General features: G+C 44.5%; 1 protein-coding gene and 1 long non-coding RNA gene across 2 annotated transcripts in view; both read right to left on the bottom strand.

Annotated features, from left to right (window-relative positions):
• The window catches only part of DALRD3 (DALR anticodon binding domain containing 3), a 36,430-nt gene extending 32,269 nt beyond the window's left edge, over positions 1 to 4,161 (bottom strand). The window contains exon 1 of the mRNA XM_073591832.1: positions 3,897 to 4,161. Within this exon, the coding sequence (XP_073447933.1) occupies positions 3,897 to 4,088 (192 nt within the window). The 5' untranslated portion in view covers positions 4,089 to 4,161. The remainder of the gene's footprint in view (positions 1 to 3,896) is intronic.
• An 18,668-nt stretch (positions 4,162 to 22,829) lies between these two features.
• LOC141102808 (uncharacterized) lies at positions 22,830 to 52,010 on the bottom strand. The gene is made up of 2 exons (XR_012235203.1): positions 51,012 to 52,010; positions 22,830 to 23,080 (listed from the first exon to the last, which is right to left on the bottom strand). It is a non-coding gene; the product is annotated as an uncharacterized lncRNA (long non-coding RNA).
• Positions 52,011 to 72,089: the final 20,079 nt, after the last annotated feature.

The raw sequence follows: 72,089 nt of genomic DNA, 5'->3' as shown, positions 1-72,089 counted from the left end.
GTTAAAATAAAAAACGCAAAACACATCAAAAATCGCATCACAAACACAACAATTGCATTTCTGGTGTGGTTCCATTGAAGTCTATTAACTGCAAATCACAGGAAAAAGGTCCCGACCCTTTCCAAAAACGCATCGGCCGCAAAACGCATAGGTGTGAACTTGTACCATGCCAAACCATGTTAAATGGACTGTAGTGCGTTTCTGCAAACTGCAAAACACACTAAAAAAACTCATAGGTTAAGAGAGTGCTCCTAATCTTAGCTTGTTACTTGTATAGTAGACACATGGGAGCCAGAAATCTTGCTGATTGATAGGGGATCAAATACTTATTTCACTCGTTAAAATGCGAATCAATTTATAACTTTTTTTAAATGTGTTTTTCTGGAAATTTTTGTTGCTATTCTGTAGGGCTGCAACGAATGATTTTTTTCATAATCGATTAGTTGGTCGATTAATTGATTAATAACCTTAAAAAAAAAAGTGTGGTGTATAATTTAGTTAATATGTAAAGTTTAAAAAAAAAAGCAATTTATTCTTAAATATCTCTATGCAGTGGTAAATATAAACAACCAACTATATGGTTAGGGAGCAAAATATTGAATCCACTCTGAGAATAACAGACAGAAGAGATATACTGTATATACACTATTAGAGGAATATACTGTATACACTATTAGAAGAGAAATACAGTTTTTTGGCCAATTTGTTGCTGGGCAGATTAAAAAATACAAATTGCTGCAAAAACGCATTACGTGCTTTTCTGCAGCTTCTCCATTGAAGTATATTGAACCAAAAAAGCACTGTTTTGCATTAAAAAAAAAAGTCCTTGACCCTTTCCAAATACGCAGCGGCTGAAAAAAAAGCATAGATGTGAACGTGTCCCATAGGAAACCATGTTAAATGAACTGTAGTGTGTTTCTGCAAAAAGCACCAAAAAAAACAAAGATGTGAACCAGTTCTAAGATGTTCAGTAACATAATGGGGTTAAAACAAAACAAAACTAAAATTAGCCCTTTATAGTACAAAAAAAAAGCAAATAATGTGAAAGTAATATTTACAGTAGCGGTTATTTGCGCTTTTTGTACTATAAAGGGCTAATTTTATTATTTTTAACCCCATTATGTTACTGGCTGATTAATCGATTACTATTTTCATAATCGATTAATTTCATAATCGATTCGTTGTTTCAGCCCTACTATTCTGTCTCTCACTGTTAAAATAAACCGACCATTAAAATTATAGACTGATCATTTCTTTGTCAGTGGGCAAACATACAAAATCAGCAGGGGATCAAATACTTTTTTTCCCCCTCACTGTATATTCTTTCCATTTTACTATATTGTTTTTTTTCTATTCTATTATTTTCTATTCTATTCGAAATTTGAAAAGATGGTTATATTCTTTTTCTTCTATTGTTTTTTCTATTCTATTTTTATTCTCTATTCTATTCTAATCTATTCTTTTCTATTCACATTTATTCTGTTCAAATTTTGGAAAATCTTTATATTCTCTCTCTTCTATTCCTTTATTTTCTATTCTATTTTATTATTTTCTATTCTATTTCTTTATTTTCTATTCTATTTGGAAATTCAAATTCGAATCAAAAACGTTTTGAATCTGATTTGAATTTGGTCCAAAATCTTGTTATTTTGGATTTGTTTAAATTCGTTAATATTGTAATTCTGAAACTCGGATACGCCCTAATTTGGTTTCGGTTTGGTTTTGGTATTTCAGTACAATCCACAATGTAACTTACGAGATCCTTGAGTATTCTAGAAATCACTATGATGATACTTTGTTTCATCATTTTAAACTTTCAAGGTGTTTTACGCTATTTCTTTTCAATGCGGCTTTATCATTGCTATTGGCTTAGAACAGTACTTCAGTGATGTAAGTCAGTAGACTCATCGTGATGGTCATTATTTTATCCAGATTTGCACCACGAATCACAATTTAAATCTTTATGGAATCATTTGACAGCAATAAAACATGTTGGTTGTGATCTGGGAAAGCTTCCTAAAAACAGCAGAGCAAAAGCTGCTTGAAGGATGCCGGGACATGGAGCCCTAAGGTGAATGGAGGGCCCGAGATCGTGAAGTCAGTGCTGTCTGGCATGCTGAGACTTGTAGTGACACAGATTACACTGGGGTGGCAGTGCATTCTGGGACTTGTAGTACTAGGTGATGGTAATAAATGTTGGGCCTTTGTAGTACCACAGCTGTTACTAATGTAGTAATGCATGCCGGGACTTGCAGCACCATAGATATTATTAGAATGGCAGTGCATGCTGGAACTTGTAGCGCCATAGATATTATTAGAATGGCAGTGCATGCCGGGACTTGTAGCGCCATAGATATTATTAGAATGGCAGTGCATGCTGGAACTTGTAGTGCCATAAAAAACACTTTTATTGCCAAAGATGTTGCTAGTTAGGCAATGCGTGCTTGCACTTGTAGTGCCATATTTGACACTAGGGTGGGAGTGCATGCTGGAACTTATAGTACCATAGAAGACACTAGCTAGGCAGTGCATGCTGGGACTTGTAGTGCCATAAAAAAAAAAAACACTTTTAGTGCCATCAATGTCGCTGGTGTGGCAACGTATGCCGAGACTTGTAGTGCCATAGATGACACTAGGTAGGCAGTGCATTTTGGGATGTGCAGTACCATAGATAACACTAGAGAGGCAGTGCGTTCCGGGCATTTGCAGTGCCACAGATGTCACTAAAGTGGCAAAGGATTCTGGGCCTTGTAGTACCATCGGTGACAATGCATGCTGGGACGTGTGGTACTATCAGGTAGCAATAAATGCTGGGTGTTTGTAGTACCATAGATGATATAGGGTGGCTGTGCATGCTGGGACTTGTAGTGTTATATATGTATCTAGGAAGGCAGTGCATGCTGGGACATATTGTACTGTCAGGTAACAATGAATGTTGGCCCCTATAGTGCCATAGATGACACTAGGGTGGCAGTGCATTCTGGACATTGTAGTGCCATATATGTTTCTAGAAAGGCAGTGCTTGCTGGGACTTGTAGTGCCATAGATAACACTAGGGTGGCAGTGCTTGCTGGGACTTGAAGAGCCATAACACTAGGGTGGCAGTGCTTGCTGGGACTTGCAGTGCCATATATCTTGCTATGATGGCAGTGCTTGGTGGGACTTGTAGTGCCATAGACAACACTAGGGTGGCAGTACATGCTGGGACTTGTAGTGCCATAGATAACACTAGGGTGGCAGTACATGCTGGGACTTGTAGTGCCATAGATAACACTAGGGTGGCAGTGCTTGCTGGGACTTGTAGTGCCATAGACAACACTAGGGTGGCAGTACATGCTGGGACTTGCAGTGCCATAGATAACACTAGGGTGGCAGTACATGCTGGGACTTGTAGTGCCATAGATAACACTAGGGTGGCAGTGCATGCTGGGACTTGTAGTTTTATAGATAACATTAGGGTGGCAGTGTATGCTGGGACTTGTAGTTCCATAGCTAACACTAGGGTGGCAGTACATGCTGGGACTTGTAGTGCCATAGATAACACTAGGGTGGCAGTGCTTGCTGGGACTTGTAGTGCCATAGATAACACTAGGGTGGCAGTGCTTGCTGGGACTTGTAGTGCCATAGATAACACTAGGGTGGCAGTGCTTGCTGGTACTTGTAGTGCCATAGATAACACTAGGGTGGCAGTGCTTGCTGGGACTTGTAGTGCCATATATGTTTCTAGAAAGGCAGTGCTTGCTGGGACTTGTAGTGCCATAGATAACACTAGGGTGGGAGTGCATGCTGGGACTTGTAGTTCCATAGATAACACTAGGGTTAAGTTGGGACTTGTATTGCCATAGATAACACTAAGTTGTCGGGTTTCCTTGCCCCCCCTCCCATGCCATGTGCACCTCTCCCTCGGGGAAGGAATTCCTCAGCGCTCCGCGGGGCACCAGGAAGTCCCGGCTCCTCAGGTTCTTCTGGCTGCTTTCCTTGAACCAGGCGGCAGAGGGCGCCCCGCACTCCCGCAGGGCAGCAGCAAGCACCCGCAAAGTCTCCGACACCCACAGCGGCCCCGGCGGATCGCCGTCCCCGGTCTCCATAGCAGTAATTCACAGGCGGAACCTTCGCAATGTGTTTAAATTTCCCTGCCGGAGGAAACAAGGCGCGGACCCATTGCGACAAAGAGCACGTCAGGTAGTGACAGTCCAGAGGCAGCCATATTTGTTGTGGGAAGAGCTGGCACATTTCAAAGTGTCTTCACTGGCTTAAACAAGTATGCTGTTTAACTGCATGTCTGTGGTTGGAAACTTGCAAAATAGTGAAACCAGAGGACAGGCCAGACAGTCAACAATGACAGCATCCATTTCAGACTATGTGGAACCATCCTCCACTCCTAAAGTAGAACTAAATTCAAACTTTAAAAAAGAAAATTGGATAGAGTAAGGGAGGGTTGCACTCTGTGTCCCGTTGGGTAAATTTCCCTTCACTTCCTGTCCAGTAACCAAAACAGGAAGTGAGAGGAAATCTCTCCAAAGTGAGGGAATCCCAGGGTGTCACCAGATTTAGTGTCCCCAATTGGAACACTACGCGCCTCATAAATCCTGACTGGAAAATTCCCAGGACGCTCCTCACATGCTCTTTCTCCCCCAGGATGCAGTGGTTCTGAGCTCAGCGTTTGAGAGCTGTAATGATAAACGATGAACAGTAACAGCTAGGTGTCTCTTAGGAACGTCCTGGGAGTTTTCCAGTCAGGCTTCATGATGTATGTGTAGCCATGGTGTTGCAGCTAGTAACAAAACAATCCACCAAATCACCCCACTGCCAGACTTTATACATCAATTCCATAGTTGCCAACATTGAAAAAAAAATATGTGGGACACTTTTTTTGGCTGTAGGCGGAGCCGTACAATAATTAGGGGAGAGCGGCGCTCTGACAAGTCCGTCGCTGCACAGCGTGCAGCGATGCACCTGTCATCTTCCTGCTCAGCGGGGATCGGCGGAGCGATCCCCGCTGAGCCAGCGGATGTTCACGGGGCGGATCATCACTGATCCGCCCCGTGTGAAAGAGGCCTATAACTTTTTTTTCACATCTATCCCTTAAGCACTTGTGGGTTTAACGAATCATTCTTTGTATAATTCTCCTTTAGGGGGCGTGGCAGAGGTGTGTGTCCTATACCGACGTACTTTTGCTAAAAGGTGTCTCTCGTTCCCATCTCAAAAAGTTCACAGGTAGGTTACTGCACTGCATAAATGCAGCAAAATACCCCGTACACACGATCCGAAAATCGGACAACAGATCGTTTGACTTTTTTTGCTTACTAGTCGCAAGTAGAAATTGAATAGGTTACTAAAGTCATGAAAATTCTTGTACGGCAGAAAAAAAAAAATCGGAAGTGATGTCATGTGTTGTGGTGTATTTGTATTGTATTTTCGGACGACAACTGTACTGACTAAACGAAAATCGTACGATCTGGTATCTGGTATCGTACAAGGAAAATTTTCGTGCATGATCTAATAATATCCGAGGAACTGTCATGATCGGCTCTTGAAAAGCTCTGTGCTAACGATCTGATTATCGTACGATTGCGCCGAAAGCGATATTTTTCGTACGATTTTCGAATCGTGTGTACAGTCTATTAGGCTACCGGCGATCTCACACGAGTGCTAGAGGAGGGAGTGAAGGGGGACAGAGCGGAGCTCCAGTGAAGGGACGAGTGCTGCGGACGGGTGAGACGAACGTGAGCACACACACACCTCCTGGGTCCGCCGTGGCCTGCCGGTTGTTATTTCAGTTGCTATTGCTTGCTGTGCTGTGGGAGTTCTCCATTTGCCGAGAAGTGACTTGCCTGTTATTTTATTTTAAATGTGAGTTCATTACAAGTTGTTTTATATGTGATTAAATCTTTTAAACGAGATTACACTATTGGAGCTTCTTTTATTTTTATGTCATACTACCAACCTGAGAAAAGTGGTGTTCCTATGGCGCAGTGGAGGTGTATGCTCACATGTTAACCCCCATGTAAGTGGGTTAGAGGCTCTGTCAGGCCAAACACGAGAGTGAGAGTCCTTAACAGCTGGTGAGTTTGAATTTCAGCAGGGAGTGGATTCACGTCACAGAGGTGTGGTGGGTGTTTGAAAACACAGCTGAGCAGTTTTGGAGTCACCCTCACTCTTTTTTTTGGACTTTCTTCAAATATTTTCACGATTATTTTTCACGATTGATTGGTTTCTGGACTTTATAGATATTTACTGTGTTCAATTTTCATTATATATATATATATTTTTTTTTTCTTGGATTTATATATTTGTATATCACTTTCACTGAGTGTTATAATTTATATTAGCTCATATTGAATTTATTGAATAATTTATTTTATTTAATATCAATTTTTACTTTTTGGGATATTTAGCAATATATGTTTTTTCACTTTTTCTCTAGTCATGTCTGTATTCAGTTCACTGGCTGGATAAGAGTGTCTCACATTTTGCACACGCATTTGTGACACATTTTCGCGCATTTTTGATGCGTTTTGCATTATTATTGCTTCCCCCCCCCCCCCCCCATTGGTTGTTGGGCAGATTAAAAAACACAAGAAGCAAATCGTGGCAAAAACGCACTACATGCTTTTCTGCAGCTTCACCATTGAAGTCTATTGAACCAACAACACCGTTTTACTTAAAAAAAAGTCTTTAACCCTTTTCAAAAACACAGCAGCTGAAAAAAGCACAGATGTGAACGTGTCTTATAGGAAAACATGTTAAATGGACTGCAGTGCGTTTCGGCAAAAAGCACCAAAAAAACGCATAGGTGTGATCCGAGCCTAAACTGGCATAACTTGGTCCCATTCTTACACAGACAGTCCCTAAGGGCCCTCTATACAGGGACAATTTTTAGCCCCCCCCCGTTAAACAAGTAAAAAGACTTATTTACTATATATCCAGTGAGAGTCGCTGCCAGTGTCCCATTAGGGAGATTTCTTTTCACTTCCTGTGCTGTAGACTCAACAGGAAGTGAGAGGATATCGTTCCAACGTGAGGGAAATCTCAGCTGTCACAGGGCCAAGTGTCCCCATTAGAAGATTTCCCTTCTATTCCTTCTTTAGTGGATACTTCATTCCAGGTGACATTGGTGATGAGAACAATTAGTGCCGGTTCACACTGATGCGAATTTGCTGCGTTACAAAAAGCCTAGATTCACATGTTATCCATACACACATTGTGTTCAATGAAGGTCGTTCACATCTATGCATTGTGATTGGCCCTGTGAGAGTTTACTGCGTTCCAGTGCGATTCTTTTTCCTCTTCATAGACACCAATGAAAACCTTCATGAAATCGCATCTTGTGTTCAGATGTGTGTGAATACTGCTTTTTTCGGTGTAGAGTTTTACATAATTCCTCCCTTGCAGAACTTGCAGCTGCGCCCAATCCCATCCAAAAACGCATTCAATTTGCATTACAATATCACTGTCTTTACCACAAATCACATAGCAAAATCGCACTGAACTCCAGCAAAAATCTGCATGAGAATCGCACCCATTCGCATTGCATAAGTGTGAACCCAGACTTAAAGTGTCACTAAACCCAGGAGCCTGCATTCACAATATCTGGCTTTCTACAGTACACAAAAGAACATGGAAATGCAATTATTTTAGTAAATATAAACTGCTAAATACCTTTTCTCATCAGCAGTATATAGCAGTCTTGTGACTTCTATCAGCGTCTGGTTAATCACCTCAGCCCCGGAAGATTTGGCTGCTCAATGATCAGGCCATTTTTTGCGATTCGGCACTGCGTCGCTTTAACTGACAATTGCACGGTCGTGCGAAGTTGTATCCAAACAAAATTGACGTCCTTTTCTTCCCACAAATAGTGCTTTCTTTTGGTGGCATTTGATCGCCTCTGCGTTTTTTATTTTTTGCGCTATAAACAAAAGAACAGCGACAATTTTGAAAAAAACACAATATCTTTTACTTTTTGCTATAATAAATATCCCATGTTTTTTTTTAAAAATTCATTTTTTCCTCAGTTTAGGCCGATATGTATTCTTCTACATATTTTTGGTAAAAAAAAAAAAATCGCAATAAGCGTATATTGATTGGTTTGCGCAAAAGTTATAGCGTCTACAAAACAGGGGATAGATTTATAGCATTTTTATTATTATTATTTTTTTTTTTTACTAGTAATGGTGGTGATCTGCGTTTTTTATCAGGATTGCGATATTGCGGCAGACAAATTGTACACTTTTGACACATTTTTTGGGACCACTGACAATTATTCAGCGATCAGTGCTATAAAATGCACTGATTACTGTGTAAATGTCACTGGTAGGGAAGGGGTTAACACTAGGGGCGATCAAGGGGTTAACTGTGTTCCCTAGGTGTGTTCTAACTGTAGGGGGGATGGGACTGTCTAGGAGGAGAGTGAGATCGGTGTCCATACTTAGTATGAACACACGATCAGCCGTAGAAGGGTCACAATGCTTCGAGCGGCAAATATTCCTCAAAATTCCTCATCCCTTTTCAAGTGAATAGAGCCGCGCCGCAACGGCTCACAGGAGTGACGGGCTTTTAGGAGTTAAAAGTTTTTTTTCTAGCATTGAATAGAATGAACCTGATGGGGGTCAGTACACGTCACCTTTAAATATCACCGGCCATATGCTAAGGATCTATTCATTGGTCGGCACATATAATTATCCAGTGGTAATTAGCAGCCACTCAGTCGGCAAAATTGTTAATTAAAGACCTTTATTCAGCTGGAGATGAAAAACCAGCCGAAATCTCCATTCATCAGGTCAGTGGGATTGTCATTCGCTGTTGTTCTTAGTTAGTTGGATTGGTATGAAGATAATTTGGTTAATGTGATATTATTTTTGTCATACAAGCAACCTGTGGCGGCTGGTGCTCAAAATGTTTGGGGGGGTGCAAACATTTTTTGAAAAAAAAATCATCAAATGCAGCCACTGTGCCCATCTAACGCTGCCACTGTGCCCATCTAAAGCTGCCACTGTGCCCATCTAACGCTGCCACTGTGCCCATCTAAAGCTGCCACTGTGCCCATCTAAAGCTGCCACTGTGCCCATCAAACGCAGCCTCTGTGCCCATCTAACGCAGGCAATGTGCCAAACGCTGCCACTGTGCCCATCACATGCTGCCACAGAGCCCATCAAATGCAACCACTGTGCCAAACGCTGCCACTGTGCCCATCAAACGCAGCCATTGTGCCAAACGCTGCCACTGTGCCCATCAAACGCAGCCAATGTGCCAAACGCTGCCACTGTGCCCATCAAATGCTGCCACTGTGCCCATCAAATGCTGCCACTGTGCCCATCAAATGCTGCCACTGTGCCCATCAAACGTTGCCACTGTACCCATCAAACGCTGCCACTGTACCCATCAAACGCTGCCACTGTGCCCATCAAACGCTGCCACTGTGCCCATCAGATGCAGCCAATGTGCCAAATGCTGCCACTGTGCCCATCAAATGCTGCCACTGTGCCCATCAAATGCAACCACTGTGCCAAATGCTGCCAGTGTGCCCATCAGATGCTGCCAGTGTGCCCATCAAACGCTGCCACTGTGCCCATCAAACGCTGCCAGTGTGCCCTTAAATGCCCCCAGTGTGACCACTCGCCGTCTGCCCGGCACTTACCCTGTCTTGGTGGGGCAACAGGTGACGGCGACGAGCAGGGTCCTTCATGCGTCTCCTGCTGTCCTCATCTCCCGTCCTCTCCTCCTGATAGGCATCCAATAGCGCCTGTCGTTTCAGCCAATCAGGTGACAGGTAACAGACCCGAGCACCTGATTGGCAGAGAGGCGGTTTAGTGTTAGGAAAGCGAATATTCATTCGCTTTTCTAACACAGCTGAGTGACCTGCGAGCGCCCAGCATGGCGCCTCGCAGGTCACCTTTTTTGACGCCTATTAGAGCCTATGGCTCTAATCAGGTGCTTAAAAAACGCCCCCCCCCCCCCCCCCCCGCCGCTGTAATTCAGGTGCCCTGTGCCTGACAAGGGGCCGGGGGCCTCAATAGGGGGTGGCAGCGGCGGCCATGGATAGATTCATGCAATGCATGAATCTATCTATCTATTGGTGATAGAGGGGGTGGCAGGAGAGAGGGGGCGGTGCCTGTGCGCCCTTAATGCACGGGCCGCCACTGCGAACAACTTTATGTAAAATAGCATAAAAATCCTTAACCACTTGAAGCCCCATTCACACCTCAGCGTTTTGGAGCTGGAAGCTCCAAAACGCTGGAGGAGAAAAAAGCTTGAATCAAGCTTCTTTTTTGTAGCTCGAATCGGGCAGATTTTAGTGTTTTTGACGCATTTTTATTCCCATAGAAGTGAATGGAAACGCGCCATTTGCGCGTTTTTGTTGTGCATTTTTGCTCAATTTTCTGCTCAAATGAAAATATTAAAAAGCAAAATAGTGATTACCCCACCCCCATTCCCCCTTCTCTTCTTTTCTTCTTTCTTGCCCTCTTCTTCCCATCCCCCCATTTTTCTTTTTCCATGTATGGTTACTTTATGGCTGTATATTACCTATATATTATTACCATTCAATCTAGATACACCCTTCTGCCCACTGACACTAATGATGGGGCACTATTCCTCCCGCTGACACCAACAAGGGGGCACTATCCCTCCAACTGACACCAACAAGGGGGCACTATTCCTCCCACTTACATCAACAATGGGGCACTATTCCTCCCACCAATACCAATGATGGGGCACCCTTTTCCTCACTGACACTAATGATGGGGCACTGTTTCTCCCGTTGACACCAACGATGGGGCAATATTCCTTCTACTGACACCAACAACGGGGCACTATTCCTCCCACTGATACCAAGGATGGGGCACCCTTCTGCCCACTGATACAAATCATGGGCCACTATTCCTCCCACTGACACCAACAATGGGGCACTATCCCTCCAACTGACTCTAATGATGGGGCACTATTCCTCCCACTTACATCAACAACGGGGCACTATCCCTCCCACCGATACCCACCCTTCTGCCCACTGACACCAATGATGGGGCGTTGTTCCTCCCGCTGACACCAATGATGGGGCGTTGTTCCTCCCGCTGACACCAATGATGGGGCACTATTCCTCCCACTGACACCAACAATGGGGCACTATCCCTCCAACTGACACCAATAATGGGGAGCTATTTCTCCCACTTACATCAACAACGGGGCACTGTTCCTCCCACCGATACCCATGATGGGGCACCCTTCTGCCCACTGACACTAATGATGGGGCACTATTCCTTCCACTGACACCAACAATGGGGCAATAATCCTTCCACTGACACCAATGATGGGGCACTATTCCTCCCACTGACAGCAACTAAAGATGTGGAATGGTTTACTCCCACTGACACCAGGACATTTTCTACTTCCGTTGGCCACCGTCCGGCTCCTAAAGTCGGAAGGACAGTAAACTGGCCCCTTGTTTGGAAAGTTTGAAGACCCCCGATGTAGGATGTCAGAATTTGCCCCGAATGGAACAGGTTAAACATGCCTAAGAATATACAAACCCCAAGTACTGTATATATACTTTGTTTCAGTCTTCAGCTGTATGATCTTGCTTTCCATGTGATAATCTCAGGCTGATATTAGGCTACTTTCACACTGGGGCGGGCACCGGCGGTAAAGTGGCGTTATTTTTAGCGCCGTTTCTCTGTTGTTTTAGTGGTGCTATTCAGCCACACGCGGGCTGGTTTTAACCCACGCTAGTGGACGAAAAAAGGTTAAAACAGCGGCGCTTTGCGGGCGGGGTTCGTGGCTCTGCCCCATTGTTTTCAATGGGAAGGGGCGCTTTAGGAGTGGTATTACACCGCTCCTATAGCGCTGCAAAGATGCGGCTTGCAGGACTTTTTTGACTGTCATGCAAGCGCACCGCCTTTCACACTGGAGACACAGGAGAGGCGCTTTACAGGCACTACAGCGCTAAAAACAGCGCCTGTAAAGCACCTCTCTTGTGTCTCCCTCGGGCTTTCACACTGGAGCGTTGCGCTTGCAGGACGGTCAAAAAAGCCCTGCAAGCCGCATCTTTGCAGTGCTATAGGAGCGGTGTATTCAATGCTCCTAAAGCGCCCATACCCATTGAAAAAAATGGGGCAGCGCCGCAAATCCGCCGGTGCTTTGCGGGAGGTTTCAACCCTTTTTCGGCCGCTAGCGGGGGGTTAAAACCGCCCCGCTATCGGCCGAATAGCGCCTCTAAAATGGCGGTAAATCTGTGCTATTTTTAGCGCCGATTTACCGTCGTTTTAGAGGCGCCCGCCCGCCCCAGTGTGAAAGTAGCCTAACAGCGAGAAATACTAGAAAGGGTAAAGCAGACCGAATCTTTTGGGATCATCTGCTGTTTGTGAAAAGCCGCAATGACACATCGCAGTAAATCATTTCCAGCCGTTTTTATCTTGAGGTTATTGTGTTTTTTGTTTTTTTTTCTTTCTTTCTTTTTTCTTTTCCCCCCCCTCTCTTGTATGCCGATTACTGTCACCCAACAAATTCCCACATTTAATATTCGTTTGTTCAGATGAGATCCCAGCGTCGGCTGACTCCCTCGTGCGATGAGGGCAAACGGTGCGACTATTTGTCTAACAAACAGAGGACTGGGAAAAGTAAATCGCCAGAAATTAGACGCTGTAAAATGATGATTTTGTAATGTTTGTTCGTTTTATTTTTATGAGAATTTTGGGCAGGTTGCAACAGCGAGCCGCAGAAAATATTAGTCACAAGCTACTTCCTAAATGACATAATTATGTATTGCAACATAGATGTTCAATTCCAACAAAGCTGTACTGGTGAAATTGGTCTTGAGAACAGAACCGCGCTTTTCAGGGACCCCCCCCCCCCCCCACTGTGTTTTTTGAGGTTTGCTGAGAAATGCCCTCACTTTATACTACATTTTATAAGAAAACTTTTTTTTTTTTTTTTTTTTTTTTTGTGCAAGTAAAACTATTAGTATTATTCATGCAAGATGGGAGATATCCGGAGCTCTCTAAGATTGCTACTTATTAATCATTGAGAGTGGCAAGATATGCAAATGGAAGGTATGGTTCTGTATGATGTGGGCTACAAATGCATCAGCTATTAAAGTGATTGTAAAATTTTTTTTTGTAACTTTTTTTTTTTTTAACCACTTCAATACCAGGCACTTATACACCTTCCTGCCCAGACCAATTTTCAGCTTTCAGCGGTGTCGCAGTTTGAATGACAATTGCGCAGTCATCCAACACTGTACCCAAACTAAATTTGTATCATTTTGTTCCCACAAATAGAACTTTCTTTTGGTGGTATTTGATCACCTCTGCGGTTTTTATTTTTTGCTAAACAAATAAAAAAAGACCGAAAATTTTGAAAAAAAATTAAGTTTTGCTTTTGTTTCTGTTAAAAATTTTTGTAAATAAGTACGTTTTCTCTTTCACTGATGGGCACTGATAAGGCGGCACTGACAGGCACTGATAAGGCGGCGCCGGTGAGGTGGCACCAATGAGGGGGCACTGACAATGGGCACTGGTAGGCGGCACTGATGGGCACTCATGGGTGGCACTGATGGGCACTGATAGGCGACACTGGGCACTGAAAGGCTGCAAAGACGGGTTCTTATGGGTGGCACTGATGGGCACTGATACGTCGCACTGATGGGCACTGATACACGGCACTGATACGCAGGACTGATAGACATGCCTGGTGGCACTGGCAGTGGTAGGCATTGTGAGTGGGCACTGATTGGCAGCTGCCTGGGCACAGATTAGTATTTCTCTGGGGGTCTAGGGGGCATACCTGGTGGTCCAGTGTAGATGGCTTCCCTGGTGGTCCTGGGCGGCTTCCCTGGTGGTCCTGGGTGGGATCCGAGGGGGGGCTGTGCTGATAACCAATCAGCACATACCCCCCCCCCCGTCAGGAGAGCAGCCGATCGACTCTCCTCTACTCGCGTCTGTCAGACGCGAGTGAGGAAAAGCCGATCACCGGCTCTTCCTATTTACATCGTGATCAGCCGTGATTGGACACGGCTGATCACGTGGTAAAGAGTCTCCGTCAGAGACTCTTTACCTAGATCGGTGTAGCGGGGTGTCAGACTGACGACAACGATCGCCGCGGGGGCACGCATTGGCTCAATATCCTGCGGGTGTCATATGACGCCCAGTCAGGGTATTGAAACCACTTTGCCGCCGTCATTCCGCTATATGGCGGGCGGCAAGTGGTTAAATAACAAACATATCATACTTCCCTCCACTGAGCAGCTCGTTTTGCACAGAGTGGCCCCGAACATCCTCTTCTGGGGTTCCCCGGCGGCTCTTCCCCACATCTGATAACCCTCTCGGAGAAACACTCGCTCGAGGGGGATTACCTTGCGGGCGCGCTCACGAGTCCAGCATTCAGCGTCCATAGAGGCCGAATGCAGGACTCGGCCCTGCCCCCCCCCCCCCCCCGGCGCTCGCGTCATTGGATTTGATTGACAGCAGCGGGAGCCAATGGCTGCGCTGCTATCAATCTATCCAATCAAGAGCTGAGAACCCCGGGCAGAGAGACAGCACGTCCCCGCCGTGTCAAGTTCGAGGGTTCAGGTAAGTAAAACAGGGGGGCTGGGGGGGCCGGTCACTGACAGGTGTTTTTTCACCTTAATGCATACGATGCATTAAGGTGAAAAAACACGAACCTTTACAAACCCTTTTAACCCCATGCATTTGGATCCTGGCACATTCCTCCACTTGTCTACTGGGGCAGTTTTTTTTTTTTTTTTTGCTGCAGCTGTGAGCTTGATTTAACCACTTGTCTACCATGGTGTTGATGAACATACATTGGTAGATTAGTTGTTAGAATGTACACTATATTGCCAAAAGTATTGGGACGCCTGCCTGTGAAATCCAAAAAGTATAAAAACATATAGAATAGGCACATACACTATACTGCCAAAAGTATTGGGACGCCTGCCTTTACACGCTTATGAACTTTAATGACATCCCAGTCTTAGTCTGTAGGGTTCAATATTGAGTTGGCCCACCCTTTGCACCTATAACAACAGCTTCAACTCTTCTGGGAAGGCCGTCCACAAGGTTTAGGAGTGTGTCTATGGGAATGTTTGACCATTCTTCCAGAAGAGCATTTGTGAGGTCAGGCACTGATGTTGGACGAGAAGGCCTGGCTCACAGTCTCCGCTCTAATTCATCCCAAAGGTTTTCTATCGGGTTGAGGTCAGAACTCTCTGCAGTTCCTCCACCCCAAATCCGCTCATCCACACTATATTACCAAAAGTATTGGGCCAGCAGTGGGGTTGTTTTTCAGGGGTTGGGCTTGGCCCCTTAGTTCCAGTGAAGGGAACTCTTAAAGTGATTGTAAAGGATAGTTTTTGTTTTTTTTAAATAACAAACATGCCATACCTACCTCCACCGTGCAGCTCGTTTTGCACAGAGTGTCCCCGAACCTCCTCTTCTGGGGTCCCCCGGCGGCTCTCGCGGCTCCTCCCCTCATCAGATAATTACCTAGTAGAAGCACTCTCCCGAGGAGGTTACCTTGTAGGCGCGCTCCCGAATCCAGCATTTGCGTCCAAAGACACGAATGCCGGACTCTGCCCCACCCCCCAGCGCCCACTTCGTTGGATTTGGTTGATAGCAGCGGGAGCCAATGGCTGCGCTGCTATCAATCTATCCAATCAAGAGCCAGGACCCTGTGGAGAGAGGGACAGTACCTCCCCGCTGATTAGATGAAGGGGCTCAGGTAAGTAAAAACGGAGGGCTGGGGGGCCGGTGACTGCCAGGTGTTTTTTCACCTTAATGCATAGGATGCATTAAGGTGAAAAAACACAAGGGTTTACAACCCCTTTAAGGCGTCAGCATACCAAGACATTTTGGACAATTTCATGCTCCCAACTTTGTGGGAACAGTTTGGGGATGGCCCCTTCTTGTTCCAACATGACTGCGCACCAGCGCACAAAGCAAGGTCCATAAAGACATGGATGAGCGAGTTTGGGGTGGAGGAACTTGACTGGCCTGCACAGAGTCCTGACCTCAACACGATAGTTCCTCCATCCCAAACTTGCTCATCCATGTCTTTATGGACCTTGCTTTGTGCACTGGCGTCATGTTGGAAGGGACCATGCCCAAACTGCTCCCACAAAGTGGGACTAAGCCCGACCCCTGAAAAACAACCCCACACCATAATCCCCCCTCAACCAAATGATTTGGACCAGTGCAAAAAGCAAGGTCCATAAAGGCATGGATGAGCGAGTTTGGGGTGGAGGAACTTGACTGGCCTGCACAGAGTCGTGACCTCAACCTGATAGAACACCTTCGGGAGGAATTAGAGCGGAGACTGCGAGCCAGGCCTTCTCATCCAACATCAGTGCCTGACCTCACAAATGCTCTTCTGGAAGAATGGTCAAACATTCCCATAGACACACTCCTAAACCTTGTGAACGGCCTTCCCAGAAGAGTTGAAGCTGTTATAGCTGCAAAGGGCGGGCCAACTCAATATTGAACCCTACAGACTAAGACTGGGATGCCATTAAAGTTCATGTAAAGGCAGGCGTCCCAATACTTTTGACAATATAGTGTATGTATAGCACAAACTTTGTTTTGGATAGAAGAGAAGTAGTTTGGAGTAGGGAAGTGTTGAAACCTCTGTCAGTTTATTTTAGCTGTCTCTTCCCCATTGGTGAGTTTTTTTTTTTTACTTTATTTCACAGGAAATAGGAGGAAGCCTTTACAAAGTGAAGGGAAATTCCCCTTTTAGCCGGTTGCCGCTGCATTGACACTTTGACCCTATTGGAAGATTTCTTCTTAAAGTGATAATAAAGGCAAGTTTTTTTTTATTTTTTATTTTTTTGTTGTTTATTTTTTTAAAAAACAAACATGTCATATTCACCTGCTCTGTGTAATGGTTTTGCACAGAGAAGCCCCGATCCTCCTCTTCTGGGGTCCCCTGCCAGTGCTCCTGTCCCCTCCCTCCTACCAAGTGCCCCCAGAGAAAACAGCCTGCTATGGGGGCCCCCGAGCCGCTGCTCTGGGTGTCCCTTCACACACAGAGCTGGGGTTTGGCCATGCCCCTTCTCTCTTCGCATTGGCTCACTGCCTGTGATTGACAGCAGTGGGAGCCATTGCTGTCTCAGCCAATGAGGAGATAGAGAGCCGAGGCTCTCGTGCACATCGCTGGATTGCAATGGGGCTCAGGTAAGTATTAGGGGGGCCGGGGGGACACAGAAGGTTTTTTTACCTTCATTCTCCCCTTTCCTGACCTGTCGGGCTGCGTGTTGGATAAGGGCCAGTGCTGTGTTTTGGCCTAGGCCAACAAGGCCCAGGCCTAGGGCGGCACTTTGCGGGGGGTGGCAAAAAAAGCCCCCCCCCCACACCAAAACGGCACCCGCGCCCTCCTCCCGCACAGCAGGGCACATCAGGGGAGTACAGCTTAGGAGTGCAGTGGCGTCACGACTGCAGATGGGACCAGAAAGCAGTTTAAGCAGGAGTTGTCAAGCCGCCCCCGTAAAGCCTCTCTGATTGGCCCTCTGCTGTGGCCAATCATAGGGAGGGAAACAGCGGGCAAGAAGCTGGGCGGCGGTGCGGCAAAATCAATTAGAGCCGCTCTCTCTCTCTTCTCCCTTCTGCTGACAGAAAAGGGAGGGGGGGCGAGCGGGGGAGTTCTCTGGTAAATGGAGCAGCAGATCTGTGACAGGGAGAGGAGAGCTGTGGGTTGTCTGTGTATCTCCCCGCTCCCCCCCCCTCCCCTTTCTGTCAGCCGAACAGAGAAAAGAGAGAGAGCGGCTCTAATTGGTTTTGCCGCGCCGCTTCCCAGCTGCCTGCCCGCTGTTTCCCTCCCCACAGCCACAGCAGAGGGCCAATCAGAAGACTCTGGGGGCATCATGGGAAAAGTAATCCCTGAAGAATGGAGGCCCCTGTGACAGCCCCCAGCATGCATGCACTCTGCTGGGAGGGGGTTTACAGGAGGAGAAAAAGAGAGTACTGTGCTGGGGGAAGCCAGAAAGGAGCCACACTGTACCCCTGTACCCGCACCACCAGAGCCACGCTGTACCCGCACCACCAGAGAGAGAGCCACGCTGTTCCCGCACCACCAGAGAGAGCCACGCTGTTCCCGCACCACCAGAGAGAGAGCCACGCTGTTCCCGCACCACCAGAGAGAGAGCCACGCTGTTCCCGCACCACCAGAGAGAGAGCCACGCTGTTCCCGCACCACCAGAGAGAGAGCCACGCTGTTCCCGCACCACCAGAGAGAGAGCCACGCTGTTCCCGCACCACCAGAGAGGGAGCCACACTGTACCCGCACCACCAGAGGGGGAGAAAGATGAAGCCACTGCCAGGATAGAGACATGCTACACTACTGACTAAAGTTGGCCTGGGCAACCCAGAGTGAGCGAACGTCCAGCCAGAGGGATCACTGTTGCAGTTTCACCGGGTCTGGTAAGAGAGCCTGTTGGCCATTATACATTACTGTTCCCAGGAACTGAGCCATTAGGAAGTGCCTAACCTGATATCCTCTAGGCCAACCCTAGTGACGCCACTGTCCCGGAGCCCAACAAGTTCCGGCACTGAGTTTCGGTAACTGGCCAGACAGGGATGCGCCAGCGTGGGCACCCAGGACATCTGCCGCCTGGAGTCCCACAAGCGGCGATCTCTCTCCCCACTGTCAGCCACACACACTCAGTACACAGCCAGGAGGAGGAGGAGCCACAGAGGAGGGACAAGACTTCAGTGAAAGAGCCTCCCAAAGCACCCAGCACATATCCCCTTACCCCCCAAATGAAAAGATGCTGTATCTCTCACTGTCCTCTTCCTGCGGCGTCCCTCTGTCCTCTTCCCGCGGCGTCCCTCTGTCCTCCCATGAAGATGACAGGGTGGATCTTAAAATGGAAGGGGTGTGGCCTTGACAGGAAGGGGTGGGTCATAGTTAAATTAGGGGGTGCGCGAGTTTAGTCAGGCCTAGGGCAGCACAAAACCTAAATACACCACTGATAAGGGCCTGGTATGGATTTGGGGGAGCACGCTGTTTTTTTTTTTTTTTTTCTGAATATACTATTGCTGGCATTCCTTTGTTAATATTTCAGCTCTCAGTGGGGAAGCCCGCTGACAGCTGATGAGTCATCGGTTGTTAAGGACATGGCGGCCGTCTTCCCAGGTTTCCCAGCCCACTCCTTAACAACCAGCTATTTACACAGAATTAGAATCTGTCGATCATTTTTCGACCGATCTCAATTCGAATCGTTCCATAAATTTGGAATGCATTAGAAATGAATGAATGAAACTAAACGAATTCTGAAACGAGTCAACAAAACAAAATTAGTAACATAGCGAATCTATCCAAAACAAAACAAAATTTTTCCGTTCTGCACATCTCTACAAGATCCAGGATCACTCACTGCAAATTGCTACAAGCCCTATCAGCCACCGTGACAGAGGGACAAAGCAGAGTACACGGGCGATTTGTTCCTCTCTTATGCCCCGTACACACGATCGGAAATTCGGCCAGCAAAAGACTGATGTGAGCTTTTGGTCGGAAAATGTGACCGTGTGTATGCTCCATTGGACTTTTGCTGGCGGAATTCCAGCCAGCAAAAGATTGAGAGCATGTTTCACAATTTTTTTTCAGTCTGAAAAAGTACCAATTCGGACGCGCAAAATTCTTACGCATGCTCGGAAACAATTCGATGCATGCTCGGAAGCATTGAACTTAATTTTCTCGGCTCGTCGTAGTGTTTTACGTCACCGCGTTCTCGACAGTCGAAAGTTCCGCAAACTTTTGTGTGACCGTGTGTATGCAAGGCAAGCTTGAGCGGAATTCCGTCGGAAAAACCATTCAAGATTTTTCCGACGGAAATTCGTGGCATTAGTAGATCTACGGGCAAAACGTTTTGGTTTCATTTTGGATTATAACCCCTGTGTACCATTGGGGAGATTTCCCGTCACTTCCTGTCCCATAGCTAAAACAGGAAGTGAGAGGAAATCCCTCCAAAGTGGCAGAATCCCTGTTTTTCGCCAACTAGTGTCCCCATTGGAAGATTTCCCCTCTTTTCCTATTCTGGTGTCAACCCGACATTTGTGATTGTCTTTCACGTTCAGTGAAACTGGACATATAGAGAGGTGAATTTTCCTACCCTGTTTCCCCGAAATAAGACCTAGCGTGATTGTTGGTGATGGCTGCAATATAAGCCCTAGCTCCCAAATAAGCCCTAGTTAAACTCCTTGTAGGTCTTATTTTCAGGGTAGGGCTTATTTTCGGGGAAACAGGGTAGGGCTTATTTGGGGGGTAGGGCTCATATTGCAGCCATCACCGACCATCACGCTAGGTCTTATTTTTGGCGAAACAGGGTATCTGGGGCAAAGACGGCAATAGAAACCTAGATTTGCCTTTAGTTACATATTAAACACTTCCCGCTCAGCCTATTTCCAATTGACAATTTGTCATTGCGGGTGGACGTCATATGACGGGCCGAGCTCCGGCACGATCTGTCACTGTCACATCGGACACAGCTGATGACTGATCAGTGTACTGGATTCGAATTCGAAATGATCGACCGATCCGAAATTCTGTGTGAAGAATAGCTGGTTGTTAATGAGCGGGCCGGGAAGCCGGCCGCCGTGTCCTTAACAACCGATGACTGGTATGGACTTGGGGGGGAGCCCACACTGTTTTTTTTTTTTTTTCTTTTTTTATTTAATTGCCAGTGTTCTGTCAATTTAGCCAAATCATCAAGATCTCCAATCGCGTCACTTCCGGTTACTGTAAACCATCAGTAACTGGAGGTTTTGACGACTTGCTGTTTTGACACAACACCGGCAACCGCATACACTCCTGTACACGGTATTACGAGTGAATATTGTTAGTCCGCTCCGATACTAACCAACAAAATGGCCGCCTCCGCGGTGGTGACAACTTTTTCCTCGTTACCCGCTGTTGTGTCAAAGCAGCAAAGTATTTGTGTACCGGAGTGTACACGCTTGCCGGTGTTGTGTCAAAACAGCAAGTTATCCAAATCTTCAATTAATGATGGTTTACACAGTACTGTAACCGGAAGTGACGTGATTGGAGATCTTGATGAACTGGCTATTTTGACAGAACACCGGCATTCTATTGTTTACATTTCAACTGTCAGTGGGGAAGCCCGCTGACAGCTGATAAGTCATCCGTTGTGAAGGATGTGGTGGCCAGCTTCCCGGGCCCATTCCTTAACCAGCTAATATTCAAACAGAATCGGCCAATCATTTTTCAACCGATTCGAATCGTTCCTGAAATTTGGAATTCGTTAGAAAATTAATATATGAAACAAAATTAAACGAATTTCAATGAAATTCGTTACTATTTCATTCAGAGATTTGGATCCAGTCGAATCTCCGCATAACCGAAAATTCCTAAGAATTTATATTCGGCCTGAAACGAATTACACATATGTAGAGCTAAGGGCAGATGGCGTCCAGGAAGTAAATTCTACGTGAATCATCTGCCCTGACTCAAGATGGCCACGGCTATTTCTCAGCAAAATAAAGCATTGGGACATGAATGGATGGGGGAGTTTGCCTAGAATATTAAAAATGAATTCAAGTGGTAACGGCTCAAGGTTTTTTTACCTTCATGCATTCTATGCATGAAGGTAAAAAACCCTCTGTGTGCAGCAAACCCCCCCTTTACCCGAGCCCCCTCTCGATCCAGCAAAATCCACAAGAGTCTTGCCTCTCCGGGGACTCGCACTCCCGATTGGCTATTGGCAGCAGCGGGAGCCATTGGCTCCCGCTGCTGTAAATCACAGCCAGAGAGCCAATCAGGAGATGGAGGGGGCGGGGCCGAATCACAGCACTATGTGTGTGAATGGACACACAGAGCAACTGCTCGGCTTGGGTGCCCCCATAACAAGCTGCTTGCTGTGGGGGCAACCCGACGGGAGAGAGAAGACAGGAGGGGGGCCCGAGAAGAGGAGACCAAAACAATTACACAGAGCAGGTCAGTATAACATGTTTATTATTTTAATGAAAAGAAAAATGAAAGCTTTACAATCACTTTAAATAGGGTTTTCAGTTTGTGGTGCTCAGATTTTTTTTTTTTATGTCATAATGTAGAGTATAAGATTTCCTATCATTTGAGCCCAGTCTTGCCACACAGAGTTAATCCAGCTCTGAGCAATCCTCTTTTATTGTTCAGTGAGATAAAACTTGACAGAGAAAAACTTTGTCAACTCCTCCCCCTTGCTGTGAGTGACAGGTGATTTACATATCTCGTGCACTAGCCTAAGACATGCATTATTTTTTAATCCCCACCCCCCACTCCTTTCTTCAGCAGCTCTGCAAGGATTGGCTGTTCCACACCTCACCATGATTGGGCATGCTGAAGTCATGTGGTTACTTTCCTGTCTTTTCACTGGATGTTAGAGATCATAGCAGAAGTTCAGTGTAAGAAATACACAGGAGAAAATGCATATTGACAAGGGGAGTGTAGAGGTGGGCGGGGAGTCTACTGACATCACGACTCCACCCACCGAGCTCCAGACAACAGACCCCGCCCACAGAATCTGCAGTTTTTCGGGTCTCATAACAGACAGAGGGGAGACATTTGACAGGTAAAGATACGTGCAGGAGGCATCTATATCCTTATAGATAACCCCTATGGTGGTAGTTTAGAAAGAATGACATTGGGTTTACATCCACTTTAATGATTGAGCTACAAAAAATTGGTCATATACTCTGGCCCTTTTTGTGTTATTAATAAGACATGAAATGGCACACCAGTTACCCACTTTTAAGCCTATGCATGTTTTATAAATGCCCCTTTTATATAATTTTACTGAGCGACAGTTCCATACCTCCCAGACTGCATTTGGTAAACTAATAAAAATACAGTTTATATTTTTATTCATTTTTATTTATTGGTTTATCAATTAACAAGACATAATGCAGAGCAGGTATTACAAGTGTTACAATGACACAACCACATAATAAACACATACAATGAGATCCCTTCTTTGTAAAGCTCGTGGTCTGAAGAACCTAAGTGCAAAGAGGCGATGATAGGTCCCACAAAGCTCTGTTTCTCTGCCTTTCTTCAGTCAAGGCACCCTTCAAAAGTCTGCACAATCTCGACGCACCCCATTCTAAAATGTAATAAAAATAAAACAAATAGTTTTACATAAAGCAGCAACATCCACAAATGTAGGACACCCAATGTTAGAGTAAATACACTGGTACTGACTAGTATTCCCATGTTTTTCTTCTCCCCCAGTTTCTCTCCCTCACTCAGCTAATGTGATCCCAGTGCTGATGGAGAGGGGTCACGAAAGGATGCTGTGCAGGTCCCCAATGTTCTCTTTATCAACCGATGGCGTCATGGGACACCGGCAGCTAAAAGGTAGTAGTGGTGCACAATGAAAACCTGTGGCTTTGTGTAACTAAGCCCTGGTTCACACCAGTGCGGCTTTGAAATCTTTTTCAAAGCTGCAGATCGTTGCGATTTGGATCTCCAATTTAATTGCGGCTTGTGACTTCATTTAACAGAAGTCAATGCAAGTCGCAATTAAATCGCAAAAAAAAAAAAAAAGTAGTGCAGGAACCTTTTTCAAACTTGAAGTTGCAACAATTTGAACGGTTCCATTGCCGGCAATAGGGTGCGACTTGAACTGACAATCGCACTGTTTGTGAACCAGGTCTAAAAAGCAGGCTTTATCCACCCGCTGGCTGGTATACAATTTTTGGGCAATTTTTAGACATTTTGCCAAGGCACCCCTGAAGAATCCAGAAGGCGCCCTGGTTGACAAAGGCTGCCATAAAGCTTATCGTCAAGTTTGCAAATTGCCACTTCGGGTGCAAGAGCAGGCACCGCCAAGTTTCTTTTAAACCTGCTTCTCACTTGACATTCGGTGAGTGTGTGGCTCGTGAGTCGGATGGCAATAGCTTATGCCGCGTACACACGGTCGGACTTTTCGTCTACAAAAGTCCAACGGACGCCGACGGACTAAAGCTGGCTGGTAATCCGATCGTGTGTGGGCTTCTCCGGACTTTCAGCAGACTTTTTCAGCCTCAAATCCGACGGACTTTAGATTTGAAACATGCTTCAAATCTTTACGTCGTAACTACGACGGACCCCGAAATCCGCTCGTCTGTGTGCTAGTCCGACGGACAAAAACCCATGCTAGGGCAGCTATTGGCTACTGGCTATGAACTTCCTTATTTTAGTCCGGTGTACGTCATCACGTACGAATCCGTCTGACTTTTGTGTGGTCGTGTGTAGGCAAGTCCGTTCATTAGAAAGTCTGCTGCAAGTCCGCCGAAAGTCTGCCGGAAGTCTGTCGGACAGGCTGTCGGACTTTTGTAGACGAAAAGTCCGACCGTGTGTACGCGGCATTAGAGTTTAAATATCCGTAGGGTCATTGCTAGAACAGTTGTACCCCCCTCTTCCCCTGAGTGACATTCTGTGTAGGAGGTTCTGCAGAGATTCATAGGAGGTAAAGATGGCTGCCTCCAGAGCAGAGAGATTACTTTGATGCAGTTGGCCAGCTTAAGGATGTTTGGCTTTGGTGGTTTTATCCCGAAGCAAAACCTCTTTAAGCTGGCCAACTGCATCAAAGTAATCTCTCTTTGGCCAGTCCTACTCTGCTCTGCCAATGCAAATGCTACTGTGGACACAATGCCAACATGGGGCAAACAGACACAAAATGGGGGAGAGCTACAAAGGTTTAGGTGTGGCCACTGACCTGCAACGCAACAAAAGTGGAAAACTGAATACTTACCTTTCCGTAATTTTCCTTTCCTGGTGGCTTCATGGCAGCATACACCTGATGTTGGCAGAGCATGTGTATGCTGCCATGAAGGCACCAAGAAAATGGAATACTTCCCTTTCTGTAATGTTCCTTTCCTGGTGCCTATCCATGACACCATACGCATGGTTGGTTGCTCCGCCCACATCATGTATATGCCGCCATGAAGGCATCAGGAAAACAGGATATACCTGTGCTCAGATCCCAATAGCTTGCACATGCTTAGCTCCCAATGTTTTGAGATGGGAATGAGGGACACCTATTAGCAAAAGTATGTAGGCATGGGACACGCCCCCTTAAAGGACAATTCTAAGAAAAAATGTTTTGTTAAACCTACAAGTGATTTTTGCTTTTACCACTCCTATTCCTTTATATTGGCTTTTTGAAATTTAAAAATGCAGCCAATTAGAAATTGGATGAAAAATTTAGCACTGAGAAACACTTTTTGAAAGCTAAAAAGTGTGTTTTATATACAACTGTAGACCAACATGAGGGACAAATGGGCAGGAAAGAGGGACTTTGTTCCAAATCAGGGATAGTCCCTCAAAATTAGGGACAGTTGGGAGCTATGCAGTAGCATTTGCAGCTTGCAGAGCAGAGTAGGACTGGCCAAAGAGGGAATACTTTGACGCAGTTGACCAGCTTAAATATGTACTGCAATATGTGTGGACTAAAAATGTTTTTTTTATTGCAAAGTTTGCTAGAAAGGGTATATAGCAGTGTGCAGAGGGTTCATCCAGAATTTTTAGTTTAAAAATTAGACACGTGCATTCGTTATCGTCCGAATGCATTTTCGTTCGGATTTTAGGTATTTTCGTGTTCGTTTTAACAAAACGATAACGGACGCGCAGAAACCGAAATCCAAAAGATCCGAAATAAAAAAATACTTTATTTTCATATCCATTATATTTTCGTATCATTGCGACCAAAAGTTCGATATAGATAGATAGAGGATTCGACATGACGGTGACAATAGCGATCTGTGTCTAACGAACCTGTGGTCGAATGTGCCTAACCTAACTTTATTAGTCCAAGATTATTCGACATAGAGAGAAAAGATTCGACATTATAGAAACAATAGTAAAAGAGCTGTTAGTGGTCGCTGCTGGAATGGGTAAAATGATGATGATGAATGTTATTGGCTGATTGGTGGTGCTGCTGCTGCCTCCATAGAAGGGCCAGGAACCTCAATGGGGTCGAACTGCCTGGAGCCACCGTCGGACGCTGCCATCACCAGCGTGAACCAGAACTGTTAGGAGCGCAGGGCGAACAGGAAGGAAGTTATATGCTTGAATTTCAATACAACGCAATTCCATTGGCTATTGGGGTAGACTGTTCGACAAGAACAGAAAACAAACAAGTATCGTATCATTCTATCCGATCAAAAATATGTATAATACCGTTCAACATGAAGATTCGACGAAGCAGCTAAAAACCTACGATCGATGTGAGCGGACATTTATGGTCAAATGCTCCACCCATAGGCTATAGAAGAATTCTAATGTTTGACTAGTATTAATAATTATAATTATTACTAGTCAAACAACATTACCATTCTACTATACCTTGGGGACAGAGCATTCTTCCGGAGATGTACGATCGCGGCGTCTTACAGTTTAGCTACTTCGTCAAATCTTCTTAGAACATCCGACAGACACCATAAGCCTTCAATTGACATATTCGACCTTAATTAATTTGGATTTTTATACGATGCATTTTTTCATTATTAAATACTTTTTATTTATTATTTGTATTATTATTTCACAGTTAACAAAAAAAATGTTAGAAATACAGTATTATAAAATGTTGTGTATTGTCTTACAGTGCATAGTGGTATTACTAATTTATCTACTCGCTCCCTCCCTCCCAACCCTCACCCACCCCCAGGGGCGGACTGACCATTGAGCCACTCGGGGACTGCCCGAGGGCCCTGGGCCACTAGGGGGCCCCATCAGGGTTGCCAGCCTCAGTAAAACCAGGGACAGTATGTAAAAATCTGTTTTTTTTTTTTTTTTTTTTTTTTTGCATCAGTCTCTGAAATGTCCCTTACCGACATCCTTTTGGTCTAAAAATCCCAAGATTATAGCTGCCCCACCTCTCCAGTACCTTCTCAGCCAATAGAAACATGTCTGTGTATACTGTGTGTACATGTATGTGTATACTGTGTGTGTGTGTGTATACTGTGTGGCCCCATAATCTCTGACTGGGGGCCCCATAATCTCCTATTGCCCGGGGGCCTACCGGAGCGAGGGGCCTTCAAAATCCTCAATAGAGGAGGGCGGGAGAAGTCTCTATACATTCACCACCCTACCCCTATGGGGGGAAACCCCATCTCATCCAGCCAAGGTCTCCATATTACCTCAAACTTCCTAAAATGTCCTTGCCTGATATATATATCACTCTCTCGTTACCAACTGTTGAGTTAATAGTCTCAACCCAGTTCTCCACAGTCGGGGGGGTTGTGTGCCTGCCATTTTTGTCCAATTAATTAAATTTTCTCGCCTGGAATAGGCATCTTAACACTGCTTCAGTAGTGTCATTCGAGACTCTACCCCCCTCCATGCCCCCTAGTAGACAGGTTTTGGCCATCGGTTCTATTAGTCTTAAAAATGTTATTTATCCCATCTACTATTTCTACCCAGTATCTAAATAGCTTCGGGCATTTCCATACCATATGAATAAAGTCCCCCGATGCCCTGCACCTGGTGCTCTCCACCCAAGTTTGAACATTTTTTTTTTTTAGGGGTATAATATACCCTATGTATTAGGAACAGGTGGGAAACCTTCTGGGAGGGGGAAATTGAGACCAGAGTTCCTCGTCTCAGGATCCTGTCCCATTCTTCCATGGTCATTGCCCCCACATCTCGCTCCCATCCCTCTCTACTCTAATGCCGCGTACACACAAGTGGACTTTACGGTAGCCTTGGTCCGGCGGACCGGAGTCCGTCGGATAATTCGATCATGTGTGGGCTCCAGCTGACTTTTTTTTCCCAAAAGTTTGACGGACCTAGAAATGAAACATGTTTCAAATCTTTCCGACGGACTCGTTTCCGGTCGAAAAGTCCGCTCGTCTGTATGCTAGTCCGATGGACAAAAACCGACGCTAGGGCAGCTATTGGCTACTGGCTATGAACTCCCTTGTTTTAGTCCGGTGTACGTCATCACGTACGAATCCGTCGGACTTTGGTTGATCGTGTGTAGGCAAGTCCGTTCATTCGGAAAGTCCTTTGAAAAGTCCGCCGGACCAAGTCTGCCGTAAAGTCCGCTCGTGTGTATGCGGCATTAGAAGATCCTGTTCTATTTATCGTTCTAGTTTTCAATCTGGCATATATCTCAGAAATGAGTCCTTTTAGATGTATCTGAATGAATTGTTTTTGCAAGAGTGGGGATCTGGGTCCATTCGATTATCTGCGACCTAAACTGCGCCTGGATAGCGTGTCTAATTTGGAGATGTTTATAAAATGAGTTGTTTGGTATATTAAATTCCTGTTTTAGAGCTAAAAATGATTTCATAACATTGCCATCATATGGTTGGCTTAGTTGGTTAATGCCCTGTCTCTCCCATTCCATGGACCTCTCTATATCTCCTTACTTCCACTAGATTTCTATTTTTTCATAGGGGGGCATATTCTGATATCCCTCTATGTTCCAGCAATACTTTCATTGCCTGCCATACTTTACCAATTAATTTTATCGTCGGGCATCTATGGATAAGTGAGTCTGCCTCTAAAACCTCTATTAATGCAGGATGCGGTATGTAGTATGTAAATACTACAAAACTAAATAAATAAAAACAAATTTCGGGAGTAACTAAATAAATGTATTTTTCGGACGAAACCGGAATTCCAAAACAAAATATTTCAGTGAGCGCATGTCTAGTAAAAATATGCATATGACACTTTTTTTTTTTTTTCTATAATGCAATGCACTACAATGCAGGTTCGAATCTCTGCCGGTTCAGCAGGAACTGCCGGGATTCAAACCATGTTTGGGCAGGCTGAATGTACCAAGTTGATCAATCAATAAACTTGGGTCCAACCAGCCAACCAGATTTTACTTGTGATTATCACTAGTGGCAGCTATAGCCGCTAGCAATAATCACTGTCTTCTCCCAGCGGGGACGGCTTTCCTGCAACGCTGTCTGCGTTGATGGGGGAATCAAGCAAATTTGCACCGTGAATGGGGCCGGCCTAAGACTGATTATGCAAATTCTTGCATGAGCCCGGTTCTGACTGGTCCTCTTTGCAAGTTCAGGCAGACTTTTTTTTTTTTTTTTTTTATTGGGTGAAGGTTTCCCAAATCCACCGGATTCAAAATTGTATTCTCCACTTGTCATTTTCCAGCTCTAGTTTGAATCTGACCATTGGTTGAAGAGCAGATTAGAACATTATTCGCCCCTTTTTAACAAATGAAACCACCAAGCTCCTCATTCACTCCCTTGTTATCTCTCACCTTGACTATTGCAACTCCCTTCTCATTGGCCTGCCTCTCCATAGGATCCTCCCCGCTTCAGTCTATCATGAATGCTGCTGCCAGACTTATCCACCTTACCAACCGCTCAGTGTCTGCCAACCCTCTACTCCAATTCCTACACTGGCTCCCAATCACCCATAGAATTCAATTCAAAATACTAACCACAACCAGGACTGGTGCAAAGATTTTTGACACCCTAGGCGAAACCTAATTTTGCCGCCCCTCCCTTGCTCCACCCCTGACTCCACCCCCTTTGCCCTGCCCATGTATACCCCACCTTTTTAATGAAGTGCCCATCGAATGCAGCCTCACCAGCGCCCATCGAATGCAGCCTCACCAGTGCCCATCAATGAATGTTTGCTTGCTTCCATTCATTCGGGAGTCGGGACACAGACACAGTCCTCCGCTGTGCCTCTGACACTATGAGCGAACGGAGCGGCAGCTGCCTGCTGATGCTGAGACTTATTTGCTTGCTGAAGAGAGTAGGAACCCCAGTGGCCGGGCGCCCTAGGCAGCAGTGTGCCCTAGGCGGCTGCCTAGTTTGCCTAGTGGTAGCACCGGCCCTGACCACAACATACAAAGCCATTCACAACTCTGCCCCGAGCTACATCACCAATCTTGTCTCCAAATATCACCCAAATCGTCCTCTCCGCTCTTCTCAAGACCTCCTACTCTCAAGCTCTCTCGTCTCCTCCTCCCATGCTCGTCTCCAAGATTTCTCCAGAGCCTCTCCCATCCTCTGGAACTCTCTACCTCCACCTGTCCGGCTATCCCCTACTCTTGCTACCTTCAGGCGATCCCTGAAAACTTATCTCTTCAGGAAAGCCTATAACGTCTCCAACTAATCTCCTACCACTTCCAACAGCTCATTCCCCACAGTTACAACCTTTTGTACCACCTGCCCCACCCTATTAGATTGTAAGCTCTTCTGAGCAGGGCCCTCTTAATCCTCTTGTATCTTATTGTATTATAACTGTATTGTCTCCCTTTTATATTGTAAAGCGCTGCGTAAACTATTATATAAATCCTGTATAATAATAATAATAATAATTTTCTACTGTACATGTTGGACACCACCAAGAACGATAGTACAAAAGGCTTTGCAACCATCAGTGTGTATTTATTTATTATAGGTACTTGTGTAGCTCTGACAATTTACGCAGCTTACACATATATATATATATATATATATATATATATACAGTGTGTGTGTGTGTGTGTATGTGTGTGTGTGTGTGTATATATATATATATATATATATATATATATATATATATATATATATATATATATATATATATATATATATATATATATATATATATATATATATATATATATATGTATGTGTATGTATGTGTATATATATATATATATATATATATATATATATATATATATATATATATATATACAAACACACTATTGGGACGCCTGCCTTTACACACACATGAACTTTAATGGCATCCCATTCTTAGTCCGTAGGGTTCAATATTGAGTTGGCCCACCCTTTGCAGCTATAACAGCTTCAACTCTTCTGGGAAGGCCGTCCACAAGGTTTAGGAGTGTGTCTATGGGAATGTTTGACCATTCTTCCAGAAGCACATGATTTGTGAGGTCAGGCACTGATATGAACAAGAAGGTCTGTCTCGCAGTCTCCGCTCTAATTCATCCCAAAAGTGTTCTATCGGGTTGAGGTCAGGACTCTGTGCAGGCCAGTCAAGTTCCTCCACCCCAAACTTGCTCATCCATGTCTTTATGAACCTTGCTTTGGGATGCCATTAAAGTTCAGGTGCGTGTAAAGGTGGGCACCCCAATATTGTATGTGTGTGTGTATGTATATATATATATGTATGTGTGTGTGTGTGTATATATATATATGTATGTGTGTGTGTGTGTGTGTATATATATGTATGTGTGTGTGTGTGTGTATATAATATATAAAATTGTACATTCACATTGCATAGCCCCTAACTGTCCCTGATTTCGAGGGACTGCCCCTGATTTGCAGTAATGTCCCTCTGTCCCTCTTTCCCCCTCATTTGTGCCTCATTTTGGTCTGATCTATATAATTGTATTTAAAATGCACTTTTTATCTTTCAAAAAATGTTTCCCAGTGCTAAACCTTTCATCCAAATTCTAAACTGCTGCATTTGTAAATTTTAAAAGCCAATATAAAGGAATAGTAGTGGTAAAAAAAAAATCCCTTGTGGATTTAATTAACTTTTTTTGGGTTAATTCGCCTATAAGGGGGTGTGGCAGGGGGGCGTGTCCTATGCCTACATACGTTTGCGAGTAGGTGTCCCTCATTCCCATCTCAAAATGTTGGGAGGTATGACATTAGCTCCTGCCCTCGAGGAGCTTACAGTCTAAGATCCCTAACTCACATACATACATAAACATTCTAGGGACCTATGCCGGCAGAGAGAGAACATGAAAACTCCATGCAGGTAGTGTTGTGGTTGGGTTTCAGTGCTGCCAGTGAGAAGTGCTAACCACTAAGCCACTGGGCTGCCCCATGCATAGGTTTTATTAAAAGGTTTTCAAGGCTTTTTAAATTGAAGGGTCTCGGAAAAGAGTGGCTTTACTTTTATTTTACCCTTCCAAAAAAAATTCCAAGCCTCAAAGGCATATCCTGAGAGTCCCAGCTTATGAAGGTAGATTGGATAACTGCAGAGGAGGGAATCCCCGTTAAGAGCTCATTGCGTTCCACCATTTCTATACTGGTTCCTGAGTGCTGCGCACAGCCAAGAGGTGATCTGAGAATTTATGTTCACGCCAGACCAACTTCTGACTGTCTACAGCAAAAGGACGAGAAAGTTAAAGATGGGACCTCTTTGTTGCCTTTTGTGTTCGAGTTATGCTTTTCATGGACGGATTTTCTTCTCATTTCAACTCAAAACGTAAAACATTTTCAATGACGAAATATTAGATTGTATTTAACAGTTTGGAACACATCTCCACCAAGGTGGCAGCCATCTTTTTTAAACACATTTTAAGCTGAACTCCAGGCACAAAAAACTTTCCTTTAAGTATATTCCTCAGTAATCACAAAGGATATAAATCCAGTTTGTGTGCACCAAGTGTCTTTGCAAACTCAGATATTACCATCACTGTACTATACATAACATGTGCAGAGAACAGAGCTGTGGGAGGGGCCCAGCAGGCCCCACCCACTGCAGGTTGGCTGCAGAAAACTACAGGAGGGGGCGGAGACAAGACCGGTCACCCTGCACAAGGAGAGAGAGCAGCAGTGAGCGGTCTTTATTACAGGAAGTCTCACATTGGATTACTGCACAGATCTGGAAGAAATACACAAAGCCCACCGAGATTCAAAGATGAACGTATATGGGGGGGGGGTTACTAAAACTGGTGCAATCAGAATCTGGTGGAGCTATGCATGGTAGCCAATCAGCTTCTAACTTCAGCTAGTTCAATTAAGCTTTGACATTAAGCCCAGGTTCACATTGGAGCGATGTGACATGTCAAATCGCATGCCGAATCAGCAGTTATTGCCGGCAATGGCACCGTCCGAATCGGTGCGGCACCGCACCGATTCCCCAAAAGTAGTTCCTGTACTACTTTTGGCAGTTTCGATGGGTGATTTGTATAGACATCTGTGCGGGAACCCACACAGACGTCTGTCAAATCGCTCCTGAAGTCGCATTGCTGGGTTGAAAATCGTGCAAGCTCAGCTGAACGCGCACGATTTCTAACCCGCAGCAATGTGAACCGGGGCAAAAACCTGGGGGCTGATTGGTTACTTTGCACAGCTGCACCAGATTTTCCATGCTCCAGTTTTAGCAAATCCCTCCCCCCCATGTGATTCTTGAATTTGGATAAAATTTGCTCATACTGGAATTCAGCAATCTAGTGTATGCAAGAGCAAAAATAGAATATATTGTAGTAAAAGAAATAAGAAAGTGGGCGTGGCACTTTACATGGAGCCTGTCATTGTGATAATTTTTTTATGAATAAATGAAATAAGAATATAGTTAATTTTAATTTGATGTCATTTACCCCTAAGGGTAGTCCATGATGTTTATAAGAGGATAATCAAGGAATGATATGATATAATAATAAATAATACGAGCATAAAAGATTCACAGTTCATAATAATGACAGATTTATTACAAACAATCAATGGACATGATTAATACACTGATTACAGGTAAATGTATAAATCGATAAAAATGACATATTAAACGTACATAAATCATAATGAATAACAGATAGAAAATAATTATATTGTTGATATGTTATAAATACAATATAATTATTTTCTGTTATTCACTATGATTTATGTACGTTTAACCACTTGCCGACCACCGCACGTCGGTGTACGTCCCTACTTTGGGGACGGATATCATTGTTATGGCAGCAGATAGCAGCCATAAACCCGGTATCCACATGTTCGGCCGGCTTCAAGATAAAAAGTGGTCTCTGCGGCGGATTCGCCGCGAGATCACTTTTATCGGTCAGGGGAGAGGGGCCCTCCCGCCGCAATCCGGTGCCGCCGGCAGCGGCGGAGGAGATCGCATCCTCTCACTTGCTGTGCATGGAGACGAGTGAGGAGAAGATGGCCCCCACCCATTCCCATGATACTGCAGGGCGAAAGCGACGTCAAAACGTCACTTCCGCCCATATGTCTTAAAGGCACATTTTTTTCAATGTCATTTTTTCAAATGACAAATTTTTTTTTTTTTTTTTTTTATTGCATTTAAGTCCAAATATGAGATCTGAGGACTTTTTGACCCCGGATCTCATATTTAAGAGGACCTGTCATGCTTTTTTTCTATTACAAGGGATGTTTACACTCCTTGTAATAGGAATAAAAGTGACCCAATTTTTTTTTTTTCAAAACAGTGTAAAAATAAATAAAATCAAGTAAAATAAATAAGAAAAAAAAACATTTAAAAACGCCCCGTCCCGACTAACTCGCGCGCAGAAGCGAACGCATACGTGAGCAGCGCCCGCATATGAAAACGGTGGTCAAACCACACATGTGAGGCCTCGCCGCAATCGTTAGAGCGAGAGCAATAATTCTAGCCCTAGACCTCCTCTGTGACTCAAAACATGCAACCCGTAGAATTTTTTTTTAAACGTCGCCTATGGAGATTTTTGAGGGTAAAAGTTGGACCGCCATTCCATGAGCGGGCGCAATTTTGAAGCGTGACATGTTGGGTATCAATTTACTTGGCGTAACATTATATTTCACAATATAAACAAAAAAAATTGGGCTAACTTTACTGTTGTCTTATTTTTTTAATTCAAAAAAGTGAATTTTTTCAAAAAAAAGTGCGCTTGTAAGACCGCTGCGCAAATATGGTGTGAAAAAAAAAAAAAAGTATTGCAATGACCGCCATTTTATTCTCTAGGGTGTTAGAACCCTCAAACATTATATATTGTTTTTTTCCTAAGTAATTTTCTAGCAAAAAAAAAACAGTTTTAAACATGTAAACGCCAAAATCTCAAAACGAGGCTGGTCCTTAAGTGGCTAATATGTAATTTTTATTGATTTATACATTTACCTGTAATCAGTGTAATAATCATGTCCATTGATTGTTTGTAATAAATCTGTCATTATTATGAATTGTGTGAATCTTTTATGCTCATATTTGTATTATTTTTTATTATATCATATCATTCCTTGATTATGCTCTTACCCTGTTTCCCCGAAAATAAGACCTAGCGCGATTGTCGGTGATGGCTACAATATAAGCCCTACCCCCCCCAATAAGCCCTAGTTAAAGTCCTTGTAGGTCTTATTTTCAGGGTAGGGCTTATTTTCGGGGAAACAGGGTAGGGCTTATTTGGGGGGGGGGTAGGTCTTATATTGCAGCCATCACTGACAATCGCGCTAGGTCTTATTTTCGGGGAAACAGGGTATAAACATCATGGACCACCCTTAGGGGGTAAATAACATCAAATTAAAATTAACTATATTCATATTTCATTTATTCATATGAATTGATCACAATGACTGGCTCCAAGTAAAGTCCCACGTCCACTTTCTTATTTCTTTTACAATATATTTAGGGATGGGAGCCTGCCATTGTTCTTTAAAGTTGTGAAGGGTCACATTCGATTTTAACTGTCTCAATAGAATCTATTGTAGCTTACCAGTACTTAGATGTGGGGGCTGCATTAGTTTTACTTTTAGGCTTTGTTTCCTTTTTATTTAAACCTGGCGATCCTCTCGGTAACACCCTTCCTGTCCTAGGGTGACAACACTCACTCGCTGTACTCTACCCAAGGAGATGTACTGTTATCACCTTAGAGCAGGAAGTGTGATAGAACTACGTAGCTCTCCATAGCATAGAGGGGCGGTGTTCTGTAGCCCACTGGTATCGTATGCAGTGCTAATAAGACTGCCTGGGATATTGCTGCATAGTCCACAGTAAGTTGCTTATTCACTGAATTTCTGGCAGGATCAAAAAAACACTTATCGTACGAATAAAACAAAAATCTTTCAATGGCATATTTAACAGATTAGGGGGGCAAAAAAGAGAAGGTCATTGTTTTGTTTTTTTACAAATACTTAAAAAAAAATGAAAATGAAAGTCCACTGCTTGAAAGCTAAACTCCAGGTGGATATACAATGAACGCAATTATGTATTTCTTTAAAAAAATACATTTATACAATTCAATTGATATAATTGCATTTAATGCAACTAATACTAATTGCATTAATAATTTAGTAACTAATTATTAGTTAATAATTAACTACTAGCTTAGTTCATATGGGTTTCGGCCTCCTGGAATTCCATGTACAGCACCACTTTAGGCTGGGAGAGGGGGTGCAACCGTCGGGAGCCAATCATGTCTTCTGCATTCACCCCGACAAAGAGCTGATAGGAAGGGTGAGCAGAGGGATGAACTCATCAGTTTTTGCTGCTCCTTTATTGCCCAATCACCCCCGGGCTGGGGGCGGGGAGGTGACTAAGCTGTATTGCTTAACTGCAGTAGAAAAAAGTCAGGTCACTGACTTGGCTGTGTCTATGTCAAGACTGGATGTACAGAAATTCCAATCCTTTGCTAAAACTGCTCTCATATACACTTTACACGCACATGAACTTTAATGGCATCTCAGTCTTCGCCCGTAGGGTTCAATATTGAGTTGGTCCACCCTTTGCAGCTATAACAACTTCAACTCTTCTGGGAAGGCTGTCCACAAGGTTTAGGAGTGTGTCTATGGGAATGTGTGACCATTCTTCCAGAAGCGCATTTGTGAGGTCAGGCACTGATGTTGGATGAGAAGGCCTGGCTCGCAGTCTCCGCTCTAATTCATCCCACAGGTGTTCTATTGGGTTGAGGTCAGGACTCTGTGCAGGCCAGTCAAGTTCCTCCACCCCAAACTCACTCATCCATGTCTTTATAGACCTTGCTTTGTGAACTGGTGCGCAGTCATGCTGGAACGGGAAGGGGCCATCCCCAAACTGTTCCCACAAAGTTGGGAGCATAAAATTGTCCAAAATGTCTTGGTATGATGATACCTTAAGAGTTCCCTTCACTGGAACTAAGGGGCCAAACCCAACCCCTGAAAAACAACCCCACGCCATAATCCCCCCTCCACCAAATGATTTACAAGCCGACTTCAATGCACTGTCTAATTGGGCAACTAAGTGGCAGATGAGATTTAATGTTGATAAATGTAAAGTTATGTACTTGGGGGCTAAGAATATGCATCATACATACTAGGAGGAGTGCAACTGGGGGGATCCATAGTGGAGAAGGATCTGGGGGTTTTGGTAGATCATAAGCTCAATAATAACATGCAATGCCAAGCTGAGGTTTCCAAAGCAAGCAAAGTCCTTTCTTGTATTAGGAGAGGTGTGAACTCCAGAGAGAGATATCATTTTGCCCCCCTGTACAGATCATTAGTAAGACCTCATCTGGAATATGCAGTTCAGTTATGAACACCAGTTCTCAAAAAAAGGATATCAGGGAACTGGAGAAAGTGCAGAGAAGGGCAACCAAACTGATAAGCGGCATGGAGGAGCTCAGCTATGAGGAAAGATTAGAGGAACTGGATTTATTCCTCCTTGAGAAGAGGAGATTAAGAGGGGATATGATCAACATGTACATATACATAAGGGGTCCATATAGTGAACTTGGTGTTGAATTATTTACTTTAAGGTCATCATAGAGGACAAGGGGGGCACTCTTTTTATGTCTACAGGAAAAAAGATTTCATCTCCAAATATGGAAAGGGTTCTTCATAGTAAGAGCTGTGAAAATGTGGAATAGACTCCCTCCAGAGGTGCTTCTGGCCAGCTCAGTCGATTGCTTTAAAAAAGGTCTGGATACTTTCCTAAATGTACATAATAACACTGGATACTGACATTAAGGCCCCTTTCACACTGGGGCGGTGGGGGCGTCGGCGGTACAACAGCGCTATTTTTAGCGCTGCTGTACCGTCGTTCTTGCTGTGGTATTCGGCCGCTAGCGGTGCGGTTTTAACCCCCGCTGGCGGCCGAAAAAGGGTTAAAATCCCTCGTACAGCGCGGCTATAGCCGCGGTATTGCCACGGTATAGCCGCGCTGTCCCATTGATTTCAATGGGCAGGAGCGGTGAAGGAGCGGTGAATACACCGCTCCTTCCCCGCTCCAAAAAAGCGGTTTGCAGGACTTTTTTCACCGCCCTGCCTGCGCACCGCTTCAGTGTGAAAGCCCTCGGGCTTTCACTCTGAACAAACAGCGGAGGCTGTTTAGGGGCGGTTTTCAGGCGGTGTTTTTAGCGCAATACCGCCTGAAAACCGCTCCAGTGTGAAAGGGGCCTTATAGATAAAGTTGATCCAGGGAAAATCTGGATCAGGAAAGAATTTTTTCCCCTGCTGTAGCAAATTGGTTCATGCTTTGCTGGGGTTTTTCGCCTTCCTCTGGATCAACTGTGGGTGAAGGATTGTGTATATGGGGTTTTTTTTTTTTTTTTTTTTTTTTTGTGGTTGAACTGGATGGACTTGTGTCTTTTTTTAACCTGACTAACTATGTAACTATTCTGGAAAATCAAAAGTCGGCTAACTTCTGATCAGAGCTCTCAGCCAATGGAGAGCACTGATCGGAGTGTTCTGGTGGGGGGCCATTCCAATGTCAGAACACAACAACTCGGGGGGGGGGGGGAGATCACTGCACTAATGTTGAATCATTAGTACAGCATTTCCGACCGGAGCTGACAATTTTAGTTCTGGTTGCACGAAGAAAAAAAGAAAAAAAAAAAAAACTGTAGTGTGTACCAGGCTTTAGACTGGGATGCCATTAATGTGCGTGTAAAAGCAGGTGTCCCAATACTTTTGGTAATATAGTGTGTGTATTCCAACTGTTTATATAGCCTATTGCCTGGAGTTTAGCTTTAAGCTTACAAGATGGCTTTCTCTGTTGTTAAACAATTAAACAAGGTCACATTAGGTTATTAGATATACAAATTGCTACAAAAATCTTAAACATTCATCTGTTTTAATACATGCAACAAATATAGATTTGTTAGAACAGGTTACATTCCAATGATTGGTGGAGAACATCTTTGGCGAGGGGTGGAAGGGAGAGAGCTTTAGAGCGACACGATATTCCCGATGGCGAGGCGGTGCTGGGCTCAACGGGAGTGATCGTGTCATTCCAAGGCGGATCCTCTCAGGGGCTCTGTCAATGGCAAGTCAAAAAGTACTGAAAATCTAAAAAAAAAAAAACAAGTCCACAGTACACACAGTGTAGGGAATAGTTTGTTTGCTTTTTGTGTTTGGCCTGCTAAAAAAAAAAATATCTAATGGCCCGTACACACGATCCGAAAATCGGACGAAAATACCGCTTTCGGCGCGATCGTACAATAATCAGATCGTTAGTACGGAGCTTTCGAGAGCCGATCACGACAGTTCATCTGATTATTATTCGACCGGACAAGCACGAAAATTTTCCTCGTACGATACCAGATCGTACAGTTGTCGTCCGAAAATGCAATACAAATACATTACAACACATGACATCACTTCCGATTTTTCATTTATTTTTTTTTTCTGTCGTACGAGAATTTTCGTGACTTTATTTACCTATTCAATTTCTACTTGCAACTATTAAGCGAAAAAGGTCGTACAATATTCGTATCGTGTGTACGGGCCATAAGTCGCACTGGGTTTGATTTACTAAAACTGGAGAGTGCAAAATCTGGTGCAACTGTGCATGATAGCCAATCAGCTTCTAACTTCAACTTGTTCAATTAAAGTGATTGTAAAGCTTCAATTTTTTTTTTGTTTAAATAACAGACATATCATACTTACCTCCACTGTGCTGCACAGAGTGGCCCCGATCCTCGACTTCTGGGGTCCCTCGGCAACTCCTCCCCGCATTGTATAACCCCCTAGAAGAAGCGCTCTCCCGGGGGGGGGGTTACCTTGCAGGCGAGCTCCCGAGTCCAGCTTTCGGCGTCCATAGACCCTGAATGTAGGACTCAGCCCCACCCCCCAGCGCCCGCGTCATTGCATTTTATTGACAGCAGCGGGAGCCAATGGCTGTGCTGCTATCAATCTATCCAATCAAGAGCCGGTGCAGAGAGGGAGAGCGCGTCTCTGCCGATTAAATTTACGTGGCTTTACAATCACCCTTTAAAGTGATTGTAAAGGATAGTTTTTTATTTTTTTAAAAAAAATAACAAACATGTCATACTTGCCTCCACTGTGCAGCTCGTTTTGCACAGAGTGGCCCCCGAACATCCTCTTTTGGGGTCCCCCGGCGCCTCTCGCGGCTCCTCCCCACATCAGGTAACCCCCTAGGAGAAGCGTTCTCCCGAGGGGGTTACCTTGCGGGCACGCTCCCGAGTCCAGCATTTGGGTTCACAGACACGAATGCCGGACTCGGCCCCGCCCCCGGCACCCGCATTTTTGTTTTTATTATTTATTTTGGTATTTTTTACAATTTTTTTTTTTTTTTTTTTTATAATATTTTATTTTTTTCATTTTTTTTTTTACAATGTTAGGAGTCCCATTGAGGGGCTTTGGTGAAATAGCAGAGAAACTGAGAACAGAGATTCCCTAGTCCCTTTCTCTGTAACCTCAGCTGCCACGAGGGGTAGGGGCGTTTAATAAGGGGAATCTGTGGCGCACAGGGTGATTAGGGTATGCCCAGACACACCCGCCACATCTATGACCTGGAAGCTGATTGGTTTCTATGCACAGCTGCACCAGATTTTGCACTCTCCAGTTTTAGTAAATCAACCCCAGTGTGACTTCGATATCCTACAAGAAAATGATGCTTTCATAAATGTAAACAGTAATTCTGCTTTTGAATAAAAATTAAAGGTGACCTTCACCTAAAATATAAAACGTTGCTCTTCCTCTTCTTCCCCCCAGCCTCTAACATGTCTGTAGCTTTTTTTTTTTTTTTTTTTTGCAGGATTGGGAACTTTTTTGATAGCTACCCTCTCCCACTTCCTCGGTTCTTGCCTAGGTGAGAACGTCACATGTCCCAGGAGGCTGCAGGACCAGTCTCACCGCACTGCCGTGCCTCATGCATGCGCAGTAGGAAGCCCACTGTGGGATATCAGGAAGTCACAGCCAGCGCCCGCATCAAACTTGGCAGTGCCAGAGAGTTGAAGCCAAGCTGCAGGGAAGACAGCACCGGACTCCATGGACTGGTAAGTAAGTTTTTTTGGGGGGGGGGAGGACGGCAAACAACCACCTCTAAGGCACCTCAAAACCCCCCCCCTCATTGTCTGCCGGTCCACCGGCACTTACCCCATCAACGACGGGGATCGGCAGGCGCAGTGGGGATCGGCGGGCACATCGGGCACGGGATCAGGCTGCGGCGGGCATCTGGCAGTGTCTCCTTTGTCCTCTTCCCTTCTGAGATCACGGTGGCTTCCACCGTGCGTCTCCTCCCCTCCTCCTAGGCGTCCAATAGGATCACCTGACCTTTCAGCCAATCGGGAAATGGGTAACAGACCCGCACTTCCTGATTGGCGGAGAGGCGATTCAGTGTTAGAAAAGCGAATCTTCATTTGCTGTTCTAACACATCTGGGTGGGCTCCGAGCGCAATGCTCTGCGCTCCGAGTCCATCCTATTTTGAAGCCTATTAGAGCCCATGGCTCTAATCAGGTGCTTCAAAAAAACACCCCCACCGCTGTAATTTACATGCCCGGCATCCTGAAAGGGGCCGGACGCATTAATAGGAGGTGACCACCATGGCCATGGATAGATTCATCTATCCATGGCCGTGGCGGCCACTCCCTATTCTTGCGTCCGGCCGCTTTTAGGACACCGGGCACGTAAATTACAGCGGCGGGGGGTAAGGTGGATAGAGGGGGCGGCGCCTGTGCACCCTTAATAGATGGGCCACCCCTGGAAGGAAGGAAAGAATCATCAAAAAGACCTTCAGAGAACACCTGTTCTAAAAGAATCCCCCCCATATACAGTAGATACCCACTGATGCTTCTACCCCCTAACCATTTCCTGTCTACAGCAGATGCCCTGCTGAAAATCCCAGTACTGGGAGAAATAAGACCTATGCATGTTCTCTTTCCCCCCCTACAAAGCAGTGCTAGGTACCTAACCAGCCAATCACCAGAGCCCGGTGCCATCACAAGGGGGGCACACAGTAGTTTTCACCACTCTCTGAGAAAGGTCTGTAAGTATGGGTAGGTCATAGAGGACAAGGAGACTTGCAGGCTTGATCTATCAATGCAAAAATATCTTTAGGTCGGTAACTTGTCATATGAGCTTTCATGTTTTAGCTGTGGCTCCAGGAAAAGCATCCGCTCCACACTCTATTCCACATGAACCCTCTTAAGTACAGCTATCTACAGGTGTTCATTGAAATTATCATTGCTCAATGGCATACTAAAGTAAAGGTGGATCAAGCAGGCACTAGGGTTGCCACCTGGTCCGTAAACAAGGGACTTTCTGGTCAGAATTATTAAGAAGAATGGGATGATAAGGCCAGTATTTTTCTTTCCCAGAGAAGATGGCAACCTTGACCGTCTCTCATGTCTCTGTGCACAAAACTAGATCTTGGCCACCATACCTCATGCAATGAGAGGGTACTGAGAACTGTGATTCCTTGCCCGGTGAGAATGCTTTCTGCCACCAGCATACCTCCCAACTATCCCTGATTTCGAGGGACTGTCCCTGATTTGGAGGGACTGTCCCTGATTTGGAGCAATGTCCCTCTGTCCCTCATTCCTCCTCATTTGTCCCTCATTTTGGTCTGATCTATATAGTTTTATATGAAATGCACTTTTTGTCTATCAAAGTGTTTTCCAGTGCTAAACCTTTCATTTGATTTGTAAATTGCTGCATTTGTAAATTCCAAAAGCCAATATAAAGGAATAGTAGTGGTATAAAAAGCACTTGTAGGTTTAACTAATCTTGTTTTTTTTTTTTGTACATTTCTCCTTTTTAAGGGGGTGTGGCAAGGGGTGTGTCCTATGCCTGCATACTTTTGCTGATAGGTGTCCCTCATTCCCATCTCAAAAAGTTGCGAGGTATGCACCAGTGTATGAAAGTTTAAGACTAGGACCCTGCACAACCTGCCAGGGACAAACTTTTAAAGATACTCGGGACCAGTGGCGGACTGACCATTCGGGCACTGCCCGAGGGCCCCATGCCACTAAGGGGCCCCACCAGGGTTGCCAACCTCAATAAAACCAGGGACAGTATGTAAAAATCTGTGTTTTTTAAAAAATCCCAAGATTATAGTTGCCCCGCCTCTCCAGTACCTTTTCAGTGTGTGTATGTGTATTCTGTGTGTGTGTGTATAGTGTGTCTGTGTGTGTATACTGTATGTGTGTGAGTGTGTGTATACTGTGTGGCCCCATAATCTCCTATTGCCTGGGGGCCCCATAATCTCCTATTGCCCGGGGGCCCCATAATTTCCTATTGCCCGGGGGCCCCATAATCTTCTCCTATTGCCGGGGGGCCCCATAATCTCCTATTGCCCGGGGGGCCCCATAATCTCCTATTGCCCGGGGGCCCCATAATCTCCTATTGCCCGGGGGCCCCATAATCTCCTATTGCCCGGGGGCCCCATAATCTCCTATTGCCCGGGGGCCCCATAATCTCCTATTTTCCGGGGGCCCCATAATCTTCTTCTATTGCCCGGGGGCCCCATGAGTTGTCAGTCTGCCCCTGCTCGGGACCCAGGGTGCACAAAAGACTGCACTAGGTTTACTTTAACAAAATAGCAGAATAAGTGTAAAGAGAAGAAAATCATAGAAACAAATCAAATTTTATTTGACTAAAGTCAGGACAGTGAACAGTGGATCCTGATTACAGACCTGCAAAATTGATGGTTTTAATTCACCCAAACTTTTGTTGGAAATTGGAAGATTTCAGTTAAATTTGGCCATTTTGGCCAAATTCTTTGGAGTCAATGGGGAACGTGAAATTGTGGCAGTTTTATATATTAGGTGAGTTTGGGTGTTTTTAAGGGTGTTGTGATCTTTATGTGACTTCCAAGGGTTGCAGAAGCTCCTTCCAACTATCATGGACATAATCAAAAAGAAAAAACTGCGCTTGGCAAAGAAAAAGAAGAAGAAGCTGCGGTTACAAGTGTGGCACACCAAATACAAGATAATAAACAAAAAATCGCGCTAAAAAAGTGCATAAATAAAATATTCTTTAGTAGAGTCCGTGCAGTCCCATATGAATGTCCACAAAAATAAGGAAGGTGAAATTAATATAAATGAATAACATATAATTTTCCTCCAATGTGATAAGTGATAAACAGCACAGGGACTGGAAACACCAAAATATTGCGCTTACCAGATGTAAGCCAAATAAGAGCGGGTGGCTCAAACCCAGCCTGGGCCTTTACAATGATGATCCAGCCGAGTCAAGATGATCACACTCGTCTCATATGTCCAGTCCGTTAAGATTTATATCCAAAAAATATATAACACAAGCATAGCGTAATACTGATATATGAAAAACTCAAAAAAATCAAAAAATGAAAAAGTGCAACACTCAATAAAAGATAAATCATGAATATCATCCATTGAAAACGTCAGCGTCATCCCCATTGAAAACGTCAGCGTGTGACGAAACGCATCTGGGAGGGACGTGCTGAAGTCACCACATTTGCCCTGTGAGGACGGGAGTATTGTTTGAGTGCCGGCCGGCTCCATTTTCTCGCCTGTTTTTAACTTTTTTCATGTAAGTGCAATTTCTATTCGAATAAAGTGGATTATACAGTATTATACTATTGGGCATTTTTTACTTCATATGTACCGCTGAGTTTGGGCTTGACTGGCTAGGACGCATCTACGCCACTCCGGATAGGAGCCTGTGTATGCTCTATTCCATTTGCCTACTTTGTGAGGATGTCTGGTAAGCTGAATATCCCCTAGGATTCGCTGGTGTGTTCCTATCCTATCTGCACGCTTAGTTGTGTGACACTTTGCCTGTTTAATTTATCATCTGGTAAGCAGCATGTGCATGCGATAAGCTATCTGTCATTGGTTCCGTTTTTCTTTTTTTTCACGTTTATATTAAATATATTTTTTTGGGTGATTTGGTACAGCTGTAATATTTCCTGATTTGAGATTGGGGTTGCAATTCCTCTTACCTATTTCACCTCAATTCACATTTTTTTGCATGATTGCACGTTATTCACTCAACATCCATGGTTGCTGTGTCAACTTTGGATGATATATGATATGCATGATTTATCTTTTATTGAGTGTTGCACTTTTTCATTTTTTGATTTTTTTTGATTTTTTTGAGTTTTTCATATATCAGTATTACGCTATGCTTGTGTTATATATTTTTTGGATATAAATCTTAACGGACTGGACATATGAGACGAGTGTGATCATCTTGACTCGGCTGGATCGTCATTGTAAAGGCCCAGGCTGGGTTTGAGCCACCCGCTCTTATTTGGCTTACATCTGGTAAGCGCAATATTTTGGTGTTTCCAGTCCCTGTGCTGTTTATCACTTATCACATTGGAGGAAAATGATATGTTATTCATTTATATTAATTTCACCTTCCTTATTTTTGTGGACATTCATATGGGACTGCACGGACTCTACTAAAGAATATTTTATTTATGCACTTTTTTAGCGCGGTTTTTTGTTTATTATCATGGACATATTCCTGTGCCAAAAAATAAATAAAGGTTTTAATTAACCTGAAATTTTGTTGAAAATTAGAAGATTTCAGGGATATGGCCATTTTGACCAAATTCCTTGGAGCCAATGGGGAATGGAAAATCATGGCAAATTGTATAGATAAGGTGATTTTGTATGTTTTTTAAGGGTTCAATGAGCTTTACATGGTTCCTGAGGGTTACAGAAGCACCTTCAAACTATCCCCCCCAAACTCTCCATTGGCCTGATTCCATTATGTTTTTTTCCTTTTCACAAAAAGGCAAAACCAGATAGTAAAATAGTATAATAAATAATTTAAAGCTACAGCACACAATGATTTGATACACAAAAAAACACAAAACTATTTATTTGAATTAAACTAATTGAATCTGATGTGAAAAAATATGTGGATCTTGGGTGAAAAAAAGTTATAAATAGACTCCTAAATGAAATAAACTAAACTCCCCTAACTACAAACACACCTTGAAAAAAAATGCATTAATAAGACAAATTAAGATATTCTGCTTCGGCAAAATATTGCAGATGGAAAAATTGGTAATCAGGTTTGCCAAAATCACTCCACTCATCTCTAACTCTGATACAGGGGTACTGCACTTCACCTTCTAAATAAAGCTGTACAGTTTTAAATAGAGGCCTATTCTCTAAGGCAGGGGTTTCCACATTTTCTAAACAAAAGGCCAGTTTACTGTCCTTCAGGCGTTAGGAGGGGCTGGACTGTGGCCACTGGGAGTAGAAAATGCCCCTGCACCAGTGGGAATAATCAATTCTCCATCGTTGGTTTTAGTAGGACAAATAGTGCCCCGTTGTTGGCATCAGTGTGGGGAATAGTGCCCCCATGTTGGTGGGAGGAATGGTACCCCATCATTGGTATCAGTGGGAAGAACAGTACCCCATGTTTGGTGACAGTGGGAGGAATGATGCCCCATCTTTGGTATCAGTGGGAGGAATAGTGCCCCATCACTGGTGTCAGTGGGAGGAATGGTGACCCATCATTGCTATCAGTCGGAGCAATAGTGCCCCATTGTTGGTATCAGTGGGAGGATAAGTGCCCTGTTGTTGGTATCAATAGAGGAATAGTGCACCATTGTTGGTGTCAGTGGGAGTAATGGTACCCCATCATCGGTATCAGTCGGAGGAACAGTACCCCATCACTGGTGTCAGTGGGAGGAATGGTGTCCCATCATTGGTATCAGTCGGAGCAATAGTGCCCCATTGTTGGTATCAGTGGAGGAATAGTGCACCATTGTTGGTGTCAGTGGGAGTAATGGTACCCCATCATTGGTATCCGTGGGAGGAACAGTACCCCATCATTGGTGTCCGTGGGAGGAATGATGCCCCATCATTGGTGTAATTGGGATGAAGGGTACCCTATCTTTGGTATCAGTGGAAGGAATAGTGCCCCATCATTGGTATCAGTGGGAGGAATCGTGACCTATCATTGGTATCAGTGGAAGGAATCGTGACCTATCATTGGTATCAGTGGCAGGAATAGTGCCCCATCATTGGTGTCAGTGGGAGGAATCGTGACCTATCATTGGTATCAGTGGGGGGAATAGTGCCCAAGGAGTTGGATAAAAGCAAGCAAAGGGCCGCAGTTTGGAAACCACTGCTGTTAGGTGGTAAAGCCCGAAAGGCTTTTTCCAAAATGTAGCAATTATATTTTCATTTTTTTTAACTGAGCACGTTGCTTTAAAAAAACTTATATTTGTTAAAAATATTTTGTAAAATTGTGTTCAATTCAGTCCCACTCCTGAGTGTTTTTTTTTTTTTTTTGCTTTGCACTGGTGATCAATAAATAAGTGAGGCCTGGGTCATCTCAGACAAGTACCTGAGGCCTTTGCAGCTAAAGAAGAAAAATGTTTTCCTAAATTAAAGGCCTGTATATTTTTAAAAGAAGAAAATGTATTAAACGTCTTCTTTCATGTTGTCTTCCTCCAGCTCTGGTGTAAGATAATTCTAAAGATAGCCACCGATTTCCTGTCTAAAAAAACCACAACTGCCGTTGAAAGGAAAAGCAAAAACCCAGCGCTGGCATGTATCAATGGAACTGTTAGAGCGCATGGGCACATTGGCAGCCGATGGGGGGGTACAGGAAGGAGTTAGGCATGATAGCAGTGTGCGGTCACTAGGCGTGGGGAACATTGCTTTTAACAGCTCTGGGAGGGGGGGGGGGTTTACAAGCCTGCAGGCCTCTGACCACTCGATAAACCACCGCGCTCTTTGAAAAGAATAACTGATGTGTGATTCAAATGTTAGAAACTGGAAGTAGTTCTCCTTTCATTTCCTGAAAATATAAACAGGCTGAGTTGTCTCAATCACTGGCCAGAGAATATATTGTACAAGCTAATTCTGCGAGGAGGGTTTTGGAACAGAGAAAGCCAAAAAAGGTTTTATCTTTGCATTCATTTTTAATACTAGACCAGGGGTCTCCAAACTTTTTAAACAAAGGTTAGTTTACTTTCCTTCAGACTTTATAGGGGCCAGGCTGATGTCAGTGGGAGTAAAAAAAATTACATAGCGTCTGTGGTCAGTATGAGGAGGAATTTTTCCCCATAATGGGTATAAGTGATAGGAATATTGTCTTATCATTGGTGTCAGTGGGAGGAATAGTGCCCCATTGTCCGTATCTGTGGGAGGAATAGTGCCCCATTGTCAGTATTGGGAAAGGAATAGTGCCCCCTAGTCAGTATCTGTGGGAGGAATAGTGCCCCATCGTGGGTATCTGTGGGAGGAATAGTGCCCCATCATTGATGTTAGTGGGAGGAATAATGCCCCATTGTCAGTATAGGGAAAGGAATAGTGCCCCATCGTCAGTATCTGTGGGAGGAATAATGCCCCATCGTCAGTATCTGTGGGAGGAATAGTGCCTTATCATAGATGTTTGTGGGAGGAGTAGTGCCACATTGTCTGTTTCAGTGGGTGGAATAGTGCCCCATCATTGGTGTCAGTGGAAGGCATAAGTGTCCCATCATTGGTGTCAATGGGAGAAATAGCCTCCCATCATTGGTGTCAGTGGACGGAATAGTGTCCCATCATTGATGTCAGTGGATGGAATAGTGTCCCATCATTGGTGTCAGTGGGAGACGGAGTGTCCCATCGTTCGTAACTGTGGGAGGAATAGTGTTTCATATCTGTGGGAGGAATTCCCAGAGGCTGGATGAAAGCATACAAAGGTTCACATCCAGCCCCTGGGTCACAGTTTGGAGACCACTGTACTAGACCGTGTGCCTGTTGAACACCATGACATACTATAAGGCTTCATGCACAAAAATATATTAAAATACTTCTAACTATGCTGGACCTTTCTGCCAGGAGCTGGCAGAATAATCCAGTGTAAATAATTCTCGTTTTTGGCATGTAGATTTGAGCTATTGCTCCTGAACACTGTTCTAAAATACAAACCTAAACACCAGAATGTGTATTGAGACATGGGGGGGGGGGGTAGTAAAAAGAGAGCAGATGAAATCTGGAGCATTTCTTCATGGCAACTATTTAGCATTTCTCTATCATTCTCAAACCTTAAAGCCCAACTACGGGCAAAAAAATGTCAACTGCTCATTTTTGGCTAGGGGATTGGAGAAAGCTTATGCTCTCCTGATCCACCTGCAAAATGGTGCTCCCCACAATCCAGCGGTGGACTGTTCCTGACGTCCTCGTGTCCAGAGGAGGTCTAGGGGCGCGATGGCATCAGGAACAGTCCACCGCACAAGATTGCTAGCCACAGGGACCAGTCCTGTGCGGGGAGGATTGGAGGATTAGCTAAGTATATCTCCATTCTCTAATCCCCTGGACAAAAACGAGCAGTTGACCCGTGCAGTGCGGGCACGGCCCCACTGCATGGGAAAACTTTTTTTTTTTTTGCCCAGAGTTGGGCTTCAAGCTGTAAAAATGAAAGATAGAAGGAAATGCCTCTAAAATCAGCATTTTTTTTTCTATCCAAGTGCATGCGGCCCAAATGAAAAAAAAAATCTAGAGTTATAAATATATGAATATATACATAAAGTGTGTGGACAACTGACCTTCACACCTGTAATATCTTGTAGAAATTCCCATTCTAAAACCATGGCCATAAATATTGAATTCCCCTCACTCCCCTTTTGCAGCTAAAGTGGCACCCCCTCTTCTGGGAAGACTTTCCACAAGATTTTGAGGTGTGTCTGTGGGAATTATGCCCATTCAACCAAAAGAGTGTATGTGAGGTTGGGTACTGTAGTTGGATGAGAAGACCTGGCTTGTATTCGGCATTTCAATTCATCCCAAAAGGTGTCCAGTAGGGTTGAGATCAGGGCCACTCAAGTTCCCCCACACCAGACTCATCAAACCATGTCTTTATAGAGCTGGCTTTGTGCAGGGGGGTGTAGTCATGCTAAAACAGAAAAGAACCTTCTCCAAATTGTTTCCGTAAGGTTGGAAGCTCAAAATTGTCTAAAATGTTTTGTACGGTGTACCCTTCATTGGGAACACCAGAACATATTGATTTGGAGTTCACAATTTGGGGTTCACATACTTTGGACCATATAGTAGGTGTGATGATCAGGTCCAAAAAATGTTGGTCCTATATAGTGCAGTACTTGGAGAGAGGTCGACTGTCTGAAGAATGTAACGTATAGCACATTATTCATAATGCAGCTGTCTGTAGCATGTGGTGCATCAATATGGTGGACAATTGCCTTGTTACATTAATAGTCAGTGCTGAGTTGCTATGGTGGAGAAGAGCTCCGTTGTAGAAGGGCCCAAGTGTATCAGCAGTCTGTGAGAAAGTGCAAGGGCATTGCACAGGGCCAACCTGCCTGTGTTGACATTTTTTCCTCAACAGAGCTGATCGCCGCCATATTCCAGGAGCCAACAAAGCCTAACATAGGTCATAACCATACCCTAACCAAAATGAAAAAGTAAAAATAACGTTTTGGCAAGAGACACAGACATTTTTGTGCTGGTCTGCCTCTACTAGAAGGACTGGACTCCACTTGGGACCTCTCTATAGACTAGGACAGGAAGAGACAACCATGGCACTCCAACTGTGGAGCAACTACAATTCCCACCATCAGAAAGAAAAAAAAAACAGCTAGCCTGCAAACAAACCAAACTTACCCTGTCTGGCAACTCACGTGGAAGACAGAGGGTTTCATTGCAGACATTTGCAAATATAGGTGGAAGCCACAGTGCCCACATCAAGGTTCGTCTGTATAATGCATTCCTAACTCCTATATTTTTGAGAGTCTACAAGTTGGAGCATACTGTATAGAAAAGTAAATTAAGGGCAGGTTTGCCTGGAGGGAGCCTACTCCTCCTTAAAGGCACAGGGCCAAATTTGATGCTCAACAAGAGCACAATGGCAGCTCGAGGCATCAAATGTTCCCCCCCTAATGCCAAATCAGGAGTTGGAGGAGTGGGTTCCCTCCAGGAAACCTGCCCTTAATTTATCGAATGCTATATATTGCTCCAATTCGGAGACTCTCAATGCAAATCTCATCATACCTATGCCAATGGGAGTCATGCTTGTGGATGTCCAGAGTCTTGCAATGACTCGTATTTCCTCAACAGCTGAAGTGCCAAGGTTGTCTACCCCCGGACTAGGCAAAGTACAGGTTTTGATAAACAGTTCTATGTGCTCACTGCTTGCTTGGCGTGCATGCACAGTAACTGTGAAGTCACCTGTACATAAGCTTTACACATGTAGGTGGAAATTTTCCTGTGGTATCTTACGTTTTCTGTTGAAGCTGTTCCTGTACCTTGCACCGTATCAGGAATTCTCCCCCACTTCCCACTCTGCTTTCCACGACCAGAACTTCTTCTTTCTGCTCTCTTCTTCCTCAAACAAATGATAAAAGGCCCTCCTGCGCCCCAAGCAGAGTAGATTATTAACTGGCAGAATCCAGGGGAGGTCTGGGAGTTTTGTACAGTTCTCGAACGTTGCAGGATTTGTATGGAGGGTGGCAGGAGAAATTCTGTGCAAATCGAGAGCTGAACTTGCTAACGATCGGTTAACGGGACCCAAGAGCAGCTGAACCGTTATTATAACAGCTGCTTTTGGGATTCCGTTGTCCGATCCCCAGCGTTTATCACCGTGTTAGAGAAAGACAGACGGGTGTAACCTGCAAAACACCATTGGCAAATGTTTTAAATAAGAAGACAAAAAATAAAAAATACAATAAAATTAAAATAGGAATAATCTGCATTCAAATATTTAAAGCTAAACTCACAGAAAACATTTAAATAACAAAAAAAAAGTGAATAATGTGAATTTAAGTATTTAAAGCGGAAGTAAACCCATCCATAAAACATTTTCATTTCCGGCAAGTGCCGGAAATGTAACACTCCCATTGGTTGTGCTCTCAACCAAACTGTCAATGCATCCAATGGCTGGTGTCATAACTGATCACATGTGCCGCATCATGGCAGTTGTAGATTAAACCGAGGCAAAGATGGCAGCTTCCTTGGCTGAAAACGATAGGAGGGTTTACAGTTTAACGCCAAACTCTGGGAAAACACCTAAATGCATAGATACGATTTTCCTAAGAAAGGGATTTGTTTTTCTGTCCATACAGATGTGAGATTTAAACAGCTCTGCCACACAACACATCCCTGCCTAGCAGGGCAGAAGACCTGATTTCCCTTCGCTGTTGTTAAGTAATCTCTCTCTCTCTCTCTCTCTCTCTCTCTCTCTCTCTCTCTCTCTCTCTCTCTCTCTCTCTCTCTCTCTCTCTCTCTTCTTTCTCTTTTTTTCTCTCTTTCTTTCTCTTTTTTTCTCTCTCTCTTTCTTTCTCTTTTTTTCTCTCTCTCTTTCTTTCTCTTTTTTTCTCTCTCTCTTTCTTTCTCTTTTTTTCTCTCTCTCTTTCTTTCTCTTTTTTTCTCTCTTTCTCTCTCTTTTTCTCTCCTCTCCTCTCCTGTCAGCATGTCCCCTGTTAGCAGATGAGCACTGCAGCACTACTGATTGGCTCCTTGTACTACTTCTCCCTTTGCCAGTCTGAGATTATTATTGTTTAGAAAGGTAGCATAAAGGGCAAATAGGAAATTGTAACTAAAACCCAGTTAAAGCAAAAACTTTCTTTTGTTTTAACCGCATGTGGACCGCCCCATGCACATATACTGCGACAGGGTGGCTGCTCTGTGCCAGATCACATACCTAGTACGTGATCTGACACTTCAGGGTCTGGGGCGTTGACCCGCTCAAGCTGTGATTGGACGCAGCGGAAGCCAATCAGCGCGTCCGGCGGACACGATGTCTGCCGGGGCCCACCAGTCGTTCGGGTGACAGGCAGAACGGCGTTATGCCGATGTAAACAAGGCAGACTGCCGTTCTGTGAAAGGGGAATGTACTGATCCTGTGTTTCTGCTAAGCAGGAGCACGGAGCTTTACCTTCCCCCCAGTCGCAAAGCACCTTCCAACAGTTAGGAACACATTTAACCTTTTGATCACCCCTGATGTTAACCCCTTCTCTGCCAGTGTCATTAGTACAGTGACCGTGCTTTTTTTTTTTAGCACTAATAACTGTATTATTGTCACTGGTCCCTAAAAAGTGTCAGCTGAGGTAAAGCTCAAGTGTCAGTTAGGTGTCTGATTTGTCCGCCACAATGTCGCAGTCCCGCTATAAGGCGCTAGACGCTATAATTTTTGCGTAAACCAATCAATATACGCTTATATGGATTTTTACCAAAAATATGTAGCAGAATACATATTGGCCTAAATTAAAAAAAGAAATGTTTATTTTTTTTCATTTTTTTTTTATTGGATGTGTTTTATAACAGAAAGTGAAAAATAAACCGGAGAGGTGATCAAATACCACCAAAAGAAAGCTCTGTTTGTGGGGAATAAAAAAGGGCAAATATTTTATTTGAGTACAGCATCACACGACCGTGCAATTGTCAGTTAAAGTAATGCAATACCGTATTGCAAAAAATGGCCTGGTCATGAAGGGGGGGGTAAACCTCCTGGAGTTTAAGTGGGTAAATAGATCAGGGTAGAATTAGAAGCCCTCTCTGGACTTTTTTTTTGTGTCTTTGCCCTATTGGATAGATTCCCCTCCACTACCTGTCTTGGGGACACAACAGGAAGTGGAAAAGTTTAAAAAAGACAAAAAGGTTCGGACTTTAGATACACTTTGATATTTTTGTTTTATGTCAATGTTATCAAAGACCTCAATCCATCCAGTTCCCTGGTGATGTCACTGGTCTCTAGTGAATGGATAGGCTATATTTTCAGTGATGTCACTGGTCTCTAGTGAATGGATAGGCTATATTTTCAGTGATGTCACTGGTCTCTAGTGAATGGATAGGCTATATTTTCAGTGATGTCACTGGTCTCTAGTGAATGGATAGGCTGCATTCTTAGCGATGTCACTGGTCTCTAATGATTGGATAGACTGCATTCTCAGTGATGTCACCGGTCTCCTAGTGAGTGGATGGGCTGCATTCTTAGTGATGTCACCGGTCTCTAGTAAATGGATAGGCTGAATCCTCAGTGAACTGGTGTGGGTGTATGAGTGTGTATGTATTTATGTCTCTACCATTTCCCATATCCCTGTATATTGCATTTGCTAAGATGCCCATCTAAGAGTTTTTTTAAATTATCGACAGTTCCCACTGACCCCACAAATTGTGGAAGGGAGTTCCACATCCTTACTGCTGTAACAGTAAAGAATCCTTTATATAGCTTAAGGTTAAAACACTTCTCATTTAACTTTATTGAGTGGCCACGTGTCTTCTTAAAGTGGAGTTCCACCCAAAAATTGAACTTCCGCTTTAAGCACTCCTGACCCCCTGACGTGCCACGTTTGGCATGTGATTTTTTTGGGGGGGAGCGGGTACCTAGTTTTGACAGGTACCCAGCTCCAACTTCCGCCCGTGGCACTGCAGCGCCGAGCGGAAGTTCTCCTTCCTCCCTCCCTGCAATCTTCTGGGACACTTCACAGGTCCCAGAAGATAGCCCGGCCATTCAGAAGGCGCAGCATGACTTGCGCATGCACAGTGCACACCTGGCTGTGAAGCAGCAAGCCGTCACAGCTGGGTGCCCACGCTAGCAATGCCGGTGCTGCAGAGAGGAGAGGGAGAGAAGCAAGGCTTCGGGCGGCCGCATCGCTGGACCGTGGACAGGAGAGTGTCCGTTTATTAAAAGTCAGCACTTTTTGTAGCAGCTGACTTTTAATAAACACAGAAATGGGTGGAACTCCGCTTTAAGTAACCTGAGACTAAATCGCTTTTTTTCCCCTATGCTAGAATCCTAGGGATGGTTGTATTTTTTTTTAGCTGAGGTAAAGCTCAAGAAGGCCTAAGTTCCTTATATGCTATCTAGGATAGAAGGGGTTAATGCTAGAGGCCCCGGATCCCAGCTTCTGAGAACCTGCAATGGGTTCAGTGAAGTGATTTGAAAACGTAGAACAAAGCTGGCATAAAGAGGGGTAACTAGACACCAGCCAACATTCTGCTGAGGAAGTTGAAATCCTCTGGCCAGATTTTTGTTCTTTGTTCCTCACCTGCTGAGTGAAATTATATATGGGAGAAAAGTGTGGGGCTGTACTTGATGAACTATTATCATTTTATGGGGATGACCATCATTAAGGCCCTCCGGCATCTGAGGAACTATCTCACCAACAGCTGAGTGGGAAGGAACTTGTAAGTTCTAAGCAGCCAGTGGCCTACAGTTTGCCAGATCAGATACAGGCCACCAGAGGTGGGGCATAGACCTTTAACTCCCAAGACGAAAAAGCCAAAGTGCCCTTCCCCATGAGCTGTAAACTACTTTGGCTTCATAGGTTGCAGGTCCTGCCCTTTTGCACCTTGTTAAAGCACCCAAAGCGTCTGCCCCCTCTGCCTACTACTTGATCTGGCCCTTTAGGTGACCCACAGCTGTTGCCCGCAATCTAGGTCAGGGGTCTCCAAGCCCCTCAGACTTTAGGCGGGCTGGACTGTGACCAGTGGGATAGTGCCCCATCATTTGTGTCAGTGAAAGGAATAGTGCCCCAAGGGCCTGGCAAAAGCGAGCAATGGGCCGCACCTGGCCAGCGGGTCGCAGATTGAAGACCACTGACTTAGATCAATCCCAACCATGGTTTTGTTGAACCCTCCAGAGGTTGCTAGGGGTTCCTTGAGCTGTGGTTGATTGACCTCCCATTTGAAGATGCCTGCATAGTTCCTGGGTCAATGCCACTTGGCAAAAGCAATGGCATAACACCAATGATCTTTTTGTCTGTAAGGGTTGCATTCTTCCTAAGGCCACCATTTTAAGCAGCATTTTTGTCCCATTGGCCTCCGTTGAGTTTGTTTTAGTAACGGTTCCCCGAGACCTGAAAATTGTTATAGGGATTCATATGGGGTAAAAAGTTTAAAAAAAGGCTGCTCTAGGTAATAGTCTTTCTGTTGTCCTCATAAAATGAAGGCAGTCACAGTGAAAGGTGTTTCAAATATGTTAGAAAACCAGGAATGATTGTCATTACTTAGGTTGGACACAAAGCTCATACCATACTCATATTATAGCTCCTAATGATGGTGGAGATCGGTATAGCCACAACATGGCTGCCTTAACGGTTAACTGAGGACAGGCCCACTTTAATAGCTCTAATTAGGAACCCATCCACTTTTAAAGTTATGGTTAAAGGAGAACTCCAGCCAAAAACAACAAGAGAAAAAATGAATAACCCAGCTTGAGACAAAATACCAAAACCGCTTTTACTGCAATATTCAGTCCATAGGTTTAGAGTACTTTTTTCTGACACCAGTCTGATAGACAGCAATATTCAATATACATCTATTGAGCCCTAATCATCCTGGACCCCCGTCTAATGCCGCGTACACACGGTCGGACTTTACGGCGGACTTTGCCCGGCGGATTTTTCGACGTACTTTCCGACGGACTTTGTGAATGAACGGACTTGCCTACACACAATCCACCAAAGTCCGTCGAATTCGTACGTGATGACGTACGACCGGACTAAAACAAGGAAGTTCATAGCCAGTAGCCAATAGCTGCCCTAGCGTGCCTTTTTGTCCGTCGAACTAGCATACAGACGAGCGGACTTTTCGACCGGACTCGATTTCAACGGATAAATTTTAAACAAGTTTAAAATCTAAGTCCGTCCAACTTTTGAGAAAACAAAGTCCGCTGGAGCCCACACACATCGAATTGTCCGACGAAATCCAGTCCGCCGGGCAAAGTCCGCCGTAAAGTCCGCTCGTGTGTACGCGGCATAAGTCTTTAACTGGACAGTGAAAAGAGAAGCAGCATAGTGATGGGCTTATCTCTGTCATTCTGCCCCCTCCTATCATAATGCTTCTTTTCAGGTCATGAACTGATTGGCTCCTTGTGCTGCTGACACCACAGATGGGCGAGTAGATACATCTGTAAAAAAAACTTTTTTCATCCATGTTAAAATGTTATAACCGCCTGCATTGCCCATAGCAACAAGGATGGAGCTTCAATGCCAAGTAACTGGCCCAGAACAAATAAAAAGTTGGGTCTGATGTTTCTACAAATGTCATATGCCGCCCCTTACCATCATTGAAGCCAAACGCAGCCAAGCCACTAGCATTTTTAGGACACAGCAATGGCGCTCTCTGTATTTCTCCCAACTGTACTTGGAAGTAAATGGAGTGAAATTCCTAATAAGGGATATGATCTCATGATGGTTGAATGGAGCTTCCATAACTATTAAGAGCCATTTAAAGCCCAAATTGACCCTTTTGGACCCTTTAAAATAATAAACACCAAAATTTCACCTTTCCCATTGACTCAAATTCATTTCCTCCAAAAATGTGAAATTTTGCCAAAATATTTTCTATAAAGGATTTAAATTTTGATTTTCCTTATCCCTATTCTTGATTTTAGCACAGCTATGACATCACTGAGATACAAGAAGTTCACTGGCTGGTTTCAAATTTTGCTATGAGTCGCTTAACCACCTGCCGACCGCTCACAGTAAATATACAGTGACCCGGGAGGCAGGTACAGGTTTAATCAATGCCCTGTAGGTCTGGACTTTGGTTCCGGGTTCGGGGAAGGCATGCGCACAGTGACGCAGAGTGGGTTGTCAGCGTCCGGGGCAAGGAATGGAAAGGGCTGGAGCCCATAATAATCTCTCACAGCAGAGCAGCCAGTTGAGAGAGCTAGATAGAGAGAGAGAGAGAGAGAGAGAGAGAGAGAGGAAGGAAGAGTGAGAGAAAAATAAAGATAGAAAGAGAGGGGGGGGAGAGAAAAGAAAGAAAGGAAGAGAGAAAGAGAAAGAAATGAAGAGAGAGAAAGAAAAGTAGAGAGAGATAGAAGAGAGAGAGGGAGAGAGAGAGAAGAAAGAAAGAAAGGGAGAGAGAGAGAGCGAGAAATGGAGAGAGAGAGAGAAATGGAGAGAGAGAAAGAAAGGAAGAGAGAAAGGAAGAGAGAGAGATGGGGAGGAAGAGAGAGAGAGCAAAGAAAGGAAGAGAGAGAAAGAAAGGAAGAGGGAGAAAGAAAGGAACAGAGAGAGGGGGGAGATAGAGAGAGAGAAGAGAGATAGAGATAGAAAGGAAGAGAGAGAGCGAGAGACAGAGAGAGCAGAGGGAAGAGCGAGAGAGGGAAAGAAAGAGAGAGATAGAGAGAGAGAGAGAGGAAGAGCGAGAAAGAGAGAAAGGAAGAGAGAGAGAGAAAGCAAGATACAGAGTAAGCAAGAGAGAGAGAGGGGTAGAGAGAAGTAGAAGAGAGAGAGATAGAGGGAGAGAGAGCGAGAGACAGAGAGCGGGGGAAGAGCGAGAGAGAGAGAGAGAAAGAGAGAGAGAAAGCAAGAGAGAGGGGAGGAGATAGAGAGAGAAAGGAAGAGAGAGAAAGGAAGAGAGAGAGGCGAGAGACAGAGAGAGCGGGGGAAGAGCGAGAGAGAGAAAGAGAGAGGGAGAGAGAGAGAGAGAAAGAGAGGATGTAAGAGAGAGAGAAGGAGAGAGAGAGAGATAGAAAGGAAGAGAGAGCGAGACACAGAGGGAGCAGGGGAAGAGAGAGAAAGAGGGAGAGGAAGTAAGAGAGAGAGAGAGGAGAGAGAGAGATAGAAAGGAAGAGAGCGAGAGACAGAGAGAGCGGGGGAAGAGTGAGGAAGAGAGAGAGAGAAAGATAGAGAAAGCGAGAGAGAGAGCAGGGGAGAGAAAGGAAGAGAGAGAGAGGGGAAAAAGAGAGAAAGAAAAAAAGCATCTGCAGAGCCCCCCTTACATCAGAGTCCCTCTTACATCAGAGTACTCACTGGGAGGCAGGAGAGAGGAGGGAGGGATGGGGGAGACTTCATTCACAGTGGATAGATGGATGGATCGGAAGGCTGCACCTTTCCTCTTCTAGCTGTTGGGCTTCATTATTCCCTGCTGGGACAACAGCAGAAGGAGAGGGCAGGAAGAGGAGCAAAAACCATCTCTCTCTCCTCTTCCTTCTGGGGGGGGGGGGGGGACTGTCAGTGCTGGCTCTGGGCTGTGAGAGAGAGACTCTCAGGTCAGAGCCCTGCAGTCACTGGGGAGTCCCACAGTGGCATCAGAGCCAACCCTGCCTTCCCCACTCCTGGAGAGAGTGCACAGGAGGCTGCTGCTGGCTGAAATCAGCTGATCAGCTGTGTCCAATCACACACAGTCCTGTGTTTACAAATACTAAAGTCGATGTGCATAGGAACAGAGATCTGGCTGTTTCTACTCCCTGAAAAGCAGGGGAAAAACAGCCAGACAGTAAAGTAAAAGCAGCACGCATTACACATTGTTAGGCACCTAGTTAACCCCTTGATTGCCCCTAGATGTTAACCCCTTCCCGCCCAGTGTCATTAGTACAGTGACAGTGTATAGTATTATCACTGATCACTGTATTAATGTCACTAGCGACGTCAATGTCAGTGACCCTCCCAGATAGTGTCTGTTAGTGCCACAGTCCCACGATTTTTTTTTTTTTACGAAAGACATGTAGCAGAATACATTTTGGCCTAAATTGATTAAGCAAATAGTTTTTCTTTTTGTATATTTTTTTTTTAGATATGTTTTAGAACAGAAATTAGAAAATATTGGGTTTTTTTTCCCCCAAATTTTCTGTCTTTATTCTGTTTCTATAATTAAAAATAAAAAAGAATAAAATACCTCCAAAAGAAAGCTCTATTTGTGTGGAAAAAAAAATATAAAAAATTCATTTGGGTACAGTGTTGCACGACCGCACAATTACCAGTGAAAATAGTGCAGTGCTGAATAGCAAAAAATTACCCTGGTCATGAAGAGGGTAAAACCTTCCAGAGGTCAAAACAAAACAAACACAAAAAACAAACAAACAAAAAGAAAAAAAGAAAAATAGACAGATTCTTAGACTCTGCTTTGGTAGACTGTGTATGGCGGTTTACCAGGAAGGTGGTGGCATTGCACAGAACAGTCAGTGCGAAACCACAAATGTTGTGAAGGGGAATTCCAATAAATGTTTACAGTTTTAAAGTCAAAAGCCACCTACTTGTCTGTGCCAGCATAGTGAAGCCAATGCACCCAATTGCTCTTCGTCACATCATCCCAGCTATGGCATTAGTCCCAATCACCCCCATGCATTTCATGCAGGCGCTGCATCCTAGTGGGCTCAACGCCTGGAGTCTAGACACTGCAAAAAAAAAGTCCTGTTCTGGCATACAGGCCTCAGCGCCCATGTGAACGAGGCCTATCCACCACCCAGTCATGTTCGTTCTCTTGAAGAGCTTCATGTGGTTCTAAAGGCTCAAGGTTTTTTACCTTAATGCATTATGCATTAAGGTAAAAAACCTTCTTGGTGCAGCTCCCCTCCCCCAAGCCCCCCCTACTACCCTACTACTTACCAGAGCCCCGATCCAGCAAAGTGCGTGAAAGCAGCGGCTCTCCCGGGTCTCTCTCTCCTCATTGGCTCACACAGCAAGCAGCGGGAGCCATTGGTTACTGATGCTGTCAATCACAGCCATTGAGCAAATGAGGAGAGTGGGGGGGGGGGCGGGGCTGAGCCGCACTCTGTGTGTGAACAGACACACAGAGCCCAGCTGGGGAGTGAGCGTGCCCCCATAACAAGAGCCTTGCTATTGGGGGGGCATTCAGCAGGGGGGGAGGAGCCAGGACCGCAAGCAGGGGGACCCAAAAACAAGAGGATCGGGGCTGCTCTGTGCAAAACCATTACACAGAGCAGGTAAGTATGATATATTTTTTTCTTTTTTTAAGGCTGGGTTCACACTGTGTGTGATTGCGGCTCACAGCAGGGGGTCCGGTGCGTCCCTGTTCTCCTTTTCGGGGGCAAATCAGGTCCGAATTTGTGCCTGAATTCTCACCTGAAACTGAGCCAAAGACTCACAGGACCCTTGTGCAATGCAATCTGCGGCCGCCCTGGAGGTTTGTGAACCGGCTCCATAGAGAGCCAGTCAGAGTCTCCTGACATGTGAATTGGATGCGAAGAAACCCACATCCAATTCGCATCACTGTGAACCCAGCCTAAATTCTCTCTTTTAGAATAACTTTCAGCCTCCCGCAGAATCTGGTTCCCCGCTGTGCGATGAGGTTCTACCTGCTGACCCCCTACTATGGTACAGGGGCTGGGGGATAGAACTACAGCACACCGTGCGGGACACAGGCATCTGACACTCCTAGACGCAGCTCTACAAGAGAGCGAACATCTAAGGGAAAAGTGGCAGAATAGGGATGTATAGGGCCCCATGCACAATAGGCATTTGCCCAGCTCTTCTAAATGCTTTTCTCCTGGTCCAAATCATTTGGTGGAGGGGGGATTATGGTGTGGGGTTGTTTTTCAGGGGTTGGGCTTGGCCCCTTAGTTCCAGTGAAGGGAACTCTTCAGGTGTCAGCATACCAAGACATTTTGGACAATTTCATGCCCCCAACTTTGTGGGAACAGTTTGGGGACGGCCCCTTCCTGTTCCAACATGACTGCGCTCCAGTGCACAGAGCAAGGTCTATAAAGACATGGATGAGCGAGTTTGGTATATGTGTGAATCTATACCTGTGGATCTATAAATGTGGATGTATAGGTGTGAATCATTACATGTGGATCTATAAATGTGGATGTATAGGTGTGAATCTTTGCGTGTAAATCTTTAGGTGTGGATCTATACATGTGGATGTATACGTGTGAATCTATATGTGTGAATCTATACATGTGGATGTATAGGTGTGAATCTTAGGTGTGGATCTATACATGTGGATGTATAGGTGTGGATCTATACATGTGGATGTATAGGTGTGAATCTTAGGTGTGGATCTATACATGTGGATGTATAGGTGTGAATCTATATGTGTGAATCTTAGGTGTGAATCTATAGTTGTGGATGTATAGGTGTGAATCTATATGTGTGAATCTATAGTTGTGGATCTATACATGTGACTCTTTAGGTGTGGATCTATACATGTGAATCTATGGGTGTTGATCTATACATGTGGATATATAGGTGTAGATCTATACATGTGGATCTATAGGTGTAGATCTATACATGTGGATCTATAGGTGTGGATCTATAGGTGTGGAGTTGGATTGCCGGGGTGTGCAAGCCACATAAAAAGATTCAGCTCCAGGTTATTAATAATGTCTGTGCATTAATCTTATGATAAGACAAGGGACAGGTAATTTCCCTCATTACCATTGCAAATAAACTTCACTCAAACAGATGAAAGAATAAAGAAGCCAGATGGGACGGGAAGCTTGGCATTTTAATAATTAAAAAGACCTGACTTTACTTGATATTTCTGACTCAGAAGGGGTGCAGGTAAGGGGGGGGGGGGGGGTGACAGGTGAGGTTTGACAGTTGCTGCCTTGTCAGATGTCTGACCTCATGCTTGGATCAGGCCTGGCAGATGACAGCGGGGCAGAAATACTTTCCATTCCTGCAGAGCTGATCCAACAACCAAAAGTCCAGGCATTGGGTCATGTGATCTCTCCTGAAGGGGAGAATCGGAGTTCTAAGTGGTTGATCCTCCTCTTCAGCAGAGATCCTATGACTAAAGACCAAGGCTTTTAAGTCATGTAGGCGGCACTGGCTGGAGCAAAGTTTTCTTCATCAATGACAAATATTTTCTCTCTTTTTATGCTTTTCATCCGTGTTAATTTTGGCAGTAAATTTCGATCTAGTCTTAGTCTTAGGGCTAAAATGGCATTTTAGTTTTAGTCCCATTTTAGTCTCCTGCAATTATTTTAGTTGTAGTCGTATTTAGTCAACTAAATCTCCTGTACATTTTAGTCGACTAAAACTCATTTTAGTCGTCTAAAATCGAATGGGTGTAATTAAATTGCAATGCATTAGTTAACTTTTCTCTACAGAGAAAGTACCGTGAGGTTACAGTGAAAAAAACAAGGGTAAGACAGTGGATTCTGAGTTCTTCCTTGCACACAGTGTTAATTTTGACAACTAAAACGCATTACAATTTAATTACGCCCATTAGATTTTAGACGACTAAAATGTACTGGAGATTTTAGTCGACTAAAAGGTAGGACATTTTAGTCGACTAAAGACGACTAAAACTAAAACAATTGCAGAAAACTAAAATGCCATTTTAGTCCTAAGACTAAAACTAAATCGAAAATGTGCTGCCAAAATTACCACTGCTTGCACACAAGTGATGCAAAACTTTCTCAAAGAGGGTTCAGTTGGGCTTTACGGCCCATCTATACTTTCTGTACATGTTTTGTTGGATGCTAACATGCATAGTGTTAAGACAGCCCATTGAAATGAATTGGCTGCTAATGCACTAAAAATCTGTACACAAAATTTCTAATGCAATGCACTATGGCGTGCTGTGATGTGCTGCTACGCATGTGCGTTCCCTTGCATGGGTGCATCACCTGCGGCCCTCCCTCCTGTTGCGGAACTACAAGTCCCATCATGCCTCGGCCTTTGAAAGTCATGCATGTAACTGTCAGCCTTGCAATGCCTCATGGGACTTGTAGTTCTGCAACAGTTGAAGGGCCGCAGGTTGAGCACCCGTGCGTGCCATTCAAAATGAATTGCACCCCAACACATATATTACTTAGGGTTGCCACCTGTCCTGGAATCACCCGGACAGTTCGGGTTTGGAATCATGCGTCCGGGTTTCAGACTGCCTGAAACCCGGACACATTATTTAGACTGGACCATGGCTTCCCAGCAGGGTTGCTGGCTGCAGGTGTCTGTTATACTCTTTCACACTTCCCAAAGCCAACACTAACAACCCCCCCCCAAAAAAAAACACCCCTACCCCTCTGTGTCTGCCCACACACCAATCCCAGGCGCTGTGCCTCAGAAAAGGAAAGTTTGGGCTGTAAATTTAAAGTCCAGCAGCCTCAGATACATCTGGATGAGAGGTGCTGACTACCAAGGGATGAGTGAGCTCACCATCCATCCCTGTCTGTGACTGAAGTCTCCCCCCTTCTTTCTCCTGCCTCTGAGTAAGTACACCAAGGCAAATCAGGGTTCTCAGAGCACCCCTTACATCAGAGTTCCCCTTTACACCAGAAGCCACAGTGTTCCCCCTTACATCAGAGTCTTCTCCGTACATCAGAGTTCTCAGTATTCCCTCTTAAATCAGGATTCCCAGAGCATCCCTTATGTCAGAGTCCCCAGATTTCTCCCTTACATCAGAGTCTGCAGAGTCCCCACTTACAGAGAAAGAGAACTCTGTGGATTCAGATGTAAAAAGGGAACTCTGTGGATTCAGATGTAAAAGGGGAACTCTGTGGACTCTGATGTAAAGGGGAACTCTTGTTATTAACTTCATATGATTAGAAATGTTATTTAATAGCAAAATATATGTATAGTTTATACTATAAAAAAAAAAAAAAAAAAATTGCTGTGCGCCGCTAAAGTGTTCGGGTTTGACTTGAAGAAGAGGTGGCACCCCTGGTATTACTGCGTGTTACACAATAGTATAAATGGGCCCCTAATGTTTCAGATAGATTGGGGAAGATCAGAATATCTGGGAAGTGAGAGGAAATCTTCCCCCCCAATGACAGCAAGTCTGATGTCCCTGAACCCGCCATATTCATTATCCAGTTCTGGAGCTCAGCCACTTACATTTCCCCCCCCCCATTGAACAAGCAGGCGACACACAATGACCCGGCACAAACACTCAGGATCAATGCCTCTCCGAAAACCTCTTCACCTTTTCAAATTCCTCTTAGAATTCTTGGGATGAAAGTTTAACCAAGAGCTACTCGAGTGTTCAACCAGCGACATAAAATTAACCCCATAAGGTCCGCCGGGAGGGGGATTTCACCGACACCATATCTTCAAAACGCATAACGTCATAGTCACATCTCCAAAAAGGGGATCTAACGTTGTTTCCTTTTAGTTTGATGAATTACCTCTCATCCTTCTTCTATTAAATCTCGATGGGCAAGATTGGCCAATGAGGAAGCAACTTACTTACCTGAGCGCCTTCATCTCTTCAGCGGGGACGCGCTCTCCCTCTCTCCACGGGGTCCCAGCTCTTGATTGGATAGATTGATAGCAGCGCAGCCATTGGCTCCCGCTGCTGTCAATCAAATCCAATGACCTGGGGGGCGGGGCCGAGTCTGGCATTCGAGTCTGTGAACGTAAATGCTGGACTCGGGAGCGCGCCCACAAGGTAAATCCCCCCCCCCCCCCCCCACGTGAGAGCGCTTCTCCTAGGGCAGTGATGGCGAACCTTGGCACCCCAGATGTTTTGGAACTACATTTCCCATGATGCTCTTGCATTCTGCAGTGTAGGTGAGCATCATGGGAAATGTAGTTCCAAAACATCTGGGGTGCCAAGGTTCGCCATCACTGCAGGGGGTTGTCTGATGCTGGGAAGAGCTGTGAGAGCCGCCGGGGGACCCCAGAAAAGGATGTTCGGGGCCACACTGTGCAAAACGAGCTGCACAGTGGAGGTAAGTATGATATGTTTGTTATTTAAAAAAAATAAAAAACGATCCTTTACAATCACTTTAATCCTTGTTGTAATCCTTTACATATACCCAGCAAAGTGACTGGCCCCAGATGATACATAAAGATGAAACAAATCCTTCTACATAAAGAGGAACTGCAGTCTGCTCACATAATTTGTAATAAAGACATCTTTGCCATTCTGAAGCTTCCCTCCAACCACTTTGCATATTATTTTATATACACCGTGATTCTGTACTTGCCAATATGCTGCAGAAATCTCCCTCCACTGAGTCTGGCTGCAGCCATTTTAACTGTGGGCAGCTGAAGCTGCTGCCTGTTCACTTCCTGGATTTACACAGCAGCACACGTTCAGCTCTGCAGCTTTCATTGGCCCTCTTATGACTCACCCCCCCCCCCCTCCTGGCAAACTCTCAGGAGAGAGTGAGAGAGAGAGCTGTGCATGATGTCATAGGCCTAGACTAATGACCAGACAAGAAACAGAAAGTGGGCTGTATAAGGTATTCACTGGCAGAAAAAAAAGGTTTTACTATTCAAAGTTAAAACAACAACATGGGCAGAAGATTTAATAGATGGAAAGTTGAAAAAAATTACTGAAGTTACACTTTAAGTTGTACCTGTTTATCTGCTGCCACCACTCCTCTACAGCTGTCCTGAATTTACACAGCCTGTCTGAGCTTTCAGAAAGTAGGAGATGGGAGCTGAAGCTACAGATATTATACCTGCTAGTTGGCCCCTGTATTCCTTTTTATATTAAATCTCGGCAGGCAAAATTCACCAATGAGGAAGCAACACTGTAGAATCAGACAAGTTTTCCATTTAGTGATCCTGTAGCTTGTGACTTGTCATCATTTACAGGATTTCTAGGTCTAACTCAGGACGAGACGTTAGGTAACTAGTGGGAATTTACTTTCTCTCTCCAGCTCATGTCCTCTAGCGGGCATTTCCTTTACTTTTTCTCTCCAGCTAATCTCCTCTACCCACCTACCCCAACCCTCCATCTACCCCTAGTGTGACGGGAGCCACTTTGGGCAGAGGGCTTGTGGAACCCAGCTTACCTTGGAGAGCACTGGAATCTCCTTGTCCAGCTCCCCCGGCCCCTCCTATGTGTAAGTTACCCTGTGTCTATTAGGGGCACAGGGTGACCGAGAACCCCAGTCTGATCTGCACTAATCAGACTCACTATACAACCACACTGGAATATTGCGTGTGTGTGTGTATATATACAGTGGAACCTCGGATTACGAGCATAATCCATTCCAGGAGTATGCTCGTAATCCAAAGTACTCGCATATCAAAGCGAGTTTTCCCATTGAAGTCAATGGAAACGAAAATAATTTGTTCCGCATTGACTTCAATGGGATGCAATACCGCATGCGGCCAAAGGCGGGGGGGGAGCGCCGGAGAGCCTCAAACGGCCGGAAAGGCCCAAACACACTTCGGCTGACCTCGGCAAACCTCGGAAAGACTCCGTTCACGAGCCTTTCCGAGGTTTGCAGAGGTCAGCCAAACTGTCCTCGGGCCTTTCCGTGCATTTCTGAACGCCGACGATCGGCGCCGTTCAGCTCCGGCGCCCCCCCACCTCAGGCCAAAAGCAGTACTGCACACCGCTTTGGCCTGAATCTTGCTCATTTTGCGAGACAACACTCGCAAACCGAGTTAGGATTTTGAGAAATACAGTGCTTGTATTGCAAAACACTCGTTAACCACGTTACTCGCAATCCGAGGTTCCTCTATCTATCTATCTATCTATCTATCTATCTATCTATCTATCTATCTATCTATCTATCTATCTATCTATCTATCTATCTAGCTTTTTTTCTCAGAGAATAGGTGCAGGAACTCAACCATGCCCACCACACACACATACCTGGCAAATGGCATCAAATAGTAGCTCTTCCCTCTGCATACAACCCCCTCCCTTCACTGCCCTCATCTTCTCCCCCCTCCTTAAAAGTTTCACCATCTGTCATATGTCTTACCTTTGTTGCAATATTAAGCTGAAACACCTGTCCAGCTGTAGTACCTCCCAGCATACTATACTATACTACAGTCACTTGCAAGGGAGATCATGCAGTAGGAGCATCAACAACTGGTTGCCAGGGAAAAAAAATGGAGACCACAGAGGGTGCAGCCTACCACGCACCCTCTCCTGCCCATGACTGCACTGAACCCTGGGCACCTGTTCTGTATCTCCCTTGTCCTTGTAAGGCACTCAGTGGGATCTGTGCAGGAGATCTGACCTGTGGGAGCTACTGGGAGATGAGCTATCACTTGTAAATGCACAAGCTGGACTTCAGTGTTACCAAGTGATAGTGGTGAGCAGGGAGCAGAAGACCTGAGCCAGAGGTGCTGGAACTGAGTTCCCCCTAGTTCCTGCTGAAAAAAAGCCCTGTATATATAGTATATTGTCTCATATACTGTTGTGGACTCTTTACTAGATCGTTTGAGATGTGGCTGTGTCCCATTGTTCTATTGTTTGTGTCTGCCTTGGGAGCCACCTATTATGGGATGTATATGTGTATGTGGATTAGCTGTGAGGAGGGAGGGGGGAATTCCTCTAACAGCTCTCCCCGCTGATGGGACAGTCTACTGATGAGAAGTTTGAATACACCCGTGTCATGCTACTGGTGGAGGTAAAGTCTACCCCTCCTTGTGTCATTATGCAAAGGAGGGGGGCTTGTCCTCTGAGGGTATATCTCTGTGTGCCTTTGTTCAAATAAACAGTTCATGTTCCAGCCAAACGAGTCCTGCTTTGTTCTTGGTTGTAATATGTGGCTATAATATCTAATATCTATATTCAGATTGGAGGAAGCGGTATATGACATGAAGCACTCAAGCGGAGTGTGGGACGTTCCGTTACACCTAGTACCCGGGACATTGCTTATCTCTGGAGAAATGCAGCACAGAAAGCCCTCTGAGATACAGACCTCACACCTGCTAGTTGGTCTCCAGTGCTGGACAGGAAGCTTTGAATGCACTTTCTGCCTGGCCAAACAGCAGTCATTGTACAGTACATGAAGATGGATGTGTTTCCTTAAAGGAGAATTATTAAAGAAAAATAATAAATGCACCCATATTGCAAAAAGCAAAAATGTGCATTTATTATTATTATTATTATGTTTTTTTTGTGTTTTTTTTTTGAGCCTGCAAAGCATTTACTGTGATCAGTGGATCATGGGTGCAGTGCTGCGGCTCCTTCAGACTTACCCCTCTACCCCCTCGCTCAGGTCCGTACCAAGGCACAGACCTTCATCTATGGAACTGCAGGAAGTATCGGTGGGCTACAAGTTCAGTGACGTCACCACGCTTGTGCTTCTTTGAGAACTACAGTTCCTATGGCAGATAGTTATTTTTTTTTATTTCACAACTTCCTGTGAATAAATGACAGCACTGAATTCCTTTGATCAAATTAAAAATGAGTTTGATGAAAAGAACTGATAAAAAAAAAAAAAAAAAATTTATAAATCAATATTACTGGTCGCGTCAACCTCAAGGATTGCCTTGGGTCACACTGCTGTCAGAGCATTGTCTTGTGATTTCCAGTGCAACTTTGCAACATGAACTACTTGGGACTTTCATGCGACATGGGTCTCTAAGTCGCATCAAAGTAGCGCAGGAACCTTTTTAAAAGTCGCAGCGTCGCGTTGATCGGAACGACTGCCATTGAAATGAATGTGTTTTGACTTGTCATGTGACTCTGTGTGTAGCAAGTCGCAGCAGTGTGAACCGAGGCTTAGACAAAAAAAAAAACAAACCGTAGTTTTGGACCCAAATATTGCGCAAGGAGGAGGCCTTTCACGGTCAACAGGGACGGTTTTAGATTTTGCAACACCGCCATCACCCTATCTGGTGCCTTGCTGTGTTTAGATCCACTTTCTGCCATGATACACCTAAGGCTGCTTTCACACTGCTCTGAAAAATGCATCAAAAACGCATATGCTTTTCGGTGTGTTTTCTGGTTGCCTGACTCCAGCATGCACCTGTGAAACATGGACATGTGACAAAAAATGCACCAAAAAACGCAACCATGGTGCATTTTTGATGCATGTTTGCCGTGTTTTCTATTCATTTCATTGGGAGGGGGCTGCATTTTTTCAATGCGTCTCGAACCCCCAACCGCAAGTGTAGACAATGCCATACAGAGTTCAGGAACCAGTCCATGCAATCATATAGCCAACTGCTCTTTGCGAAGCTGGCTACACAAACAGTATGTACAATCTCCTTTAGATTCGTCAACAACTGTTTATCACAGGAAACCTACCTGGACAACCGATTCAATTTCTGTCCAATGAGGTAAGCCTCCTACTTCATTGTTATTGGTCTTTCCCAAGGAGGTTGTACAATGCGATGAACAGTCCTAAAGTTCACCACACGCGTTACAACAGATGCTTTTTTTTTTTTTCTGCTTTTTTTCTGTTTTTTTTTTTTTTTTTACCGTACTGGGTCCGGTGCATTTTTGATGCGTTCCAGTACATTTCGGAACGTTTTTGATGCGTTTTACTGTGTTCCAGTGCAGGAAAAGTGCAGCATGTTCTACTTTTTTTTTTTTTTTTTTTTTTCTGGAACTGACCACACTGGTGTGAACTATGCCATTGGAAACCATATAACCTACTTCCTATGTGTTTTTGATGCAGAAAAAAAAAAACGCAGTGGCCCTTAGCTCTACCAATTACCTTAAAGTGCAAGGCCTTCCTGATTGGATATTAATCATTTGGATGGTTTAGGTAGGTCCTCATATTACATAGTTTAAGTAAATCAAAAATCATAGCTCCCAACTGTCCCTGATTTGGAGGGACTGTCCCTGATTTGGAGCAATGTCCCTCTGTCCCTCATTCCTCCTCATTTGTCCCTCATTTTGGTCTGATCTATATAGTTGTATATAAAATGCACTTTTTAATCTTTCAAAAAGTGTTTCCCAGTGCTAAACCTTTCATCCAAATTCTAAATTGCTGCATTTGTATATTTTAAAAGCCAATATAAAGGAATAGTAGTGGTAAAAAAAAAAGTCCTTGTGGATTTAATTAGACTTTTTTTTTTGGTTAATTCTCCTTTTAAGGGGGTGTGGCAGGGGGCGTGTCCTATGCCTACATACAAATGTTAGTAGGTGTCCCTCATTCCCATCTCAAAATGTTGGGAGGTATGCAAAAATTGATTGTACAAAGCTTGCACAATCCGATTTTAAAGCGGTAATAAACCCCAAACCAAAAATGTAATATATTGCAGCTTGCCAATCATTAAATGTGGCGGCTGCATTCGTTTTTTCTTTTTTTTGTCCTTTTCCCCCTCTGTTTTCACCTGGCGATCTGGTGAACACACCTCCTGTATTAGAGCGCCCCCATTCTGGAAGTAGGAGCAACAGAAGCACCATTGGACAGCAGCATTGTCAGTCTGGGGGAGGGGGAGTGTTAGATGTATTAGCAGATTTAGATACACTAACTTTATTTGAAGTTTCAGCTCACACTGTAGTATACTAATAAGAACAGATACCACACTTGATCTTAGCCGAGAAAGCGATCAGCTCACACTTTATAATCAGTTACAGCCAGAGCTTTTATTCATTTGGGATAAAGATTTTTAGATCAATACATAAATGCTGATCATTGTAAGCACCCCTGACGGTGGTAAATGGTTTGTCTCAACACTCTCAGCTGCTACATCTGCAGGACAGCTTATTTTGTTGAAAAACAACAGACTTGCTAGCCAACTCACCAGGTGAAAAGAATGAAAGCCTAAAAAAAAAAAGAAAACAAATGCAGCTATCACATCTAAGAATTGCTAAGCTGCAATATAATAATTTTTTTTTTTTGGGGGGTTTTAACTACCTGCCACAGTAAATATACTGCAGCGGGGTGGCATGTGTAGGCACAACCACGTACATGTACGTGAGGGGAGCTTAGGAGGGCGCTGTGCCTCCCCCGCCAAGGTTGTGTCCACTGGGCACAGTGGATTGCGGATCCTGGTACCCAGTACCCGGTCGTCTTTGATCACAATGTAAACAAAGCTGTTATGAATAAAGCTCATTTATAACAGCTCTGCTTCCTATGCCAGTGAGCTGTGATTGGCCCACAGATATCACATGGTACCTGGGCCAGTCACAGCACCCTGTATCATGTGATTAGCGGTAGCCAATCACAGATAACTAGTAATCACAGCTGTCATGAATGTTTGAAAACATGACCGATGAAAACATTCCTGAAGATCCCTGACCACCCCTCCAGAGTGGTACAGTGCTATTATGGTGACCCCTAAACTACTCTGATGGAAGTATGTAACAAAAAATAGTAAAAATTAAAAAATTAAAAAATGTAACAAATAATTTACATTTTTTTTTTTTTTTTTAACATATTGTCACCAGTCAGTGTTCCTGATCACCACCATGCCAGTCATATGATGACACTGTACTGCACTGGTGACAGTAAAAAAAAAAAAAAAATAGAGAAAAAAAACAAAAAACATTTTATTTAATTTCTTCATTTTCCAAAAAATTGTGACAAAAATTTACAACTTAAAAAAAAAACTTGTCATACCTATTTCTCAATACCTCAGGCTGTCTACTTTCCAAAAAGGGGTAATTTGGGGGGGGATTTGTACTATCTTGGCACTTTAAGAGCCCTTTCACACCGAGCCGCCCATGGCATCGGCGATAAAACACCACTATTATTAGCGGCGTTTTACCGTCGGATCAGCGGAGCATTTCGGCCGCTAGCGGGGTGCTTTTACCCCCCCGCTAGCGGCCGAGAAAGGGTTAAAACTGCCCGCAATGCGCTGCAATAGCGGCGTTTTGCCGGTGGTATCCCAGCGCTGCCCCATTTATTTCAATGGGGAGCAGCGGTGGAGGAGCGGTAAACACACCGCTCCTTCACCGCTCCAAAGAAGCTGCTGGCAGGACTTTTCCTGACGTCCTGCCAGCGCACCGCTCCAGTGTGAGAGCCCTCGGGCTTTCACACTGGAGACAATGCTGCAG

This window comes from Aquarana catesbeiana, linkage group LG07, assembly GCF_042186555.1.
Source record: "Aquarana catesbeiana isolate 2022-GZ linkage group LG07, ASM4218655v1, whole genome shotgun sequence".
Taxonomy (NCBI): Eukaryota; Metazoa; Chordata; class Amphibia; order Anura; family Ranidae; genus Aquarana; species Aquarana catesbeiana.
The sequence above is the reverse complement of the archived record's forward strand: the minus strand, read 5'-3'. Positions and strand labels throughout refer to the sequence as shown.